General features: G+C 32.9%; 3 protein-coding genes and 1 non-coding gene across 4 annotated transcripts; 3 read left to right on the forward strand and 1 right to left on the reverse strand.

The window, feature by feature from the left end:
- Window positions 1-2,477: 2,477 nt before the first annotated feature.
- On the forward strand, window positions 2,478-7,920 carry LOC107895280 (COP1-interacting protein 7). Its single transcript, XR_005907434.1, has 9 exons — window positions 2,478-2,930; window positions 3,012-3,188; window positions 3,294-3,423; window positions 3,595-3,794; window positions 3,894-4,046; window positions 4,338-4,579; window positions 4,654-5,477; window positions 5,541-6,293; window positions 6,461-7,920. It is a non-coding gene; the product is annotated as a COP1-interacting protein 7 (transcript).
- An 8,110-nt stretch (window positions 7,921-16,030) lies between these two features.
- On the forward strand, window positions 16,031-21,166 carry LOC107895279 (WD repeat-containing protein 44). The gene is made up of 7 exons (XM_016820572.2): window positions 16,031-18,033; window positions 18,986-19,076; window positions 19,486-19,643; window positions 19,728-19,779; window positions 19,887-19,969; window positions 20,073-20,166; window positions 20,248-21,166. The coding sequence occupies exons 1-7, from the start codon at window positions 16,351-16,353 to the stop codon at window positions 20,814-20,816; spliced, it is 2,730 nt and encodes a 909-aa protein (XP_016676061.1). The 5' UTR covers window positions 16,031-16,350; the 3' UTR covers window positions 20,817-21,166.
- Window positions 21,167-22,301: 1,135 nt separating this feature from the next.
- LOC107895278 (protochlorophyllide reductase, chloroplastic) lies at window positions 22,302-29,601 on the forward strand. Its single transcript, XM_016820571.2, has 6 exons — window positions 22,302-22,499; window positions 22,580-22,678; window positions 22,871-23,012; window positions 28,359-28,748; window positions 28,831-29,189; window positions 29,258-29,601. Exons 1-6 carry the CDS (start codon window positions 22,446-22,448, stop codon window positions 29,411-29,413), a joined length of 1,200 nt encoding a protein of 399 aa, XP_016676060.2. The 5' UTR covers window positions 22,302-22,445; the 3' UTR covers window positions 29,414-29,601.
- A 1,545-nt stretch (window positions 29,602-31,146) lies between these two features.
- LOC107895277 (plant intracellular Ras-group-related LRR protein 6) lies at window positions 31,147-38,529 on the reverse strand. The gene is made up of 21 exons (XM_041085350.1): window positions 38,340-38,529; window positions 38,190-38,253; window positions 37,928-38,064; window positions 37,751-37,837; window positions 37,354-37,429; window positions 36,685-36,759; window positions 36,445-36,514; window positions 36,279-36,356; window positions 36,140-36,200; window positions 35,960-36,038; window positions 35,139-35,229; window positions 34,841-34,901; window positions 34,679-34,746; window positions 34,436-34,506; window positions 33,877-34,014; window positions 33,479-33,583; window positions 32,893-33,017; window positions 32,671-32,767; window positions 32,147-32,221; window positions 31,945-32,000; window positions 31,147-31,774 (listed from the first exon to the last, which is right to left on the reverse strand). The coding sequence occupies exons 1-21, from the start codon at window positions 38,402-38,404 to the stop codon at window positions 31,699-31,701; spliced, it is 1,755 nt and encodes a 584-aa protein (XP_040941284.1). The 5' UTR covers window positions 38,405-38,529; the 3' UTR covers window positions 31,147-31,698.
- Window positions 38,530-72,089: the final 33,560 nt, after the last annotated feature.

Raw genomic sequence — 72,089 nt, forward strand, 5'->3', positions numbered from 1 at the left:
TGTATTCATCCTTATCAACACCTCTAAATTTATCGTCAAACCAAATCCTATCCTAATCTTTTTTCCTTAAGATTCGGTCGTAACAAGGGAGAGTCCATATTGGTCTCTACCTCTCTGATTCCCGAATTGTCTTTCATCGCTGTCCACCTTTTGTCCTAAACTATATCGAAATTTGTGTTTTCCCTCATTTTCTCATCAGATCTCTCCAAGTAGAAACATTATGTCATCGATTTCTTTATGTTTGCTCCTAACTGCATACTTACCTTCCCCATCAAGTTTGACTCTGCTTTCAGGGTTAGACAGAAAGGTAAATCGTCTTCTAGGAATTCATTAGAATCCGCTAGAGTGTCATTGCATTCCTTTATTCCGTGTCCCATACACCCACATCCAAACAAAAGCCAGGCAAATTTTCATACTTAAAAGAGACCCAGAATTTTTCTTACAAACCTGCTAGAATGAACATCCCTCTACGTAGAGGCTTTTGCGCATCTAACTCCACTTTAATACAACAAAAATCCCCAATTATTTTAGAACTAATGATTTCTCTAAAAGTGGATCCAATCGCATGTGTAAGATCTTTCTTTTCTCATTCTGGTGGGCGTGGACCCATTTTGAGCCAAAAGGGAGACTTTTCCAAACAAAGACTGCTTCTTTCCATCGGCTTGTCCAATTTTTTGAAAATCACCAAATTTTGTCTAAAAAGCCAAGGTTTTCTTGCCAGTATTAATTCCAGATCTTCCTCATCATCAAACTCAATCATAAACAGGTTTTGACCGGCAACTTTAATCTTAAATTTCTTTTTTTGTTTTCCAGATACTTTTTAATTGGGGTCGAAAGCTATCTGGATTGTAGGTTTTCGTCGTCCAAACCATCCCCAAAAGAGTCGGCTTTCCTTTGGGAACCACTAGAGAACTTTTAACTGTCAGTTGCACCAGTTCTTCTTTTAAAAGAGAGATGTCGTCCCTCTCCATAGCTACCTTTGTCACCGCCCTACTCAGAACCCAACCATAACAGACCTGTTTCTTTGGGAGACTACAAGAGAGCACTCTTGACGTTGTTATGCTCTTTAAATCAACTCTCTTTAGTTCTATAAATGACGGTAAAAAAATGTAAATATATTTTCTTTTAGAAAATAGAAACTTTATAAACAGCTAAGCATAAATAATGCCTTCATAATCTCCCCTCCCCCAATAGGGGTTGCTTTTCTTGGATGAAATAACCAATCAAAGCTTTAATTTATATTTAAGGGTATGGACTTTGATTCTTAAGAAGAAAAAAATGAACAAAACCCAAAATGTCAACTTTGCTATCCTTTGTTGTAAAGTTGAGAGAAAAAACAAAAAGAAAGCAGTTAATTTCTTGTTAGGTACCATTTTACAACTAATGTAAACCATTATCTTTACCCACTAATCAATCAAACCTCATTCATTCAATTCTTGTTTTCACTGCAACTCACTACAAGTATTATTATAATAATATTTGAGTATTCGAATTTTGAATGATATTGTTAAAACTCAAACATGATTAATAAAATATATATTTAAAATAATATTTTGGGACTATATTTTTCGTAAAATATTTATATTTGACGTACATTTAAATATTAATATTAATATAAATTATAATTTTTCAAATATACATATCACAAATAAAATGAGGGAAAAGTGAGTGGCAAGTTTGTTGATAAGCAAGAAAGACTCCAAATTTAAGTTTTGGTGGAAATCTTTCATAATCAGACAATTAATGGCATTTATATATTAGTAATTGAAAGCTAGATTTGAACCAACGATATCAAAATTTGGCAGTAATTCTGATTGCAATTTTTTTTTCTTTTTGCAATACTACAATTATAGAAAGCCACATTGGTGATAATTAATTAATTATGAACCCTAATTAGACTCATTGTGAGACTTTTCGTAAAATAGGTTCTCATACCATTATTGATATATATAATGATAATGCTATCTAAAAAGATGTTTCTAAAGAAAGCAGATACCCATTACTCCCATGATTCTATTCTAAGAGAATAGGATAGGATTTAAATTATGCTTATTAATCATATCATATAAAATATTATTTTGAGAGTAGTATTATATTAAAATATTTTTATTTTACAAAGTAGAGAATAGTATTATTTGTTATATTTCTATATACTACATTTATAAACTAATTTTATTATTTCAAATAAAACTAAATTTAATTTTTATTTCAACTTTTTATAAGCAATGGTCACAAAATTGCATATTTGACCATAATGTATATTCCTTGAAAAACAAGATTATAAAACAGCAAGAAAGAAGAAAAGAAAGTCAAGAACTGACTTCTCAACTAATAACTTTGCAAAATCAGAACCAGACACAATGGAATTCATCTTCTCATATCAAAACTTTTATATATAAAATACAAAATGGAAACAATACTGTCGGTAAATGGGATCCAACTTCCATTAAAATATCATAAAATCTCGTTTTCCTTCTGATCTTCATAACTTTCCCATGTGACAAAGCTTTATGCCTTTTCATCAACTCTTTGCTGGCAAACTGCCATTTTCCTTTCCTTTTTTTCTTTTTTTCTTTTTTTCTCTTAAATGTTTAAACGTTTGGTTTTTAGTGTCTATAGTTTGTAACATTCTTTCAAGCCAAACACAAACCAAAGTACTAAATACCCTGCAAAAGATGAAATAGCACAACATCCAATGAAAAAGAAAATCCTTGCCAACTTCTATAGTGCAAATAAATCACCTGAAAAACCCCATGAGTTTCTAAAGCTTTTTAGCATAACACAACATGTTGCTGTTACAAGTTCCATCAATGGATCATGAACTCATTTTATGAAGACTCAGTGTTTGTTTCTTTGTCTTGTCTTAAAATTATGGACTTGAGGACACGTCTTGATTATGTTTTGTTCCAACTCACTCCAACTAAAACCAGGTATCTTTTTTCTTTTTTTCGTGTGAATTGAGGTTCTTTCATTGTGTCATTTCATCTTATTTGGTTTATCTGAAATTGAAGATGTGAACTGGTGATTTTTGCTGGAAAAGAGAGTGAGAAATTGGAACCTGGATTATTAGATCCCTTCATTTCACATCTCAAAACTGCTAAAGATCAAATATCAAAAGGAGGCTACTCTATAACTCTTCGTCCAGTTGGCTTAACTCCTTTTTGGTTCACTAAAGCCACTCTGCAAAGGTAAAATGTTACGGATATCGAGATTCGAATCTTAATTTTATTGAGTGTCTCTTTCTAAGGGTGTCTGTCTTTCAACCAACTGAACTAAAACTTGGGTTTTAACAGGTTTGTGAGGTTTGTTAGCACACCGGAAGTTCTTGAGAGATTTGTGACAGTGGAGAGAGAAATTGAGCAGATTGAGAATTCAATTCAATCAAATGAAGCAGCAAATGCAGCTGGTGCCACAGAGACAATGGTATGTTTTGTCTGAACTTGTTCTTTTCATTTTATGAAGATCTGTTGATGTTGTGGTGGATTTTGGTTTATGAAGTTCATTAGTTTTATTGAGTTCTATGTTTTAGAGTTCAATCTTGTTATAGTATTATCAATTATGTTACTCATGATTCATCCAATCTGGAACTGACAGGAACTGAATCAGTTATTTCCGGGAATTTCCAGAAAACATTTTCTTCATCAAGGGCATGTTGTGTCTGATCTGCTAAAACATTTGTTTGGTTTCCTTCCCTTGATATCTCACAATCTTAATTCATGTGTTCTTCATGCTTCGTTCAGTCAAATGGTGAATTCAATGGAACTGGGGACGCTGTTCAAGAAGAAAATTCAAAAGTAAATTACTTTCTTCTTTGCAATTTATTCGTATTAGCTCTGATTTTACATTTCTGTCATTACTATGCAGCCATTGCTCACCTGGGGTTAAACCTGCAGGGTTCGACTTCAACGAGTTCTCGAAACTAGGAAGAAAGTACTTTCTAAAGAACAAGCAATCGCTTATGCTCATTCCTTGGTTGCCGGTTATGAACCCGATCATATCGAAGATCTCCTATCTTTTGCTGATGCTTTCGGTGCTTCACGGTTAAGGTAAACGAATGATTTCCATCAGCTAGGAGTTAGGTCTGCATTTCTATAAATGATGGGAGTTTACTGGAGTTTCGGTTTGAAAATTGCAGCATTACTTGAGGCCATGAAAGCTTTGTCTTACTGCAGATTGTATGCAATTTTTTACATTACATTATGCCATTTGGTTTTTTTCATTCAAACATTAAATCATTGTTCATGTATGTGTGTGTGAGTTTAATGTTATACATCAAAAATAAAGGACCATTTATCTTCGATATTCGGAAATATAGTCTATTTCATTTTATGTGTCAGGGAAGTTTGCTTGAATTTCATGGAGTTGTGCAAGAGAAAGAATGAAAATAGGCTTTGGATGGCTGAAGTAGCAGCAATGCAAGCATGTCCAAGACCGGACTTGTCTTACCTTGGAACATCCGGGATCGTACTTGCGGGGGAAGAAAATGATCCAAATCAAAATCTTATGATGAGTTTGTCTAGCACGAAGCAAAACGGTTCAGCTGATGCATCTGATGCTGGGAGTTCAGATATTAACCCAGGTAAGGATGGATCTCCGAATTTCTCAGGTCCCATATAACTGTACATGTTCTGAAATCTTTAACATCTTCCACAGATGAGAAAGCTCAAGTACAGATGCCATGGCCACCCCATGCTCCTCAATTCATGCACAATTTTTAGGGTCCTGGATTTCAACAAATGTCTCCATATCAAGGTTACTTTTTCCCTGGGATGCATGCTGTGCCTCCATATTATTCGACGAATATGCATTGGCCTCCGAATGTAGAGGATTCAAGTCTTGCGCGTGGTTGGGAACCAGAGGATCATAGAAGTCATAAATCATCTTCTAGGAACAAGAAAAAATCTTCACGTAGTAAGGCAGATGAAACTTCAAAGCAAGATGAATCGACTGAGCCTAGTGATTCAAGCTCCGAGAGTGAACCAGAAGAACAGGTTCGAAAGAAAAAGCACGGAAAGAAAGCCTCAAGAAAGGTAGTTATCTGTAACATTAATTACATTTCTTCCGAGAGGAATGGGGGAAAGGACAGTGACTCTGAAGAGACTTCACATGAGGATGAGTTCATTGATGGAGATTATCTTAAACCGCAAGTGGAGGAGGCTGTTGAATCATTGGAGAAACAACATAAATCTCCCTCGTGACATCATAAGCAACACGATCGAAACAAGCATCGAAACACTGTTTCATATGATGATGAGCATGAAACTATGGCTGCCACTGCAAGCAATCCCTGGGATGCTTTCCAAAACCTTCTGTTGCAGGAAAAGGATTTGGATTCTTCCGAGCCTGCAAGGTTGAAAGGTAAATATTTTGCAGGCAATGGTTCTGAGAATGGAATCGGGAGGTCATCTGTATTTAATCCGAACTCCGAGACAGTAAGAAATCAGCCTGCAGTATTTAGTGATCCCTTTCTGGCCACATAGATGGATAGCGGCTATGAGGGTGAAACTCGAGGCATAAACTTCAGAACTAATGAATTCTAGGGACCAGTTGCTAAGAGAAGAGATGACACAAATGAGGAATTGGTGATGCTACAAGGCAATGGTTCTCGGATCAGTTCTCGAACTGATATATCGGATTTCGCCACAGAATCTACAATGACCAGAAGTCGAAAAGAAGGAGAATGGTTTATGAACAACCAACTGGATAAATCAGCAAACCAGAATGAGATCATAGGCCTCAAAATGTTCAACGGTGATAATGCTTCTTCATTAGCGGCAGGATGTTCCGACACTGAGAAAAACAAGAAAGATGCTCTCATTGATGATTCTTTAATGATTCAAGGTCCATCATTAGGAGAAGATCAACATGATTCTCGGTTACGGATCGGAATAGGCATGGTTGCCGAAATTGAAGCTACCAAAAATGACAATGCAGAAAGTGTTCCAAAGGCTGCTTCTATTTCATATGAACCAGATGACCTTTACATGATGCTTGGACGTGATTCATCTGAGGTAAATGCCATCTCTTCTCGGACTCATGAAATCGACTATGAAATGAACATGTTATCTGCTAAAGTGAATAGGGAACATTCGGATGTTGAAACAACCAGTGCTGATGACAAGGATACTAATGGTAGAAAAAATAGAAGTTCCGAAGGAAAACTTTCGAATAAAGAATCTCGATCTAGAGTTCTGAACAGATCAGTAGTCAAGAGCAAATCAGACATGGCATCAAAGATCAGGAAAACGCCAGCCGGAACCAGAACTGTAGTCCAGAAATCCAAATTTGATCAGGTATTTATCAACCCTTTAGGCTCTAAACTGCAATGCTCAATGTGGCTAAAAATTTTAATACATTTCCTGTGTCATTTTTCATGGTCTTAACATATGAAAACTTCCAATTGTGTGTCCATTAACATGTTTCTGATTTCATGTCCTCGGTCTTGTCTTTTTTCGAATAGAAAGAGGAGATTCGGAACAGAATCGAGGAATTACATATTCAGCGCCAGGAGGATTGCTGAGAGAAGTGCAGCTAAGGGTCTTAACACAGTTACTTCCAGGAAAAACTCCATTGGAACTAAAACTTCAACAACTTCTTTGAAGAATCAACCCCTGAACCAGGACACAAAGAAATTACCAAAGCCAGCTCTAAGAAGTTCCACTATAGAACACCTTGCGACTGCTCGGAACACTTCAAAGGTCTTATCAACCGAATTGAAATCAAACCAACCGAAAAAGTCTGCATCGAAGGAAAACAGTTCATCGACAACTGGATCTCAGAAGGTTAAATCAAGCACAAACAAAGTAAAAGCTTCAGATCAGAAAAGTGGCACAAAGAAAGTACTTTCCTGTGACAAAGATCCACAAGAAAAGGGCTCAGAAGAGATTACATTCGAATCTGAAGCTACTCAACAAACTGCCATTGTTGATGATTTCAAAGACATTCAAGAGTTGCAGAGCACTACTTAAATAATGAAACCTGAAGAATGTGAAATTCCTCAAAGAAACACACCATCAGAGTCAAAAAAACTCCAATGCAAATATGCTTACTGAGGATAATAAGCCACTGCAATCAGATCATTTAAAAGCAAAAGATTTTGATGAAGATGTTCCTGAGATGATTACAGTTGATCCCATACCACCATCGCCTGACAAGACTGGTTAGTTTTCAACTGTAAATGTCAGAACAAACAGCGAGGTGGATGGAAAAGATACGTCAGGTAGGGTGATTGCTGAAATAGAGATCTCAACACCACCACCAAATGAAGCAATAGAGATGGAACCTTCAGTTCACTCCAGGAAGAAATGGAACAATGGTGAAAACTCTCCCAAAGCATCCAAAAGGTTTAGAAAGCTCCTTTTCTTTGGAAAAAGAACTAGAAACTCTACTACTTAAAACTGATTTCATAGCCATAGTTAATTCTTGCAAGCAGTTTGATGTGTGCTTGCCATCCCATAATGCTTCTGCTTCAGGTTCTTGGTTCTATAAGTTATGCCACTTGGATTTTGATTTGAGTGTTGGATGACAAAATACGTCCAATACAGGTATGTTAAAATTTTCAAATATTTTCTCATTTGTTTGGAGGATCTTTGAAAGATAGTATGCTCAAGATATGCTTTGGACAGAAATATTTCAACAAAAATGAAAAGTCGAACTTAGATAGTGTTATAAAGCTTCAGGTAGAAGGTACCAATAAGGCCATTGATGTCGGAGCCATTCAAGGATTCATGAAATTTGGAAAGAAAAATGAGAAAAGATTCATAACTTAATTTGTCTTTGTTTGATATATCATGTTGTCAGATTGAAACACTTTTTTTTTTTTTGGTTTGGTTTTGCCTTTGTATACAAATTTGTATATAAATTTGGTCCATTTGTTTGAACCATTAGTAATTGTTATCCAAATCTTTGATTTTATGTTTCATACGAAGATCTTTAATTTTACTTTTTACTTTCTGCTTTGCTCCTCTACATACTGATTTGAATAACTTTATACTATACATACGAATTTTAAGATTATAAGTCATGCTGCTACACTATCTTTCCCTTCACTCATCTTCCTATGGATGAAACAAAATAAGAGAACAACAAAGGAAAATTACCTGAAGCCACCTCCACTAAACTAAAAATCAAAAGTTGATTTTGAGTGTGCTTAGTTGAACAGAAAAGTAGGAGAGAAAGAAAGAGTAGAACAGTAGGAAAAAAATAATTTTGGGCATGTTTGATAGGGAAGAAAATTGAAAAGAAAGAGGATAGAATAGGCAAGCATTTACTATCCTAATGCATAAAAACATATCATTCTAAATTCGAATAATAAGATGAGAAAAAATTTAAAAAAAAATGTATAATAAGTTAATGGTTTGTTTAAACACAATATAGTGAGTTGAGGAGGAAAAAAAATAATAATAAATAAGGAGAGCTTAAAAGGCAATTATCCAAATTTAAAAATTGGTATCGCCACACTGGCAGCACCCTTGCCCTTCCTTTTCAGCAGCCATTTAAAAATAAAAAATTTGCATAACAGGTTCCTAAATCTTTTAAATCATTATTTTTTATTTTTTTATTATTTTGGGTTAGAAATTTAGGGTGGTGCCGCTTATGCACCACCCTCCACCAAGTCAAATGTACCATTTTGGTATTTAGCTTTTGAAACAACCTATTTTGATATTTTGTTTTATTTTTATATTATGTGGGTAAAAAACCCTCTCTTCTACCCATATAACCCTTTCTTCCCACTTGTTTTTGACTCACTCTGAGTTAACTCACTGATCAACCGTCTTCCAACACCATCAACTCATCCTCATCGAGTTATCAAAGTTGCAGCATTCCACAGTGATTATTTATCCAAAAAGAGTAGCAACAACGACCACAATGTGAAACTCACCGAGGATTAAAAGATTACATTCCCTAAAATCAATATACTATAAAAGACTTTATTTGAGAGTTCCTCATTTTAGGGATTCAATCAAATTAGTCTCTTTACGATTCAATAGATCGACTTAATTTTTATAGTATTAAAAAGAATAAAAAAATCAAATTAGAATTAAGTTAGTATTTACTGTTTAATAGAATTAATATTTTCAAAATTTTTATAGTTTTGCAAATAAAAATTTTTGTTAAGAATTGGACTACAATTGAAAAAAAAATTCAAGATGAGTTTTATACAATAAATGTTAACTCATTTACAATTTAGACTTATTTGATTCTCTTTAATAGCATATGACTAGATTAATCTATTTAATAATAGATGGACTAATTTGATTCAATTTCTATAATACAAAACCTCATTTTTTTTGTGTGTAAAAAAACAAACCTAAAATATAACAAACACTCAAACTCCCTAACATTCCAATAATATCCTAAAACACATTAAAATTCTAAACTATTACCTCCAAAGAATGCCCAAATTATTAATTGCACTATATTGTTTTGTCCAACTTATTGACACTCTAATAGTTTTTAAAAAGCTCTAGGACAATCCTTAAAATGCGAAGAGATTCTTATTTTTTCATATACACTAGGCAATCAAACCAAAAAGCATTGGTCAAAATACCTCAGACCTCGGTAACCATCCAAAATTTTCTAAATTTGTCTTGATCTATTCTAAGAGACTAACAGAGAAGAATTGGGTTTGGGGATCTCCTAACACTATATGCCTCCAAACTTCTTTAGCCACCGGACAATCCTTAAGGGCATGCAAAATGTCTCCTGTGTCATGCTGGTATACTGGGCAAACCTCACTTTGTCCAATACCTTTTTTTGAGTACGCTCAAGATTAGTGAGCAACTGTTCCTTACATACTAACCATAAAAAGAATCAGACTTAGTGTGGTCCTTGATATTTCCAAACGGTCTTCCACCTAAAATCTTGCTCATTCCATGTGTTTCTTTTCATCATTCGATAAGCGCTTTTAACCGTAAAGCCCCAACCTCCAAAGTACTTTAATCTCTTTAGTAATTAATCATAATTTAACAAAAAAATATTAACAGTTTGACCGAAATTTTAAAATTTTAAAAATAAAAAAAAATTAAATTTTCAAAATAAAAGTAGAAAGATAACATATTTTAACCCTTTTTTCCTATTGCACCAAATTCAATAGGAGAGCTATGCATTTGTAAAGAAGCAAATCGGAAGGCAAATTCAAGGCCCATTTAGTATCAAATTATACCTTACAGGCCCATTTTAAAGACACCCTGAGTGAGGTTATGTTTTAAACAAGGTTGAGCATTTCATCTCAACTTGATTACACCTTATTGATATCACGCAGTCACACATCCCTGATATTGCGGTACCATGTTGTATCTGTTTCAGCCATTATACAACTACCAAGAAAGCTTCATGGATTTAGGCAGACAGCAAAAACTTGTATTCGAAAGACCATTTAGTCAGAGAGATCATCGTCGATGAAATTTTACGTCTTTCTGTTTTCACTCTCCAACCATTGAATTCTGGCATCCTAGCTAGTATCTTCAAGGCATGCCATAACTGTCCACCAATTGTTTGTCATTTTACTACAAGACACAAATTTGATTGTTCTAGATTTGTCAAAAGTTTTCACACAAATCCACATAACACAAAGATGTATGGTCATGGGATCATAATTCAAAGACGACCAAAGGATGATGACTTTGTCAAAGAAAACTTAAATCTGGACTTCAACTCTTACTTCGTGCTTGGGACAATCACAAACCTTAAATATAAATCATAAAATAGACATGAATAATGTCAAAATATCAAAACAACTCCAAACTAATATACTTTTAATTACCATAGATTAATTTGCATAAAACTCTAAACCCAGAGTTTAAGTTATATTACTCATGCAACAAACTCTTAAAATGTGGCATTCACTAAATTAGAGATTCGGACTTAATATCTACCATTCTTTCTTTATTCTCAAACTACTACTTTGAAAATATATTGATTTTCAATTTAAAAAGCTAGGATTCATACCAAGGGCTGGCAAGGGCCTCAGTCCCTCCTAATATAGAAATTTTTTTATTTAGGCCTTTTATAATTTATAAAATTTTAAACTAATAATGGTAAAATTACACTTTAACCCTTTAAAAATGATAAATTTTTTATTTAATTTTTAAAAAAATATAAAGATATAAGATATTAAAATGACAAAATTATATTTTTACTATTATAAAAAATATATAATTTAATTTCGACCCAAAACAAATTTCTGATTTCACAAATGATATATTTAAAAGATAAAAAGATTTGAATCGAAAGAAATTCGTCCCTATTATTGATTTGAAATATAAGACTATTCATTTTCCCAGCTTTTGGATTCTGATCCTTGCAACTATATTTGGAAGCACAGTTGTAATGATCTGGGGCTTTCAAGAATGACGCTTCAAGTTATTTTCCATTTTCAACCATGGTAAAATACTAACATAAGATATAGAAAGTATTGTAAAAGTTTTGGTATCAAATCTAAAATTATTTGACATGCTGATTGCTACATTATTATTGAAAGACACCAAATATTGAGTGTGAGATTTTAATAATTTTAATTAGATGCTAAAGCATGTTATATATTGAAATAATAATAATTTTAATGTTTATTTAAGAGATGAAAATGGAATCCATTTTAAAGCTTAAACAGGCTGTTGAGAATCAAGACACATGCTATGTCTGCATCTACTAGAATTTATAACTTATTAATCATTTAATTGATTGATAATGGTGGGAACATACATTACAAAAAAAAAAAAGGGCATGTATTGATTCTTAACTCAATTTTCCATTCATTTATTAATATGTAATGCTACAAATATATTTGATTATACCCAATATTAATGTCTCAATGGATTTAACTTTGATAGAATTTAGGTAAAAATCTGTGCTTATGGTTGAAATTCACATTATATACTTTGCATATGCAATTAAATCATTCTTCATTAAATGAACAAAAAGAAAACCAGCCCCATGCATGCTTTTCCTTTCTCATTAATTTCAATACATTTTTTTCCCATAAATAATTATTAGCTTCATATTTGTCTCAAAATATGAGGTGGATTTAGGCTGAATCCACCTATTTTATTTTATTTATTTCTCTCTTATAGCTTCTGGGATTCTTCCTTCTTTCTACTTTTTGGTAAATTAATATAAAAATGATGCACAAGTCGTCATAATTCATGTGCAAGAATGAGTTGTAATTATACCTTTTTTGGCTGGATACTTTGAAAAAAAAAAACACTCTTTTCAATTTTCCCCCAAGTTAAATAAATGTGATTTAGGTAACCTAAAATCAAATTTATTCCAAATGTGTATTAAAATTTATTGGATAATCCTCCCCCATTTAAACTCTTCATAGTTCTATCTTACTTAATTAAGTTTTATTTTAATTTATACTAAATAAATCCGATGAAGAGAAATGATTCAAGTTCAAATTTTAGAGAAAAATATATTGTTGAAAGAAACCATCACAGACCTAAAAAGAATTATTTTTTATGAATTATAAAATTGATATGGAAGATAATTTAATTTCACCAAATAAAAATAAATAAATTCGATGAAATATTGACTTATGTTAAGAGCTTAGAGAGTAATATTTAGTTCGACCAAATAAAAGTTTTTTAAAAATATAAATTCACCATTTGATTCACGAGCAATGCATAAATATGAGGGAAATTATTTGATATACTATTAATGAACAATAAAAAGTAGGGGTTGACAAGTGTTTTATAGAGGTATTTTATATATTAATAATACTAACCCTAAATATAAATTTATAAATTAAATATGGAAATTTATCTCAATTCAAATTAAATGTTTAGAACTTATTTAATAGAAATTAAAGGTTAAAATTTTGTTTGAATTTTAAAATATATATATATATAGAGAGAAGGATGAAATTCATAGAGTATTTTTATTCTTTTATTTTAAATAATCAGAGTTATAATTTGTAGAGTATTGATAACCTTGTATTATCATTTTGTTAATGAATTATCTTTGATTTTTAATTTCCAAGTGGTTGAATTCATTAGGTTTCAAAAAGTCAATTCCATTCTTCATGAAATTAAAAGAAGAAAACAATTGGAATGCATGATTTGCGGATTCAAGTTGAAATTTTAATATGTGTTTTGACTATTTATATTTTTTGGGGGGCTGTTTGATGAAATTACGAATTAAAATATGAACTTAAATTGATTATTGCCATTAAAAGCTAAAAAGTTCAAGAAATGTGAAGTTATATACAAATCAATTTATTATAATTTTAGTTCTAATGTTTTATTGATTGTTTTTAAAACACGAGGTTTAATAAATTTGAAGTTTGAATTAATAGGATGAATGTCTATATAATTTTTTTTTATCTTTTTATATTCGTTATATGATTTATATTTTGGGGTTTGTGACCGTTCCTTTTAGTAATATCATATCTAAAATTTAAATTTTATTCTTCTATTAGAATGTAATGTTCCTCACTACTACACTTAATATTTATTGATTGTGCATATCTAAAATAAAATATAATAAATTATATATATCTCTTGAAAATAATGTTTAAAAGAAAAAAGTTATCACGACAAGCATAGATAATGACATTTCATACTTCTTTAGTGTTTGTATCCCATCAATCTATCATAAACTTCCACCTAATTTCTTCATCTTAGCCTACCATAAAAGAGAAGAATTTTTTTTTTTAAAAATATTAGATATAATATGATTAGACTATAGAATAATTAAAATATGTCATTGTATATGATAAAAATATATACATATCTTGAAATATTTTAAATAGAATTTTAATACTATAAAGATGATATGGTAGCAGAATTAAAAGAGATGGCGAGGCAAAGTAAATAAAATGGTCCCAAAAGAGGGTACAAGATGTCACATTCACTGAACAGTAGTGGGCTGGAAAACATGTGTGAGGATTAAAGACGAACAGTTGGCAGGCATATTAGATTTAGGTGTTCTCTTTCTGCCAAAAACCGCATTATATTATTGGGCTTTCAATGCCTCAACTCTAAGCCCATCCCTTCTCTTTCCAACCATGTCCATGCCCTTAATATACAACCATTTATCTATTAATTTTTACTTTCTTAAATTTATTTATGAAAGACAAGGTCCAAGAGCCATAAAATCAACTTAAAAACAAAGTCTAAAACCTAAAACCCAAAATTAATATGACAAAGTTAAAACTTAATTATCATGAACAAATTTGACTGAATTATAGTAAACTCAACTTTCCACCTTAACATACTACAATTTAAATTAATTTCATCATACATCCTCAAAACATTTCTCGAATTCTAAATTGATTTATAAACTTTAATATTGTATTAGTCGAGTCTTTTCATTAACCCAATTCTCTATTTAGACATTAAATATATCAATTCAAATCTAACATGAAATATTTACTTTAAAACACATTTATTAATTTCTAAACATTTTGTGTACTTGCCACGTACATAACTTGAATTAGAACATCATTAAATTTTAGGAACATAGTTAAAAGGATGATTGAAGCTATTAACCCACAAACAAATAATAATATAATTAGGTAATTAGTAAATGGAGTAGGTTGTTTAAAATTTTTAATTCCAACTAAATTAAATTCTAAAATATCACATCTTAAATTTAATTCAAATTAGAATCGAATATTTCAAAACCCCAACAAATAACTTTTTTATTTTTCACTTTTGTATTCACCAAATCAGCACGCTATTAATTACTCTTATTTTTCTCTATAATGAATTTTTTTTCCTTATTATATTCTATTATTTCATTTTAAATTGTGTTCAAAATAGGATGCTTTGGTTTGTTTGCTTTTCAATCAAACTTGCTTTTGATAGAAACATTAATTCAATATTTATTTACATTATTTTATTTATTTTGAAAGAAAAATTATTATTTTTAATTATATAAATGAAAACGGAGGTAAGAGATATTTATTTATTTTTTATACTTTTCATATTTATTTTATTATTTATATTTAGGGTTTGTTATTTTTTTATAATACCGTTTTTATAGTTTAAATTCCGTTTTTTCTTCTCACATTTATTGATGAATTAGAGATATTTATTATTTTGTAATTGAATGAGTTACAATTTGAATTTAGTTTCATAATGAACGAAGACATAAAAATAAATAAATGATCAAAAAACAACTTTTTGGAGTTTTAAAAATAAGTTTTTTTATATAAAAAAGATAAATTTTAAAATTATAGATAAATTTTGATTTAATGTGCAATTATATAAACTTTAATATGATAGGAATTATAATTCTAAATTTGGTTCAAATATATACTTGAAACTTTAATTTTAATTTAATCATACACATTGAAAGAAATAAATATATCAATTTATTTTTATATTGGATAAGTATAATTATATATATATGCAATATATAAATATAAAATGAGGCTATATCAATAATTGTGTTAATATTTACCAGAATTGAATTAAATCAAAATTTTATGTATAAAATTGTATAAAATTAAAGTTCATGTAAATAATTGTACATTAAACTATATATAATTTTGATATTTATCCCTAAAAAAAATTGAATTATCTTCTAAGATAATTATAATGAAAGGTTATTGATTTATTTAAATTTAATGACAGTTACTAAAATAAAAATTTGAAAACTAAATTAATAAAAATGTAATTTAAATTTTCATTATTGATAAAAAAAATTCAAAATAGAATGCAGTGAATTTATCCAAATTCATTATATTCTACCACGACGATGGAAAAAATATATTTTAGATAAAAGGTTTTTAGGGGAAAAAAATTAAACTTAAAAAAATATTTTTCAATATAACATCTATTGTTATAATAATAAAAATAATTTTATCTATATAATTTTTAAATTTCACTAATAAATGCTTTTAATCAAATTATAAATAATATTTTATTTTATATTCTATTTGCGTAAATTTATAAAAATATGGAATTAATCGAAAAAAAAGAAATTGCAAAATAGATTAGACGATTAAATTAAAATAAAAAATGGTAATTATTGGCTAATGAAGAATAATTTAATTGGAAAGCAATGGGGGTGGGGGGGTTAGATCCTCCGGTCCACCTTTCACCTTTCAGCTTTCAATTACCCAAACCCCAAAAACCAAAAAACCAACAAAAACTCAAATCAGTCTCCCCTTCATTTCTATTCTCCCACAAAAACCCAACCTTTGCTTTGCTTCCCTCTTTTCCCCCAAACCCATCTCTCCTTTTTCCCTCCTTCCTTTGCCTTTGGATCTGATTTTCTCTCTCTTTTTCTTTCCCTCCAAAAACTGTTTTCCCTTGCATTCCTTTGATCCAACCTAAACCCAGAGTTGTTTTTTTCTAATGATTGTATGTTTGAAATTGAAATGGGAATGCTCATAAAGAAAGCATGAGCAAGAACCCAATTCGTAGCAACTGCAGCAAATTAAACGACCACGATTGGACTCAAGTAGTTGAAGTAAACCAAGAAGCAGAAGAAGAGTACTTCTACCATTCCCTTGACCGCATTGCTTCTTCTAATTCTTGTTCTTGTTCCAACTCTGCTTCTCCTTCTTCTGACTCGGATTCTGACCCAATTGCCCCTTCTAATAATGCCCACCACCCATTTCCCGTCCCTAAATTCCCCAAGGTTGTTTCCCAGTTCGACATCTGGATCTCTGAACCCTCCTCCGTTTCGGAAAGACGAACCCGTCTGCTCCGCGACATGGGGCTGAGCCGCCACCCGGGTCTTTCCCGGATAAGACCCGGGTCAGAAACGGAGGTCGGCGACGGACGGGAAATGGGTAGTGGTGGTGGTGGAGGTGAGTTGGGAAGAAGATCAGTTTCATCGAATAGGTTGGTAAAAGAAGAGTTGGAAGATCAAGATCGTGGAAGAGAAAAGGAATCCAGTTCTTCTGGAATTGTACGATCGAAATCGGATGGTGATTGTAGTGCTGCTGCTGTTCCTTCTTCGCCTTTGTCTCTTCGTTCCAATTCATCTTCTTCCATTCTTTCTGTGGGTTTATGTACTGTAAATAATAATAATAACATCAGTGAATGTGATCAAAGTAATGCTGCGGCTGCTAACTTAAGACGCTGCGGAAGTAATGGATCTAAGCCACCCAAGGAGCGTATTAGCAAGAGTTTGAATGGGGAACTTAGCTTTAAATCATTTGGTGATGGGGAGGCTGTTGTGGTGGACGATGAGATGGATTGCAGTGAACAAGTGTGTACCATTAAGAACCTTGATAATGGGGAAGAGTTTGTGGTGAATGAGATTAGAGAAGATGGGATGTGGAACAAGTTGAAGGAAGTTGGGACAGGGAGACAGTTGACAATGGAGGAGTTCGAGGTTTGCGTTGGCCATTCTCCGATCGTTCAAGAGTTAATGAGAAGACAGAATGTAGAAGAGGGTAATAAAGATAATGCTGATTTGATTGTCAGTGGTGGGGGTGCTGGTGTTTCAAAGTCGAAGAAGAAAGGGAGTTGGTTCAAGAGTATAAAGAGCGTTGCAAATAGCGTGAAGGGTAATAAGGAAAGGCGAAGCAGTGACGAGAGGGATACATCATCGGAGAAGGGTGGGAGGAGATCGAGTTCCGCCACTGATGATAGCCAGGATGTTTCGTTTCATGGGCCGGAGAGAGTGAGGGTAAAACAGTATGGGAAATCATGTAAAGAGCTCACTGCTCTTTACAAGAGTCAAGAGATACAAGCGCATACAGGGTCTATTTGGAGTATAAAATTCAGTTTAGATGGCAAATACCTTGCTAGTGCAGGTGAGGATTGTGTAATTCATATATGGAAGGTAGTTGAATCGGATAGGAAAGGGGAGTTGTTAATGGAAAAGCCTGAAGACGGGAATTTCAACCTTTTGCTTGTGGCTAATGGATCTCCCGAACCGATTCTATCATCGCCGAGTACTGATTACCCTCCTGATAAGAGGAGAAGAGGAAGGTCATCAATAAGCCGGAAATCGTTGAGCCTAGACAACATTGTGGTGCCAGAGACTGTTTTTGCACTTTCAGATAAACCTGTTTGTTCTTTTCAAGGACATTTGGATGATGTTCTCGACCTCTCATGGTCCAAGTCTCAGGTTAGTAGAAACATATGCATGAATGTAGTGTGATTGGTTTGCTTTTCAGGTTTTCAATAAGTAATGTTAATGGGAAGAAGTTTATTTAGTGTTTCTTTGTTTAGACTTTAGAAGTCTTCTAATAATTTCCCCATGGTAGTTGTAGTTGTCTATTCAGTCTGATGTACCGAGCATTTATCGTATATTCTGTGCTGCTAAATAATCTGCATGCATTATTATGTCACAGGACAGAAATGAAGTAGAGCAACTTTTTTGCAAAGTGTTAGACTATCAATTAAAACATACTTAATTTTAGCAAGCTATATTTTGGCACACGAAGTAAATGATCTAACAAGTTCAATATGTGTTTTGCCACAGACAACATGAATAGTAATGAAAACTTTACTTTCACATGGTTAGCTTAGATCGGCTATCTATTTGGTCAGATAGTGACTTATCTTGCAAGAGGCTTGATCTTTTCAGTGGAGATTGTTTTAACCCGTGTCTTGGTCTTGGTTATTGTCTTCGATGTTTCTGTGATGCCTTTTTTCCTTGTCATCGCTTCTGGTTAAGGTTCCTGGTGATACTGTATACCTTGTGGAAGTTCTGAGATAATTTTAGGACAACTTTTGAGTTTGCATGTCTTTAATAATTAATAGAGAGTTAAATGATTAGAAATGGTTTTGGTTTTACGACCACAAGTTTTTATAAACCAGTCCTGAATGTTAATGGGATGTAACTGTAATTGAATGCCTGAAAGCCCTTCAAATCTTTAACAATTCAGGAGTCATGTAAACAATTGGTCATGCCTCTATGTATTCCTTTATGTTTGTAGCAAGCTTTTCAAGAGGTCGTTGTTTGACCTTTTCAATGAATTCTTTTCTCTGGATCACTGCATAGCCTCTTTTAGAATCATGAACCAATTAATTGCTGCAGGATATTCTGGTAAGATTTTTCTATTTTCTCTTTTCAGCAATTGCTCTCATCTTCAATGGACAAAACAGTTAGGCTTTGGGACTTGACTAGCAAGACCTGTTTGAGCATATTTTCACACAGTGATTATGGTAAGTAAATTGTGAGTTTCATGTCCTTTTTTGCTTAGGAGTTTAACTTCATACTGGCCCTGTTTAAGAACATCACTAAATTGTAGTTTGTTTTAAAAATAAATAGTTACAATACTTATAAGTGAATAATTTGAGATTTATTTATGTTCTCCATAGTTTTAATACCAAGCTTTGTACCAAGTTAGAAAAACGTAAAAGATTCTTGAGTAGCTAAAACTTGAATGTAATTTTGTGGCTTAGAATGTGCATATAGTTCACTGAAGTTAGGTTTGCTTGGTGTACATTTGATGGAAATGGTAATTCAAAGATCCAGCATAGAAGAAAAGTATTGTTAATTTTTTCTCATCACTTGAAATTGGCTTATATATTACTAATCACGCTTTATTCTTGTGGATCTGCCTTGACACAGTAACTTGCATCCAGTTTAATCCAGTTGATGATAAATACTTCATTAGTGGATCCTTAGATGCTAAAGTTCGCATATGGAGCATTCCTGACCGTAAAGTTGTTGATTGGAATGATCTGCATGAAATGGTCACTGCTGCTTGTTATACGCCTGATGGCCAGGTTGGGAATGGTCAATTACAACTTCATTCTATATGATTTATGAGTAAGTCTTTATAGCTTATGAAGGTTTTACATGTTTTGAAGGGTGCACTGGTTGGCTCATACAAAGGAAGCTGCCATTTATACAATACTTCTGGTACACGTTTATGAATTCCCTCTCTGGTCTGCATAGTCGTTCTTTAGTTTATAGTTGACTTGTGATAGAAGTTTCTTAAACGCTTGCATTTATGCATATGTTTTCAGAGAACAAGTTACAACCGAAAAGTCAAATCAATTTGCAGAATAAAAGGAAGAAGTCTCATCAAAAGAAAATTACAGGTTTCCAGGTAATCCTGTGCCCTTGCTGCTTGAAATTCTGTCTGTTTGCCATATTTCTTGCCACCATGTTTTCACTTTATACTTCCCCCTATTGGTTACTTTCTCAAACAGTTTGCACCCGGAAGTTCATCGGAAGTACTTGTCACCTCTGCAGATTCACGAATTCGTGTTGTTGATAGTTCTGATCTAATTCACAAGTTTAAAGGTAATTCTTATATGGTATAAATATCTGCATGTGACTCTGGAATTACGCTTGATTCCACTGAAGTTGTTGACTATTGGACAGGATTTCGGAACACAAACAGTCAAATCTCAGCTTCTGTTACGGCAAATGGAAAATATGTTGTCTGTGCTAGTGAGGACTCTTATGTTTATGTGTGGAAACACGAAGCTGGATCGAGGCCTAGCAGAAATAAAGGAGTCACCATGACACAATCTTATGAACATTTTCACTGTAAAGATGTATCAGTTGCCATCCCCTGGCCAGGCACATGGGGACTAAGAGATATACAATTGGATGACAATATCGATGAAGTTTCAACTGCCAATCATCCTCCTACACCTGTTGAAGAGTATAGCGGAAATGAGGGTTTATTATCAGCATCTGGGTACACCAACAGCCCTCTTCACGGAACCATTTCTAGCGCAACCAATAGCTACTTCTTTGACAGAATTTCAGCTACATGGCCAGAGGAAATACTTGTTCAGGTAACACGGACCTGGAGCAGCCCCAAGACAATTGTGGACTTGTCTGGGGTTAACCAAGACACAGCCAGCGGTATGGTGATTGTAACCGCCGGCCTGCGTGGTGAGATTAGAACTTTCCAAAATTTTGGATTGCCATTTCGAATTTAATTGGGTAGGGAGGGAACACCTCAAGGGTGAAGGGAAATGAGTTGATAATATGTCAATGCAATCCATTTCTCCCCACCTTTGAGTACAGTGAGATATTGGTTGAGATTTGTAATATTTAGCCAGTTTCATTTCTTTGTTTGTGCCTACGCTCCTGAATGTAGGGGAATTGGAAAGCCACTGCATTTGAGCATCGAGGAAAATATAGATTTGTTCGAAAAAAGAAAAAGAAAAGAAAAAGAGAACTACACCCTGAATTTAGATTCCGAAGTGTTTCCGGTGTCGGAAATTGTAGAGTTTTAAGATTAGAGGTGGAAAGCCTATTGAATTGAAAATGAAATTCTTTTACTACATATTCTTCATTAGTCAAATCCAATGTTCTTGAACAACACTTTGGTGGTTTAGAGAGCTTTAAGCTCTTCTTATTTTCGTATTTCCTAAGACTAATGAAACAAGAATTGGTCGACATTTAGGCTGCGGTTGTTGAGTTAAAACCCTTTTTTTTCTCTTTGGGTGTTAGAATGACTTGGAGTAATTTTTTTTTTTGACAATTATTTTTTACAATCATTTTCTGGAAGTTGGTTTTAGTGAAATAAATATAATATAAGTGTATTTCTTTAAAATACTGTAGTAGTATTTTTTTAACAATCGTAATTTATTTTATAATAAAATAATTTTTGAAATAATATAAAAAATTAATTTAAATATATAAGTGAATGATTACACATTAGAGTTGAAAGAGAAATGAAACTAAGCATAATTTATATTTCCATATTTGTATAATTAGAATATTTATATTTTATACTATCAACTATTAATTATTAAATATTTATAAATTATAATATATGTTTATTGTTAAAATATTCATAAAAAATAAAAATTTCAGTATTACAATAATTTATTTAATAATAATAAATTATCAATAATAAAAAATTATCTTATATTATTTAATATAAATAATTAAATAGGTATGTTGAGTATTATAAATTTAATAATAATATTAAAATTTTAGTATTTTAAAAAATAAAAAAATGATTATTAATATAATAATATTATATATGATTAAATGTAAGTTTTATATAAAGAAAAGGAAATTACTGTGTAAGAATAATTTATTCTTGAATTTATAAAAAAGAAATAATTATATTGGAAACAAATATACCCATGGAATTTGGTTCAGGAATGCGTTAGTTTGGTTGATAAGAACCAAGGCTTGAGCAAAATTCCAATTCAAATCAAACCTAATCATTTATGTAATATGAATTAATAATTTGTCAAAAAAATAATAGGAATAAATTAAAAAAGAAATTCCACATCACCACTGTACCCCCACTCGAGAGACCACTCCCTGTCTCTTTCAATCCTCACCCATAGGGGGACAGGACCAAAATATCCCCCATACTAGGGAAAACCAAATGTAGGAAATCCAAAACTCAAAGTCTAATTGGCGAATTGATATGGCAGATACATTGCCTTCTAATTTATCTTATCCTTCCATTGACTTCTCTTTTTATTTTTTAAAGGGTCCTTTCCCTCCCACCTTATATATGCAACACTAGAAAGCTGTTTTTCTAAGCCCACCATAGCCACAGCTCATTTTTGTGTCTTAAATAACCCATTTCAAAGTTGGTAATGGCTTTGCAGACTGCTGCTTTGGTTCCAGCTACTTTCACCCTACCCAAAGAGGTTTTCCTTTTAGCTTTTTACTGATGAAATGGTTCTGCGTTTCTTTTTTCTGTTTTTAATGGTGGTTTTTTTTTTTGCAGGGAAAATCAAGTCCATCTTTCAAGGATTCAACTTTCTTTGGGGTCTCACTTTCTGACCATGCCAAAGCTGATTTCAGTTCTTCTGCATTAAGATGCAAGGTTTCATTTATATCTAGTTATTTTTCATGTTGTTCAATCGTATAAGAACAAAACATTGAAGTTATATGTTTCAGTCATATTAAAAGGAAATTATGATTTAACAAGGTTTGTATTTGCTCTTCTTGTTGTTTAACTAGGACAAGCATTGTTGTTTCTACTTTTTTTTTTTTGAAAATTTTTTTTCCATTGTAGAGGGAATTCAACCCAAGAAATGGAGCTGTGAGAGCCGAAACTACAGCTACTGCAACTCCAGCAATCAGCAGATCTGCGGTGGATGGCAAGAAAACTCTAAGAAAGGATAGTGTTTTCATCACCGGTGCCTCCTCCGGATTGGGTTTTGTTGTTCCAATAGGGTCGGAAGCGTGTAAATTATTGTACTAAAAAATCACACAAAGTTCAATTCCCAGGGAAGAGAGGTGGATCACATGGATCTCTTAAATACCAAGTCTTTCCTTAAACAGAATATCTCTTCTATAGTAATTTAATAGCACAATTAAATACTACTATTATACCCTCAAATATTGAAAGAAAAATAGGACAAGAAAGAACACAAGAGATTTAACGAGGTTCGGTAAATTATACCTACGTCCTCGGGCACTAACACCAGATGATAACTTTACTATCTCCAAAGTATTACAAACAAATAGAATTCCTTAAGAATTCTCAAATGGGAGAAGAGAGAAAACTAAGAGAGAAAGATTGGTTGGGATGAATTGAAATGAGAAATGAGAAGGCCTATTTATAGTTGAGGTTTAAGGACCAAACAATAAATAGCCCATTATCTCAAGGACCAAAAAAAAATTATCCCATGCCACTTTTTCAAAGTCAACTTTAGGGTGCTAAACTTGCACCACTTTGTATTGTTTGCCATTAATGTTGTCTCCCATTAATGTTAACAATCTCCACCTTGAAGATTTGATTAGGATAATCACATCTTCACACACTTCCTTCAACTCCCCAAATTCGATAAAGCTATCTTTTGTAGTGCCTACAAATGCACTCTCGAGCGCCATACACCTGAAGGTGCTCAAATTCTTAGGATGTTAATCAAGTTCAAACAATGATTAAACTTGATTGTTGTTACCACCTTGGTCATCATATCTGCGGGATTATCTGCTGTCGGAATCTTCTGAAGTAGAATTTTTCCTTTTTCAAAGACTTCCCGCACAAAGTGATATCTTACGTCGATATGCTTGGTTCTTGAATGATAGACTTGATTTTTCGCTAAATGAATAGCGCTCTGACTGTCACAATATAAACTTATGTGACTTTGAACAACTCCTAAGTCTTTCAACAATCCATTAAGCCAAATAGCCTCCTTAACAGCTTCTGTAACTGCCATATATTCTGCCTCTGTAGTAGATACAACTACTGTAGATTGTAAGGTAGACTTCCAACTCACTAGGGCTTTCGCAAGAGTAAGCAGATACCCCGTAGTTGAACGACGTTTATCTAAATCACCAGCAAAGTCGGAATCAACATATCCAACTACAAACTGACCAAGTGCTTCATCCTGTTCAAAAATTAAACCAACATCTACGGTTTTTCGAAGATACCGTAGAATCCATTTCACAGCTTGCCAATGTCCTTTTCCAGGATCATGCATATACCTGCTCACAACTCCAACAGCTTGTGAAATGTCAGGCCTCGTACACACCATTGCATACATCAAACTCCCAACTGCATTAGCATATGGGACTTTCGCCATATATTCTCTTTCATCTTCAGTCTTCGAAGATAATTGAGCACTAAGTTTCAAATGAGAAGCAAGTGGGGTACTTACATGTTTTGTGTTTTCATTTACACCAAAACATTGTAATACCTTTTTCAGATATTGCTTCTGATTTAAACAGAGCTTGCCTCTCGGTCGATTTCTACTTATCTCCATGCCGAGAATCTTTTTGGCCTCACCTAGATCTTTAATCTCGAACTCTTGATTCAACTAAGCCTTCAGCTTATCTATCTCTTTTTGGCTCTTCGAAGCGATTAACATATCATTAACATACAAGAGTAGATAAATGAAAGATCCGTCATGCAGCTTCTGCAAATACACACAATTGTCATATTTGCTTCTTGTGTACTTCTGCCTTCTCATAAAGCTATCAAATCGCTTGTACCACTGCCTCGGGGATTGCTTCAATCCATATAGCGATTTGTTCAGCTTACAAACCCAATTTCTACCACCAGCATCTGTGTATCCTTCGGGCTGAGTCATATAGATCTCCTCTTCTAACTCACCATGCAAGAAAGCCGTCTTAACATCAAGTTGAGCTAGTTCCAAATTCAACTGTGCTACCAAGGCCAACAAAATTCTAATGGAGGAATACTTCACAACAGGGGAAAATACATCATTGTAGTCAATTCCCTCCTTCTGAGCGTAGCTTTTAGCTACCAATCTTGCTTTGTAACGAATATCCTTCTTGCTAGGAGATCCATCTTTCTTTGCGAATACCCACTTGCATCCGATTGCCCTTTTACCTTTCGGTAGTTGCGCCAATTCCCAAGTATTGTTCTTCAGGAGAGACTGCATTTCTTCATCCATGGCGCTTTTCCATTTATCACTTTCTAAGCTTTGCATTGCTTCTTGATAAGTGATAGGAATATCATCAACAACGGGAAGGGCGTAGGCCACCATATTAGTAAATCGAGCAGGTTTACGAATTTCTCTCCGTGGCCTTGCAACTGCAACTGGTTCTGGTGTACTTAGTGGTTCTTGGGTCAGAACCTCTTCAACCTTTAATTCCTTCATTGTGGCTGGAGAATTAGACTTATTAACTGGGCAAATCCCCATCTGCTCAAACTCCACCTGTTTTGGAGTACACTCCACCTGCTGTGGAGTATTGCTCGTCTGAATATCTTTATCTGCTACCTTTTTCAATGTGGCAGATTCATCAAAGGTAACATCTCTGCTACAGATCATTTTCTTTGTGCTTAAGCACCAAAGACGAAATCCCTTCACTCCAGAAGTGATTCCCATAAAGAGAGCTTTCTTTGCCCTCGGATCTAACTTTGACTCCTTCACATGGTAATATGCAGTGGATCCAAACACATGTAAGGAATCATAATCTGTAGCCGATTTTCCAGACCATACCTCCATAGGAGTTTTTCTTTCTAATGCAGATGATGGCAAACGATTAACAAGATGGCCAGCATATGTCACAGCCTTAGCCCAAAATTGCTTGCCCAACCCAGCATTGGACAACAAACATCGAACTTTCTCCAGCAATGTTCGATTCATACGCTCTGCCAATCCATTCTGCTGTGGTGTATCCCTAACTGTGAAGTGTCGAACAATACCATACTCTTGGCACACATCGAAGAACGGATCACTTTTATATTCCCCTCCATTGTCCGTCCTAAGCCGCTTGATTTTCTTGCCAATCTGGTTTTCGATCATAGTTTTCCATTTAAGAAAAAACTCTAAGCACTTCATCCTTAGTTCTCATGGTATACACCCAAACTCTTCTGGAAAAGTCATCAACAAAAGTAACAAAGTAGTGTTTTCCTCCCAATGAAGGTGTCTTGGAAGGCCCCCACACATCTGAGTGAACATATTCCAAAATACCTTTTGTATTATGGATAACAGTACCGAATTTCACTCTCTTTTGCTTTCCCAGAACACAATGCTCGTAAAATTTTAATTTGCAAGCCTTTGTACCTTTCAACAATCCTTGCTTTGCCAGAATTTGCAAGGATTTTTCGCTGGCATGTTCCAACTTCATATGCCACAACTGTATTGAGTCCAATTCTTTGTTGCCGGAAGCTGCAGCGACTGCTCTAATAACTGTACTACCTTGGTAGTAATACAAGTTATTTTTCCTGATGCCCTTCAATATCACAAGTGCTCCAGATGTCACTTTCAAAATCCCATCTCTCATAGTAACAACTGAACCATTGGATTCCAAGGCTCCCAATGAGATGAGATTTTTCTTCAAACTGGGCACGTACTGAACATCAGTCAGAATTCTGGTTGATCCATCTTGATTCTTTAATTGGATTGAACATATCCCAACAGTTTTACAGGCATTGTCATTGCCCATATAAACAACTCATCCATTTAGTTCTACTAAATCTGAGAACCACTCCCGGTTAAGGGACATATGATAGGTACAACCCGAATCTAATATCCACTCATCTGAATGGAACGACGATGATGATGCAACCAGTGATAGTTTAGAGTCACTAGTATCATGCTTAGCAACACAAGCATCTACAGCAGCTTTTCCCTTATTCTTCAGCTTTGGACAATTTTTCTTCCAGTGGCCTTTCTCATGACAAAAAGCACATCCATCTTCCCGAGTTTGGACTTTGACTTTGATCTCTCCTTTTGAGTTTTCTTCCGAGTGTATGAACGACCTCGGACTACTAAAGTTTCTGTATCTCTGATTGAGTTTTTCTGTTTGTCCTTCTTTCTCTGTTCATAACTGTATAAGGCCGCACAGACTTCGCTCAGAGATATATCACTCCTGCCATGAAGTAGAGTAGTTTCTAGGAACTCAAACTCCTCAGGAAGTGACCCCAACAGCATCAAAGCCAAATCTTCATCTTTGAATGTCTCATCCATATTCAGCAAATCAGTGACTAACTGATTAAATTTGGTGATGTGATCATTCATTGTGGTACTTGGGACGTATGTGAAGCGAAACAGTCTTTTCTTCAAGTGGAGCTTATTTTGACTGTTTTTCTTCAAAAAATTTTCTTCAAGTGCCACCCACAACTTATTTGCAGAAGTCTCCTTTGAAAAAGCATACCTTTGCTCTCAAGAAAGGCATGATCGAATTGTGCCACATGCCAACCGATTGATCGCCTTCCAATCTTTCTCCTGTACATCATCTGGTTTCTCTTCATCAATGGCAATGTCTAGGCCCTGCTGAAAAAGGGCATCTAGAACCTCACTTTGCCACATACCAAAATGGCCCGTGCCATCAAAGATCTCCACAGCCAGTCTTGCATTTGCAATTGTCGGTCTTGTCCACATGGACGATGTTGAAGCTCCTACACCGACCGTTTTCTCCATAATCTTTCAATATACCTAAGGAAATCTTTTCTGATGTGGAAGATCAGTTCAAACTGCAACCACAGAGCATACTACGATTAACCTTCGGCTCTTGATACCACTTGTTGTTCCAATAGGGTCGGAAGCGTGTAAATTATTGTACTAAAAAATCACACAAAGTTCAATTCCCAGGGAAGAGAGGTGGATCACATGGATCTCTTAAATACCAAGTCTTTCCTTAGACAGAATATCCCTTCTATAGTAATTTAATAGCACAATTAAATACTACTATTATACCCTCAAATATTGAAAGAAAAATAGGACAAGAAAGAACACAAGAGATTTAACGAGGTTCGGTAAATTATACCTACGTCCTCGGGCACTAACACCAGATGATAACTTTACTATCTCCAAAGTATTACAAACAAATAGAATTCCTTAAGAATTCTCAAATGGGAGAAGAGAGAAAACTAAGAGAGAAAGATTGGTTGGGATGAATTGAAATGAGAAATGAGAAGGCCTATTTATAGTTGAGGTTTAAGGACCAAACAATAAATAGCCCATTATCTCAAGGACCAAAAAAAAATTACCCCATGCCACTTTTTCAAAGTCAACTTTAGGGTGCTAAACTTGCACCACTTTGTATTGTTTGCCATTAATTTTGTCTCCCATTAATGTTAACAGGTTTAGCCACTGCTAAGGCCTTGGCTGAAACTAGGAAATGGCATATTATCATGGCTTGCAGGGACTTTCTCAAGGCTGAAAGAGCTGCAAAGTCTGCTGGCATGTCTAAACAAAACTACACCATCTTGCACTTAGATCTCGCCTCATTGGACAGCGTCCGCGAATTCGTCGACGGTTACAAGCGATCGGGGAGGCCTCTTGATGTGCTTGTTTGCAATGCTGCTGTTTACCAGCCAATTGCCAAGGAACCCTCTTTCACGGCTGAAGGATTTGAGCTTAGTGTGGGAACTAACCATCTTGGTCACTTTCTTCTTTCCCGGTTGTTGCTTGATGACCTGAAGCAATCTGATTATCCTTCAAAGCGTCTCATTATCGTTGGTTCGATTACAGGTACATCACTACCAATGCATTTAAAATGATCATATTATAGAAGATTGTGATATTGATGTACTAACTTGGGACTTGTATCAAGGAAACACGAATACCTTGGCCGGAAACGTACCTCCCAAGGCCAACCTTGGGAATCTAAGGGGACTTGCAGGGGGACTAAATGGGCTTAATAGCTCAACCATGATTGATGGTGAGGAATTTGATGGTGCCAAGGCATACAAGGATAGCAAAGTCTGCAATATGCTCACGATGCAAGAGTTCCACAGGCGGTTCCATGAGGAAAGCGGCATCACATTCGCTTCCCTTTACCCGGGTTGCATAGCTATGACAGACTTGTTCCGGGAGCACATTCCGTTGTTCCGACTCCTCTTCCCTTCATTCCAGAAGTACATCACCAAGGGCTTTGTCTCCGAACACGAAGCTGGGAAAAGACTAGCTCAGGTATAAAACTTGTGTATTGAGTTCTGTTTTATGTCTTTTCCATTAACACTATCATTGCTTCTACGAAGGTTGTAAGCGATCCGAGTTTGACAAAATCGAGTGTATACTGGAGCTGGAACCAGAATTCGGCTTCATTCGAGAACCAGTTGTCTCCTGAAGCCAGTGATGAGGAGAAAGCACGCAAAATATGGGAGCTCAGTGAGAAACTTGTGGGGTTGGCCTAAAAATTTGGAGGCATGAGATGAGATGGTTGCCACTTGAATCTTTGCTTATATAGCCCAGGGTCTGAACTAATTGATTGAGTGTAGAGCTTGGATTTGGATGGTGTGCTTGCTGTTATTAAAATTTCTTCTTTTGTAGAATGTAGGTGAATATGGAATTTGTGCAATGCAAAAGTAATAAGTTGCCAAAATTTTAAGCCATTTTGATGTTTTCATCATTCAAGTTGAAAATGATACGCTTTGCATGAATTTAAATTGTTGCCAAATTCTGCTATTAAGTTGAAGATTTTGTCTGATTTTGTTATATTTTTATTTCTTATACTTTTTAAATTTTAAAATTTCAATTGTGACCGTGACTGAACTGTTCAATTCATTGAGTTAAATTTTAATATTTTCAAAATTTTTTGCAACAAATATATTATCATGTGTAAAATCATATCATCTTTGCTATTTTGATATAATATTCACAAAAAGGTTTGGTATTTTAGTCCATGAATTTAACTACTATCATTTGAATTAAGATTGAAATTTCAAATTTTGAAAACTATAAAGACTAAAAATGATCAAATTGAAAAAAGACTAACAGGGATAGCCAAAAATTTTATTTGGGGGGTAAAGATAAATTTCTAAACATTTGAGGGGTCGAAGCTAAACATTTTATTTTGAAAAGGACTTAGATTATATAATTAATTTCTAGGAGGGATCAAAAATTTCAATTATTTGAATGATTAAAGGACTTAAAATGAATAATTAAGACTGAGAGGGGCTACTAATGATATTTTTCCCTTTGACCAAGGCCCTTGCCGGCCTCTATTAGCTTCGTCTTACAGGTTAGTTCCACAACTTTCATATAGTACAATACTAATAGCAAAATTATTGAAATTTCAAAACTATAAAAATAAAGACAAATGAATCAAATTAAATTACAAGAATTAAATCTACCATTTAGGCCTAATATAGAAACTATTTAAATCATGAACGTAATTAATACGATTATTATGATCAATATTAATAAAAAACCATAAAATAACAATCTTAAATTTGTTTTTCATTTGTTAATTTATATCATTTGTGCTAGTTGTGATACGTTTGGTTACTAGTATAATAATATGAGCAAAAATAACATATTTAGCACATGTTCTAAAATAGTTAGACATAAAATAAAAAATAGTTTGTGCAAATTTAAACATGCAATTAAAAACTCAAAGTAAAAAAAGGACATCTTCAAAATAAACGAAAAAAGTTCTCTTTGATACAAACAAATGAAATAAATGATTAAAAGTTACCATTTGTGATTAATTTTATAACTAACCAAAAACTAAAATATCTAGAAAATACAATAATCCAATCAAATGTAAAATTAGTACTTTACATGTCTTACATTGTTACTTACATTTATATCTCAATACTAGTAGAATATAACTTCTTTTGGTAATGGTGTGAAAACCGAAACTAGAAACCCGAACCGGGATATTCATAGAATGGAATATACTATTAGCGGGATATCCTTGGAATAATACTGAACCGAAATATCCCTCGAATGGGATACCCCTGGTAGGAATAAGTATGAGAAGTTGCCCGGTCCGGACAAGAAAAAAATCTGAACCGGCCACTAAAACCCATAAACCAAAAGCCAAAAATTCGGAACCGGAATAAGAAAAGGCAGGATATCCTGGGAATATTCCTTATATCCAATAACCAATAGTGTTAGCATTCTCTTGTTTGAAAAGTAATAATAGGGAAAAAAATTCATATATTATACCATCTGAATTCAAATATCGAGTTACAGAAAGATTGCTTCGGCAGCAAGAATGCTTTCCAAAGAAATCATCACACTTTGCTAGAGAAGCAGCAGTAAAAATGGTAGCAAAAACGGAAATACGCCAAACATACGAACACCAAGAAAGGTGGGGTTACTGCAAGCCAAGCAAATGAGAAGAGTCTCGTGTATAATGTATGTTTCAAACAATCAAACACTCAACCCTAACACTCTCCAAGCCAATAAAAGGGGATAGGGTTAAAACATACAAAGCATGAGGCTCCAGTACGTTCGTGTTTTAAGGGTTTCGGCTCTCACTGTGACCAATGTGTACTGCATTTTACTGTAATAGTATCCATAACATCCACAGCCATGATGAATCAAATACAACAGAAAAGGAGCTTACGACCGCTAACTTTGTACTTATATTACATTCTCCCCGTCTCAGCTTAAATCAAGAAACTCAACAGCTTCATCACTTGAGATCAAGCTTTCAAACAAACATAAACGACAGAGTTGCATGCTATCCTTATTGCTCCGGAAGTTTGTCTTTCAAATATTTCAGAACAGCTTTGGTTCCCCTGTCTAAAATTGGCCTCCTTATGCTGAGAAAAAGAAGAAAAGGAACAGATAATGGCTAGAACCAAAACAGAAAACATGTTTTATCAGGAAAAAAAATGACCCTGAACTAAGTTCGGGTTTATAGAACTTTAATACTTTTTTCATTCACAGATTTTTAAGTTTTGGAATGAACCATAGCTCAAATGCAGTATACCTTCTCAATGGATTACCATCAAGTCTCAAAACCTGGAGACTTGGTTCAAGCAGACCCTGCCCAGAAAAACAATTATTAAAAACGACGTAATTATATAATCTGAATAAGGGCTGCAATAAAAGAAAGCCAAAAAAACCAAAATAAATAAATAAATAATAATAAAAAAGAAAAAAAAAGGTAAAGGGATTAGTCTAATACGGACCAGTTCTGGAGGAAGTGTGGAAATGTTATTGTCAGACAAGTCTAGCTCAGTGAGAGAAGTAAGGTTCTTAAATCCCTGCACAAGAAGCAACAAAAAGGGATAAAGACTAAAGGATAGTCAAGCTGTCAAAGAACCGAGGGAAAAGAATATATGATGCAGGCCAATAATAAGAACCAAGAACACAAACATATGGTACGTGTCTTAGTTCAACACCTCCCATGTTAGGTCAATCCGATATTGAAACACAGGTCGATATTTAAAAACCGTGATTATATGAGAACCGTAGCAAAAACCTTAGGATTTATACAACAAGCCACTACACACTAGGGATGAAGGTAAAGTAAATCAAGTTTCCGAAAAATTTCAACTTCACATTACTATAAGAACATTCGCATGTGATCAATGGAGAAAACAAGTGGCTATAACAACTATATAGTGGATGTTCATAAATTGTTACTAAGTCGGTTTACACCAAATATTAATGACTTGCAATAGATGACAGCTATAGTAAGAGAACATTTTACCTCCGGGATTGATTGAAGGGAATTTTGACTCAAGCCTAGGATTTGCAGCTGGCATAAGCTCATTATTTCTGATGGGACTTCTCGTAGCTGCATTCGTCTGTCAAGTCAACACAGAAGTAAGATAAACAGAAAATGTTGCATAAAAGAACATAAACACAGATAATTGTGCATATGTTTGTACTTTTGCATGCAGACATACCTCATTAGTTTCAGAGAACTAACCTCAAATAAAGCTCCTTCAAGTGTGGTAAGTTGGAAAATGCTGGATTCTCAGGTAATGAAGTGGCATTACCACTTATATCTAGTATTTGGATCATAGAGATTGCTTGGAATCCATCAGATGGAATCTATGACCAAGTAGATAAGAAATAGTTCAGCTTAAACAGGTTAAAAGAGAAACATGCATGTGTTATGATAAAGAAACAACTGTTGACATCAGCATAGTATGTCCTATTGCAGTGAAAATATATCATATAACAAATCTAGCCTAGCATAAAGGAATTGAAAACCTATTGCTGTTGTTTAAATATCTTGCTGCATGATCAATCTCAGATTAAGTGCTTATTTAGACGTTCTTGGAGAGAAATTCCCATGACTACCAATCCAATCATCTGTTGCATGAGCCACCTTTACATTGACGAGACATTTCTGACAAAAAATAGTATCCAGCACGAACAAGGCATATTTTATTTGCTATATATCTAGGAGGCAATCATGATTTCAACTATTCCGCGTGGGTACAAGCATGCATTGCACTTCCAACAGTTAAGAACTATAATGAAGGTGGAAAAAAATATATCCTGGTCACCTGTCTTAGTGGATTACTATCCAACTTCAAACAAGAAAGATTGGGAAGTGACTTCAAAATTGCAACCGGCCAGTCCTTAATATTGTTACTAGATAAAACCAAAGTCTGCACATTTAAACACCAGTTAATAACAATTTAAGTAAGTAGGACCAATCTGCTTCACACCCAAGCCAATCTGTCATCGGTTTAAAACTCCAGCAAAAGATCATCCATAATACATCAACAATGAGCTATAATCGTCATGCCTATAGAATTGATCTCTAAGCAAACCAACGGAAAATTCAAGCAACAATATATGTCTTTTATCTCAATTCGGAAACATTGATACACATATCATTTTACTTTATCATGATCAATGTCTATACTTCTAGAAGAAAATATAACTAAAGAGCAAATACCTGAAGGGATGAACATGAGGAGAGTTCAACTGGCAGTTCTTGGATAGAATTTTTGGAAAGATTGAGTTTTATGATTTCACCTGATTCCCATGCCTCAGATGGGACAACGCTTAAGCCCATGCCTTCCAGCGAAAGTTCCTGAAAGTAGATGAACAAGAAATGTTAGTTGCTAAATCGCATACCAAGAACTTCAAGAGTGAATCAGGATATTATTGTTGAAAATAACTCGGACAATACATGAAACTTATATAAGGTTAGAGCTTATATGAATTTGATATTTCAAAAAACAAACTTCGATTAAGCAGTAATTCAAATTCACAATTTATATGATGGTCTATTTTTCTGGATTCATACATCTTGTAATGCAAACCATGTTACAATGAAAAAGTATGAGCCAATGTCCTCAAAAGAGGGGCAGAAGTAACAATTAGTCGAACTAACCTATTAGATTCACCATCCAGAATAATAGGATCAAACACAAAATACACAATATACTCCAATAGAAGATCAGACTGAAATCTCGAAATGAATCTTTAAGTTGATATAGTAAAGGAGATACCTTTGAAGTGAGGGACAATCGAGCTGCCATGGTGACTACTTCCTCTTTGGCAGGGGTTTGAGCTCCTGAATCTACAAGAAAAGCTTCATTATGATTCCTAGGAATAAGAAATGGTACAGAACCAAAAATCATTGGAATTTGAAATTTGGTCAAAAGCCTCCACCGGAAGCAAGGAGGAAGTAAGTGAGATACCAGATAACAGCTATAGACTACAATGTAGAATGCATGTTGAAATGAATGTACCTTCAGCCTCGGAAAGTTGGCTTCTAAGATATCTCAATAAAGCTGATGTAGGTCCTGAAACCAGTGAACTGCAGGGGCAAAATATATATATATCAGCTGATAAAACATGACTAAGAAGAGCACTGAACTTTATGAACAAATAATTCCCTCAATGCCTCAGACCTTCTTAGAGTTCGCAAAGGGTTGCCACTGAGCAAAATTTTTCGTAATGTAGTCATCTTGCCTAGACAGAACAACATATTAGATCCGAGTAAAATATGTTCATCATGAATATCGAAGAGTCAAAACATGTTTATATTGTTTTTTCCACCGAATGTGAGCGGGAAATGAATATATATATATATAGTCAGCCAAAACTGATGCTTTTGCTGCATCCTAAGAGCATCATGTGCTGCTACACATTCCAATTAAAGATGCATCAGAAGTGAATAACTAATGATCCAAAGTTTGCAAAGCTTACCAAGCTCAGCGGGCAATCCAGTCAACGAATTATTAGAAAGATCCAGAACTGATAGAGATAACTTGCATGTTCCAACCGGATATTCCTTCAACTGCATGCATTTGAAGTATTCAGTATGCAGTTCCATTTTAGTAAGATTCAGACTATTTCCAGGACCAAAGAAGATAAACACGAACATGGAAAAAAAACAAGATGAAGTAACTGTATAAATCAAATGACCACATGCACACATTACATTTTCTCAGAAAATATATTACACTAACAAATGTGTCACAAGACCCAAAAATACTCATGGCTCAAAGAAACTACTAGCCTTATTACAGTTACATCTGATGCAGACATCCTAAAAATGCATTCAACACAGCTAAGAAATCAGAATGAAGCATAAACCAGATACTGGCTTGATGGTTGGTCAACTAAAAAGCAGATGTAAAGTTGTTTAAAACAAAAGACAGCCATGACAGCCGTGTGATGCTAAATTGTTGGTATAATATTTAGTTTTGGCAAGGATTAATATTGTGGTGGACATCTAATCATGCACAACAGTAGGATGGAATTTAATTGAATTCATTTTGCAATATCTGAATGACATTTCATGTGTACTACTTGTAATAGATGGTGCGAACTAGAGTCAACTATGTAAAGCCATATACTGAGAATAAATCAAGTTTTGCTAAAAATAGACCATTTTCATGTACATTCAACTCATTACAGTTTTCCTATTAAACCATAACTGTCACAGAATCAGGTCACTAATCCAGCAGTATAACCTACGGTGAGCTCAAATACAATGAATTGGCAAAAAAGATTGAAATAGGTACCTGGTTTGAGTGAAGATCCAATGTCCCTAAACGAGAAAGGGCACCTAATTCCTCGGTTAAAATTGACAGTGCATTATTCCTGAAAATTTGAGGTGGCAAATACCAGATGAATACGAAAAAGTACAAAACTTTCAGGTAACTAATTAAACATCTTTTGTAACCAGTGGACAAGAATATGACCCCATATAGAATTCTGCTAGAGAAGAGCAACCCGATATTGATGGTGGGATTGATGAAATTCCTGCATCATACAGTACCGGTATGACTTATCATGCAGTAGAAAAGGATGATTTCTAGCATAACTCTGTATTTCACTCACTGTTCTGGTGAAGATCAAGACGGATGAGACGCGTAAGGCATCCAATGTTCTCTGGTATACCACTTAGCAAGTTCTTTGCTGCAGGGATGTCAAAATTTCTTTTACAATTGGAGATTTAAACATAACTGATATAACCTAGAAAAGTCATATCACAATGAAATATTACATGCATTGAGTTCTGTAAGCATTGTACATGACGCAAACAAATTCTCAGATAAAGCTGTCAACTTGTTCCCCTGACACAATTAGAACATAATGCATAAATTAGGCTCTGAAATACATCATTAATGATAATTAATTACAACAGCAACCCCATAATCAAAAAAAGAAAAAAGAATTACAACAGCAACTTCCAACAAGACTATCCAATGCAGTCACATTGTACAAAATAATTGTCTTTAAATACCTCCACATCTAGTTTTGTCAATTTCAAACAGTTTGTAAGATCTTCAGGCAAGCTTGTTATCAAATTATTCGATACCTGCCAGAACGAGAAAGAAAAAAAAAAGTCTTTTATGGATCATATATAATATTAAATAAAACAAGATGAAACTCGTAGTTTTATGACAAGAAGATTTTAGCACATCATAAACTGGATTTCTTAGTTATCAGGTTAGCCGACCTCTAGAACCTAATTGTCAAATGAAAACCAAATAAGCAAAGGTAAATATATTTACACTTTACAACATGAAAATGGTTGGAAAGGACAATTTAAAAGAGCAAGAAAACCTTCTTTGAAAATAACTCTAGCATCCATTCATAACAGAAGTTGGGGATATGGCTTTAATATACAAATGACGCGCATGTTTGAGATTGAAACTAACCAACAATAATAAATTTAACAAGAAGATATTATATCCAAGGAAATGCAGAGAGCATACACCAAAACTACTTGTGGCTTTGTAACAGAACTTAAACATTATTGTTGGGGGCAGTAACTGTGTTCAAAGATCAAGGTGTTTCTATAGGTGAAGCAAAAAGTGGCAGAAGTCAAATCCGGAAAGCATATTCTTGAAGGGCATTAACAAGATAAATAATAATAACAACGGTGATAGATAAAGAGAAAATACAAAACCTTTAGATCTGATAAATCTGAGCATTTTCCAAGTGAGGATGGAAGTTCCTTAATATGATTGCTTGAACAATCAAACCTGGAAGTCACAAAAGGGTAATCCAATAAGACGGTAAACTAAGGTTCTGATTCTTTTCTTCATTAAAAAAGAAACCACAAACTGATCCTCAAGCATAAGGAAACAGCATATAAAATGACCATAGAAATTAAGCAAGAGAATCATTCCATTTTCTATGTTGAAAATATGCATATGATCATCAAAATATAATGAATGAATAGCACAACTACACAAATGCAAAAATGCCATTAGCATCAAAAAATTAATAGCAACACAACGACAAAGAAAGTAAGCCAGCTTTTCTTTATTTGAAAGATGTGGGAGAGGTGCAGAGGAGCTTACTTGACCAAAGAAGTTGCCGAGCCAATCTCCTCTGGTATGGTCACTATAGAGTTAAAAGACACATCCAACAACTTCAGCATAGAAAGCCTATAAAGATAGTAGAAAGAATAAGATCATAAGATGAAAATTTTGAAGCATAACTAGAAAAATCCATAAAGAAAGTAACAAACAACTCACTGTCCGATTCCAGCCGGAAGATCTGTAAGCTTATTGTGACTAACATTCAACACAGTCAATAAAGGTAAATTCCTCACTTCTTCCTTCAATGACTCGATATTGTTATGAGCCAAAATTAGCTTTTGTAGCTCCACAGCCTTATAGTAATAATAATAATAATAATAATAATAATAATAATAAAAGGAAATCAAATTAAACTTAAAAAAGGGAGTTTGAAATTAAATTAAATGGAAAATGTAACAATAAATTTAAATTAAATTACCTCCCACCATTTTTCACCCTCCCCAACAGCATCCAAGCTTCTGTAGATCTCTTCTGGAACATCTCTGTAAAAAAAAAATGAGATAAAAGAAACAATGAATTGAAATGTAGCAGTGAATTGGAAATGAAGAAAGGAAAGAAATAAAGGGACCTGAGAGATCGATTGGATAAGTTGAGAGAACCGGAAGCTCTTGCAGCTTTAAGTAATCGATCCATATTATTTGGGATGTTAAGACATGAATGAAATGGTTTGAGATCTGCTCTCTGTTCGCCTCTTTACTTTTGTCTTACGCTGTAATACTTGCGTAACCGACTGTATCTTACGTCTTCTTCCCATGACATGTCGGATTCTTTTCCTTTGGGAATATATATTTAGTAATGGCTTTTTTTCTTAATATTACTATTAGGGTAAAAGTTAAAAATAGTCCCTTTTATTTACTTAAAATTATATTTTGATACAAGTAATTAAAACATAATAATTTGAAAATAAGTCACTAAAATATAATTTAAGATAAATAAAAATAACTATTTTTATAGTTTTCCCTTACTAATATTATAATATTTAGATTTTTTTATATTACATGTTTTATGTTCTGGTTCAAAACAATAATGTTTTCATATTTGTCTTTGAAGGTATTTATATAATGAAATAAATAATATTGTATATATATAAATATAAATAAAAAATAACAAAATATGATTTCTTACTTTTAATAATAAATTGTTTCACCTTTATATATATATTAAACTTAAATATATATTCAACTTTTAAATCTAGCAGGTTTTCATGGTTTATACTTATAAGGATTTTCTTTTTTTCCCAAATTATTATTTGAATGTTTTTCCGATAATTATTTTAGTATTCATGTAGCACCGTTAAGTTAACATGTGGCACTATGAGATTATGCGATGTGTCAATGATGACTTTATAAGGATATATATCACCATTTAAAATATATAAAAATAACAAAATCAAAATAAGTATGAAAATCTAAAAATCTAAATGTAATTTTGTTTAACTTTGCCCTTCTAATTTTAGTAAAAAAAAGCTAAAGAATTAAATAAAAAAAGTATATCTTTACCATCTTAATTTAAATAAAAATTCAACTAAAGAATAAAAAAAAATGTTGAAATCCCTAGTTCTTTTGAATAGAGGGCTAAACAAAACATACAAATTGGAAATGATGTATATACTAGTTTTTAGTTTATCTTATTCTTTTAGGGTTTTTTTCATGAAATTTATTTCGCCACCATCTTTTAGGCCACACAAATCTACTTTATCACCATCATCACTCCAAACCATTCAAAACCTCATAATCAAGTTTCTCTTAAAATATCAAATTAAAACTTCAAAATCAGAAATTTTCTTCAATAAACACTTAGCCAAATCTGCAACCAAAAGCAAAGAACAACATTGTTTTATATTATTTTGGTTGGATTTATATTTAGTGTTTTTTATTCTTATTTTTGTTTTAATTTGTTTTCACATATATGTGTAAAGAATAACATAGTTTTATATTATTTTGGTTGGATTAATATTTTTGTAATTAGATTTTTCTCTAACTTATTTTAGTTTTCATAAATTTTACTGTTTAATGGGTTTAGATTATAGAACTTGATATTTAGAGGACATTTGAAAGAATGAAAATTATTACTTTTAAGAAATTTAATTGGTTGAAATGTGATTCTAACATTTGGCAGGAAAAAATAGTTTACTTCATTTGCTTGGTATTGCTTTCCATATAAATGGAAAGTACAAAAAAAAATTGTTAGGACAAAATTAACAATTTTCTTTTATTTATATTTAGGGTATTAATTAATTTATTCAACATAAAGAAAAAAACATGGTTGTTGCTTGTTTTGTTTACAATTTGGATTATTATTTCAAAATAATTTATTTTAAAATATTACTTAGATAAATATTTATATTTATTTTGTTATAAGTAAAATTTGTTCCTAGTACAGAAAACTTAAAGACAACCTATAAATTTAAGTATTCTGTGCAAAGTAAATGATATCTCATTACTCCGGCAATAACATTACCAACACCTACTCTTATTCAAATTTTAAATTAGTTTAGTGTTCAATTTTCGTGTTAAGAAAGATATATGATATGTCACATAATAAAGCTTTATATTAAAAAAAAAAGAAAAAGAAAAAGAAATATATGCGCGTTAGAGTGTATTTAATAAACTGAAAATTTAAGTGCTAAAAAATAAAGTGCTGAATTTTTACTGTTAAATTTTATAAGTTTTAAATTTATATTAGAAAATTATTTGATAAATTAGTAAATATAAGTACTGAATATAATTATGATATTTGATAAAAGTAATTATTGATTTTTAAAATATTATTGATTTTAAAAATTTTAATCTTATTAGTATAATATTTTATATTATTTTGGATAAAAGATAAATATGGTAATTTAAATATCTCATTTTTCTTAAAAAACAATTTATTTTAAATTTTTAATAAAATAAAAGCAACTTAATATTTTCAACATGATAAGTAGTTAGCTGCCCACTTATATTGTTCAACCTTTTTTTGTTGAAAATGTTAATTAGATAAAAAATTAAAATGATTATCAAACACATTTAAAATATTAAATGTTAAAAATTTTCAATGATTTATCAAACTCACCCCTACTCTTAAAAATGTGAGAAAATCATACATTGTGAATTAATTCAAATATTTGTTAACAATAAAGATTAATGAAAATTATTATTAAATCTTTGATTCAAATATTTGGTAATAATACACATTATTGAGAAATGTTAAAATAAATTAATATTATTTTTATTTAATAAAAGGTAATTTTGTACCATAACTTTATAGGAAAGTGTTGAGTATGCCAAACATATTGATGTAATATTTTTAAAATTTTAATAAATACTTTCCGGTATATACCAAACATTATAAAGTAACTTTTTTAGTAGTGACATTCCCATCCATCATTCCAAAGAATCATATTTCATTAAAATGTTAACATGTAAAAGCACCAAATGCCTCTCACAATCAATTTAACAACAAAATGTGAATAGAATTAGGGGCGAAACTAGGGGGTTGGCATGGACCCCGACCCTCCTAAAATGTAAAATTGCTATTTAGGCTATTAAAATTTTTTAAACATTTTAAATTAATAAAGGTAAAATTACACTTTGGCCCCCTAAAATTATAAAAATTTAATTTAATTTAATTCTTTACAAATTATAAAGATATAAACTATAAAAAATTAAAATTAAAATTTCATCCAGCCCTTCCTACAAAATTGTTCTGGCTTCGTCCCTGAATAGAATAATATTTTGGTTGTTTAAAAATAATAGTTAATATTAGTTTTTAATTTTAAAAAAAAAAATTAACTACAACAAAATTAAATAAAATCATTCTAAAGTCACACGATTTGAACTCATGTCAAACGAATGTTTGACAAAAATTTTAATCATATTAAATTAGATTATTATAATAATTTACGTAAAAATACGGAAATATGTAAAAATAAATAAAATAAAATAATCAACCCAAAATAAAGAACAGGGCAACAATTACCGTGGCTAGCTACATTGTCCAATATATCCTATTTTTATTATATTTTATAGATTGTTAAGTAAAATTATTTTCAATATTCTACAAAAAGATAAAGCATTAAGTAAAATCTAAAATTTTCTTAATATTTAATCTAAAATAATTGTTTTCATATCAAACCTTGTAATAAAATTGAGTAGGATAAGATAAATTTACCTTGAAAATAATTTCATGTTTCTTTCTTATTATTTTAATAGGAATTTGATGGATTTTACCAGATCGTAGCGTGTTGAAGGTTTTAGCAGAAATTTATATAACAAAGAAAATCATATATATTAGCATGCACATGCATTAATTACATATGGCTACAAAACAAGATTCAAGGAACTTTAGGATATTGCAAATCGAATATTGTTTTGAGCTATTTATTCTTCATAATTACTCTTTTTGTCCAAGAGGATTTTATAGCAAACCCTTCTGCAACATCATTACTTCTTATTTTGTATAATTAATAAGACGACAACCAACTCTTCCTCGTTATTTCATCTTAATATGGTATCATCTCTCTACTTTGGTGGACTGGGTTCACTGTCCATAACCTCTTCTATCCCTTTGCTCTTTACAGTTTCAGCCTGGCAACATCCTGATGCGCACCTGGGCTGACCACACTCAGCACAAGTCCCACCACAACCCTGACGGCAACACTCTCCACTCTCACATCCCGACTGTCCTGGCATTAGTGGGATTTTTGGGACTTGTGGGATCTGTGGGACTTGTGGGATCTGTGGGATTAGTGGAATTTGTGGGATTTGTGGGATCTGTGGGATTTGTGGGATTTCTGGAATTCTTGGGATTTCTGGAATTTGAGGAAATGGTAGAACGAAACCACCAGGATTACAATTACCGGAACATCCAGAAGAACAACATTTATCAGGACCACCTTCAAAACCAAAACCAAGAGTACCAATTTCAGCACCTTTTGGGACAACATGATCTTCGTGAATGCCAACACCGGGTCCATTCAACTCGGTAGGGTTGAGTGCATCAATGGGAGGAATAGCGTCCATGTTTTTGGGGTCATCATTGGGCTGTTCCTGGAGCAACCTAACACCCGAACTGAAGCGTACAGATAAAAACACCGACAGAATTAAGATTGCAGATTTTATTACAGACGCCATCTCTCTTTTTTTCTTTTTAAATCTTTCAATGATCCAATAAACGAAGGCATATTATGAGTAGTTTTATAGGGCTTAAAATGGGTATGGATAGAAGAAGAAGTGGGGCAAAGAAAAGCGAGAAAAATGCTGAGTGTATTAGTTTGGTTTTGTTTTCTTGTAATCCGGGATCATGGATTGCATGAGTAGGGATATACTTGTTTTTCCTGCATAACCAATCTAAACACTAGCAATAAAACACACTGTCCCGACCTGCCTTCCCTTCTTGTAGCTTTACACATTGTCCCGGAGGGATTCATTTACGTCAATTAAAACTAATTGGATTAATTTGGGAGATAATAGAAAGTAATGGTTGTGGAGACCTCCTTAAAAACGAGTTTTTATTTTAAAAAAAACGAAAACGGGAGTCGCCACCAATTTTTTAAAGTGTGATTGGATCACTTTATAAAACGTTTTGATCTACGAAATTACAAGAAAATAGGTTCGAGAGTCAGTTACGCATGAGGAAGAATTAGCACCCTCGTAACGCCCAAAATTGGTACCAAATTGAATAATTTTATCTTAATGTCAAAAGTTTGAAAGAATTTAGAAATAAGATCTCTTTTAAAACCGTAATAATTTGAATTAAAAAGAATCAAGATTCTTTTGCTTCGAAAGAATATAAACATCATATCCAGCGTGATTGGACACGATATTCTTAAACTTCCGTAACTAAAGATCATCTTGTAATTTGTAAAATCTATTAAAAGGATACTTTAAATATTTAGACAAACGGGAAATCGCAACCCAGCATGTTAGGCACTATTCCCCGAATTCCTAAATACAAAGGACATTGCCTTGTTTTTTAGGACTCCTTTGGATTAAACGAAAAAATTTTAAAATTGACGATGCATTTAGCCTATTACAAAAGGTCAATATTGGATTAATTAAACTACGTACTTTAACATTTCATGCAAATATAATGTAGAAAATGGTAAATACGACATAACTCATACAATACTTTAACATTTCATGCATATATAATCATAAATAACATGAATATACACATTATCATTTCATGCAAAAATACAAAATAGCAAAAAAAAATGAATATATAAGTACAAATTAGACATATATAATAATATTTCATGCAAATATACTTTTAAAATAACAACATAAAATGATCAATTTTCATGCGAATATATAACAATGAATAAAAAACATAAAAATAACAAATAATTTATGAGATGAAATTAGCATGTTAAAACAATATCTAATAAATACAAAAAGGATAAAAATAAAAACAATAAATAAAAAAATAAAAAATGAAATATATTAAGCAATATATAAGTAATAAAAGAAAATTTTTATTAAAAAATATAGTAGCTTGATATATTATAAAAAAATAAAATAATGTGTTAAATTGAAACAAAATCTTGTAATAAATTTTAAATATAGACATATAATAACAATATATATATTAGTTTATAATAATTTATAAATTTAATTTTTATACTAATAAATAATAAATAATGAAATAATATATATAATAAAAGGAAGATAATATAGGGAATAATATATAATAATCTATGATAAGTAATAAAATATATAAATAATATATAATGAAATATAAATAATACAATAAATATAAAAAATATATCCATGGTATTTTTCATGAAAAATTCGGCCATGAGAAAGAAGATGAGCAAATTTGGCTTATTTTGGTATTTTTAATTCATTTTAATTACCAATTTACTAAAATGCCCTTAATGAAAAACTTTTAAAAACCTATCATACCATGTCCATTTTTATCCACAAACTTCAAAATGGTCTAATGACCATTTAAGGACTTTTAATTTAAAAACTCATAACAATTAGACACTTCTAACATGTAGAACTCAACTTTTGTACTTTTTACAATTTAGTCCTTTTGACCAAATTGAGTGCCCAAACGTCGAAATTTTTGAACGAATTTTTCACGAAATCATTCCGTGAAATCTTAGACCATAAATATATAATAAAAATTAATTTTTTCTCATCGAATTTTTGGTCCCATAACCACTGTTCCGACTAGGTCCAAAAATCAGGATGTTACATTTCTCCCCCCTTTAGGGATTTTTGTCCTCGAAAATCTTACCAGGAAAGTGGTTTTGGTTTTCACTTGGATTCCTCAATCCTATAGTCGATATCAAAGAACTTTCACTCAAGTTGTGCTTTTACTGTCTATCTTTTTAAATTTCACATACAAAAATCATAAGTGGTATTTACTTTACAATACTTTCACCAAAACTTAATCTATACCAGAAAGCTTATGTACTCAAAATTCTGATCCAAACCATCATGTTACATATACATTCGCACCAGAATCTTTTCGGATTCAAATAGCGAAACTAGTCAGTTCATCTCGGCCTCATACTTTTTATAATTCCACACAGTCCAATTTAACTCTTAGTTACCTTTCATTTCAAAGCCTCCTCTGGCTTTCCCCAAAAAAATCATGATATGAATCCCAGATCTCAATCCGATTTGTGGATATTAAAATTCCATGATATCCAACATTCATAAAGACATGAAATTCTATAAATCTGGTGAGCAGACATTTGGGTATACCAGCATAATTTACACATCTCAATACGTTTAACAACGCTACATATCACTTTCCTCTTTCAAGGACAGGAATGATCCAGACAAGAAAATCCATATTAACCTTTTCTATTTCCATTCTTATTCCAAAACGGCAAAAATAATTCTGATGATTCTTGCTATACATCTTTAAACTTTCAACATTTCAAGAATTTGTACCCAAAGATAAACAATGATCGTTTCAACATTTTTTTTTATTTTTTTAATACCCAGATTATCTTCACATTATCAATATCAGATCTTCTTATTGTATACGATTCTTCTAGGAAACATACACTTCTTAATTAGACTATTCGTCTTTTTACTCGTGAAGAAATAAAATCTTATTCTCAAGTATGTACATCTCATTAAATTCTAGACATATACTCCATACAGATTGAACAATCAAGTCTACCTTATTCATCCGTAATTAATATTTCAAGAAATTCTCTCTTCTAGTCAACAGAACGATTCAACATGCATCATTCCAAATTCACTCATCATGCCAATCGAAGACCATAACAAATGTATTAGCATAAGTAATACTGATACCTCAACTGAATACATTAACTCTGATTAACTTACTTGAGAAAAGAAATCCACCATACACATTGGGACTTGAACTTTCACCACATTATCAGGATCAATTCAGAGGTATAGTCATATTTGTTCTTTATATACATCATTCATAAGCTGAAGGTCATGCTCTAAATGCAAGCCATGATCAACAAATTAGAAGATAAAATATTCAGAAAAACCAAGATAGAGAAATCTGAAACAGAGAAGCCAAAAATAAAGAAATCCAAAATAAAGAAATCCATGATACGAGAATCCAATTTACAGCACTGCATCAGAAGACCGAGAACCAGACTTATAAAAATATGAAAGACCCCAATGGTTTTTCAAAGAAAAAATCCAGAATAACAAAAAAAATCCAGAATAACATCATTCCAAACCATTGACAACAAATACGATTGGAACTATATGCTTCTCATATATATATAAAACCAATCAGAGCAATGACCAGTAGAAATAGAATCTTGGCACAATACACAATTTCTCATCGATTCCCAACAGGCGGAATATAACAAAATACCAGAGAAAAACAGAACCATGCAGATTATAATCCAATTAGGCTAACAACACATTCGTCTATTTCCTTATTTCAAACATTATTTCAAACATTACTCCTTTAACTATTTCTACCATCCCAAATTCCATAATATTCCCTTTACTAAGAAATCCAGTTCATGGGGGAGTTGCAATCAATACATTTCTCGACATCGTACCAGGATAGATCGTTTTACCAAAATTAACTTTTTTGCTAACTACGATGTTGCGAAAGTTAAACAATCTTTCAGTCAATCCGATATCTTTCTAGCTCATGTCTGTACTTATCAACCCATTCTCAATCTCTAATCATGCTTATAACCATTCCATCATTGAACTCTTTGGTTTCTCACCTGGAAACTCATTCAACATAAATCTCAGGAATTTCCCTTATAAATCACCACTTTGGTAAGGAGGAGGGGTCGTAGGGCCTCTAACTCAACTCTCGTATATAAATGTAACACAGTTTTCATCATAGCAATCATATTTCAATTATGTCATTCATTTCGAGTAACTAACATTCATATTAATTTTACACTCACTTTTTTAGTTATCTCATTTAAACAAGTGTACTTATACATGTATTCAATGTTTTCTAGATAATATTACTTATGCATTCATTAAATCAGACAAGTCAAGCACATAATATCACATAAGGGCCAAACAAACATGAATAAGTATATCACAGTCTAAACTTTCATCTTACACATCATCATATACATATTATTACAATCATATATATCAGTCGAAGCAATTTAATACATTTACTCAAGTTATACGAGCTTACCAATCATAATCATCCCAACCAATATGCATGAATATTCATCTTATCAATATTTTTGATAAGTTACTCAAACACATGCATTTGTTCAAATAAATCAATCATATACATCATGGAATTATCTATTAATCATAGATAAACTCATTTCACCATGTACACATTTCATGAATCCTCATCCGCACCTTTCCAACTTTCAGTTCGTCAGGACTATATTTTACTCGAATATTTTAGCATCACATTCAACATGGTCGGTGTAGCTCGGTTGGAGAGTACCTTTGTCTAAACAAAATGGCTCTCATACGCATCGGGAGACATCACACTATCACGGATCTGTGACATGTATAGTTGGACTTTTACACATGCTAGGTTAGTCCGAGAATCGACTAAATCAGAGCTCTGATACCACTAAATGTAACGCCCCATACCCGAGACAGTCGTCGGAGTCGAACACGAGGTGTTAACGGACTTAATTCATTAATTAAACAACTTAAACAACTTATTACCAACCATGCATATGCACATCACCAATATCAAACATAACATAAATAGCTAGATTTATAAGTCAGAATCATTAGCTCACTAAAGACCAATATATTTGGCCAAATAATAATAATACATATTATAAAACTAGGTCCCTATACATGCCACTCACTTGATAATTCTAGCATATGTGTATATACTGTCAAGGTGTTGGCTTGATAGTGTGATAATGCCTCCGACGATCTCCAACCCTGAGCTAACCTTAACCTGACAACACTAAAAGAAATGGAAAGGAGGGGGTAAGCTTTATGCTTAGTAAGCTCATATGAAATAATAATAAGCAATTTACTAACATGCTTTCCACAGTAAAACTAACCCAATTGTACATTTATACATGTTCTGGTTAAGCTGCTTTCTTGAGTAACAGTCACTAAATCATTTACATCTAGAGTTACAGAACTCCAAATTAAGATCCATAAATTTTCCCAGAAAATAGACTCATATATATTTCCACCATAAAATTTTCAGAATTCTTGGACCAGAAAATAAGTACATTTTATTATTCAAAATCTCCCCTGATTTGCTGTTTAATAGCTTCGACCTTTCTTAACTAAAATTTATTTATCTCATAGTACAAGACTGGGATAATGTTCCTGTTTGTTTATATTAAAACTAGACTCATCAAAGATTCTAAAAATATAGATTATAACCCATAATTAGTTTTCTACAATTTTTAACAATTTTTCCAAGTCAAAACAGGGGATCTCGAATTCATTCTGCCACTATCTCAAAAAATTAGAATATCACATAATATAAAACTCTTTTGCTCTCCCTACTTCCTTTATATGAAAATAGACTCATTAAGCTTTAATTCCATAATTTATTTGAAATCTAATTCAATTTACACAATTTTTGGTAAATTTTCAAATTCACACAACTGTTGCTATCCAACACTATTTTACTACTAAAATTCACTCTTACATAATTTCACTTTATCCATTTTGTCTTATCGAAGTTCACTCAAATATCGATCATATTGCTCAAAATTTTCTTAAATATATACCTGCACTTATTCATCATATAATCATGTTCACATGTATTTTTTTACTTAATCGATTTTCCCGTTGAACTCTTCGGAATAATAACTGATACTCAGATGCCTGCACATATTTTCACACTTATAGCCAAAGCTATCTAGTACGCATAGTAGCCTGCACTTAGTACTACACACGTGACCTAACCATTTGATACACGTAGCAGCCTGCACTTAGTACTACACACGTGATCGAAGTTATCGGGTACACATAGTAGCCTGCGCTTAGTACTACACATGCGACCTCACAATAGATCATTCGTATCGTTTCTATTCTGAAGGCTCAACCGGGAAATTCCTCACTTTCCAGCATGTTACAAATTTATTCATAGTCCTTTTTCAATTTGCAATTTACAACAAATAGTCATTCTATAGGCAGCCACATTTCATATGATAACAAAATATAATAAAATAAAAAGAATCGATAAATTATTTACGTACAAACTTGTTGAAATCTCATCAGGTACAACCGTGTAGCAATTCATACAACCCAGGTAATAGTAATTAACACTCAATTCATGTAACAATAATTTGCCATTCAATTTCACATGTCACAACAAGCATTACATTTTTCCATATCATACATACCATCCATCAACTTCTCTTAAACATATTAACTCATACAATTTATTCCATATCAATAGAGAATTACAATTCATGCATGGTATTACATTATTATTAACACACGAACTTACCTCGATCCAGAAACGACAATTTACCATTTTAGTCCATAACCTTGTATTTTCCCGATTTAAGCCCGAATCTCGATTTCCTTCATCTATAATATCACATTTAGCCTAATATTAGTCACACTATTCATACGGGGTCCAAAAATCATATTTTTACAAATTTTTATTTTGACCCCTAAACTTTTGCATATTTGCACTTTTGCCCCAAGGTTCGGAAATTAAACTTCATGCTATTTTCTTATGTTTTATGACATGCTGACCATTTTTACCTTCTATGGCAACATAAAATTCTCACTCTAACATGTACTTATGAACATTAGGTATTTTTACCGATTATGCCGTTTTACTCGTTTTCACGTAAAATCACTTAGCAAAAGTTGTTTAACACAATTTCAAGCTTCATATTCTACCATTAAACATCAAAATACATGCATATCATTCATGGTTAAATTTTTAAACACAAATCCTAGCTCAAAATAATGGTAGAAGTAGCTAGAACATGTTATCGGGACTTCAAAAATGTAAAGAACATTAAAAACGTGGCTCGAGATCACTTACAAATGAGCTTGGAAAGCTTGAAAAACCTAGCCATGGTGTTTTTCATGAAAAATTCGGCCATGAGGAATAAGATGAGCAAATTTGGCTTATTTTGGCATTTTTAATTCATTTTAATTACCAATTTACTAAAATGCCCTTAATGAAAAACTTTTAAAAACCTATCATACCATGTCCATTTTTGTCCACAAACTTCAAAATAGTCTAATTACCATTTAAGGACTTTTAATTTAAAAACTAATAATAATTAGACACTTCTAACATGTAGAACTCAACTTTTGTACTTTTTACAATTTAGTCCTTTTGACCAAATTGAGTGCCCAAACGTCAAAATTTTTGAACGAATTTTTCACGAAATCATTCCGTGAAATCGTAGACCATAAAAATATAATAAAAATTAAATTTTCCTCATCAAATTTGTGGTCCCAAAACCACTGCTTCGACTAGGCCCAAAAATCAGGATGTTACATTTCTCCCCCCTTTAGGGATTTTCATCCTCGAAAATCTTACCAGAAAAGTAGTTTTGGTTTTTCACTTGGATTCCTCAATCCTATAATCGATATCAAAGAACTTGCACTCAAGCTGTGCTTTTACAGTCTATCTCTTTAAATTTCACATACAAAAATCATAAGTGGTATTCACTTTACAATACTTTCACCAAAACTTAATCAATACCAGAAAGCACATGTATTCAAAAGTCTGATCCAAACCATCATGTTACATATACATTCGCACCAGAATCTTTTCGGATTCAAATAGCGAAACTAGTCAGTTCATCCCGGCCTCATACTCTTTATAATTCCACACAGTCCAATTTAACTCTTAGTTACCTTTCATTTCAAAGCCTCCTCTGGCTTTCCCAAAAAAAATCATGATATGAATCCCAGATCTCAATCTGATTTTTGGATATTAAAATTCCATGATATCCAACATTCATAAAGACATGAAATTCTATAAATCTGGTGAGCAGACATTCGGGTATACCAGCATAATTTACACATCTCAATACGTTTAACAACGCTACATATCACTTTCCTCTTTTAAGGACAGGAATGATCCAGACAAGAAAATCCATATTAACCTTTTCTATTTCTATTCTAATTCTAAAACGGCCAAAATAATTCTGATGATTCTTGCTATACATCTTTAAACTTTCAACATTTCAAGAATTTGTACTCAAAGATAAACAATGATCGTTTCAACATTTTTTTTATTTTTTTAATACCCAGATTATCTTCACATTATCAATATCAGATCTTCTTATTGTATACGATTCTTCTAGGAAACATACACTTCTTAATTAGACTATTCGTCTTTTTACTCGTGAAGAAATAAAATCTTATTCTCAAGTATGCACATCTCATTAAATTCTAGACATATACTCCATACAGATTGAACAATCAAGTTGACCTTATTCATTCGTAATTAATGTTTCAAGAAATTCTCTCTTCTAGTCAATAGAACTATTCAACATGCATCATTCCAAATTCACTCATCATGCCAATCGAAGACCATAACAAATGCATTAGCATAAGTAATATTGGTACCTCAACTGAATACGTTAACTCTGATTAACTTACTTGAGAAAAGAAATTCACCATACACATTGGGACTTGGAATTTCACCACATTATCAGGATCAATTCAGAGGTATAGTCATATTTGTTCTTTATATACATCAATCACAAGCTGAAGGTCATGCTCTAAATGCAAGCCATGATCAACAAGATAGAAGATAAAATATCCAGAAAAACCAAGATAGGGAAATCTCAAACAGAGAAGCCAAGAATAAAGAAATCCAAAATAAAGAAATCCATGATACGAGAATCCAATTTACAGCACTGCATCAGAAGACCGAGAACCAGACTTATAAAAATATGAAAGACCCCAATGATTTTTCAAAGAACAAAATCCAGAATAACATCATTCCAAACCACTGACAACAAATACGACTGGAACTATATGCTTCTCATATATATATAAAATCAATCAGAGCAATGATCGGTAGAAATAGAATATTGGCACAATACACAATTTCTCATCGATTCCCAACAGGCGGAATATTTCAAAATACTAGAGAAAAACAGAGCCATGCAAATTATAATCCAATTAGACTAACAACACATTCGTCTAATGTTAAGATCAGAGAACATTTCCTTATTTCAAACATTATTCCTTTAGCTATTTCTACCATCCCAAATTCCATAATATTCCCTTTACTAAGAAATCCAGTTCATGGGGGAATTGCAATCAATACATTTCTTGACATCGTACCAGGATAGATCGTTTTACCAAAATTAACTTTTTCGCTAACTATGATGTTGTGAAAGTTAAACAATCTTTCGGTCAATCCGATATCTTTCTAGCTCATGTCTGTACTTATCAACCTATTCTCAATCTTTAATCATGTTTATAACCATTCCATCATTGAACTCTTTGGTTTCTCACCTGGAAACTCATTCAACATAAATCTCAGGAATTTCCCTTATAAATCACCACTTTGGTAAGGGGAAAGGGTCGTAAGGCCTCTGACTCAACTCTCATATACAAATGTAACACAATTTTCATCATAGCAATCATTTTTCAATCATGTCATTCATTTCGAGTAACTAACATTCATATTAATTTTACACTCACTTTTTTAGTTATCTCATTTAAACAAGTGTACTTATACATGTATTTCAATGTTTCCTAAATAATATTACTTATGCATTCATTAAATCAGACAAGTCAAGCACATAATATCATATAAGGGCCAAACAAACATGAATAAGTATATCACAGTCTAAACTTTCATCTTACACATCATCATATACATATTATTACAATCATATATATCAGTCGAAGCAATTTAATATATTTACTCAAGTTATACGAGCTTACCAATCATAATCATCCCAACCAATATGCATGAATATTCATCTTATCGATATTTTTGATAAGTCAAGGTGTTGGCTTGATAGTGTGATGCTGCCTCCGACGATCTCCAACCCTGAGCTAACCTTAACCTGACAACACTAAAAGAAATAGAAAAGAGGGGGTAAGCTTTATGCTTAGTAAGCTCACATGAAATAATAATAAGCAATTTACTAACATGCTTTCCACAGTAAAAGTAACCCAATTGTACATTTACATATGTTCTGGTTAAACTGCTTTCTTGAGTAACAGTAACTAAATCATTTATATCTAGAATTACAGAACTCCAAATTAAGATCCGTGAAATTTTCCAGAAACTACACTCATATATATTTCCACCATAAAATTTTAAGAATTTTTGGTCCAACCAATAAGTACAATTTATTATTCAAAATCTCTCCTGTTTTGCTGTTTAACAGCTTCAACCTTTCTTCACTAAAATTTATTTTTCTCATAGTACGAGACTCGGATAATGTTCTCATTTGTTTCTATTAAAAGTAAACTCATCAAAGATTATAAAAATATAGATTATAACCCATAATTAGTTTCTACAAATTTTAACAATTTTTCCAAGTCAGAACAGGGGATCTCGAATTCATTCTGACACTGTCTCAAAAAAATTAGATTATCACATAATATACAACTCTTTTGCTCCCCTGTTTCCTTTATATGAGAATAGACTCATTAAGATTTAATACCTGATTTATTTGAAATTTAATTCAACTTACACAATTTTTGGTAAATTTTCAAATTCACACAACTGCTGGTGTCCAACACTGTTTTACTACTAAAATTCACTCTTACATAATTTCACTTTATCCATTTTGTCTTATCGAAGTTCACTCAAATATCGATCATATTGCTCAAAATTTTCTTAAATATATACCTGCACTTATTCATCATATAATCATGTTTACATGTATTTTTTTACTTAATCGATTTTCCCGTTGAACTCTTTGGAATAATAACTGATACTCAGATGCCTGCACATATTTTCACACTTATAGCCAAAGCTATCTGGTACGCATAGTAGCCTGCACTTAGTACTACACATGAGACCAATTATCTGGTACACGTAGTAGCCTGCACTTAGTACTACACACTTGACCTAACCATCTGATACACGTAGTAGCCTGTACTTAGTACTACACACGTGATCGAAGTTATCGAGTACGCATAGTAACCTGCACTTAGTACTACACATGCGACCTTACAATAGATCATTCGTATCGATTCTATTCCAAAGGCTCAACCGGGAAATTCCTCACTTTCTAACATGTCACAAATTTATTCAGAGTCCTTTTTCAATTTGCAATTTACAACAAATAGTCATTCTATAAGCAACCACATTTCATATGATAACAAAATATAATAAAATAAAAAGAATCGATAAATTATTTACGTACAAACTTGTTGAAATCTCATCAGGTACAACCATGTAGCAATTCATACAACCCAGGTAATTGTAATTTAACACTCAATTCATGTAACAATAATTTTCCATTCAATTTCACATGTCACAACAAGCATTACATTTTTCCATATCATACATACCATCCATCAACTTCTCTTAAACATATTAACTCATACAATTTATGCCATATCAATAGAGAATTACAATTCATGCATGGTATTGCATTATTTTTAACACACGAACTTACCTCGATCCAAAAACGGCAATTTACCATTTTAGTCCATAACCTTATATTTTCTCGATTTAAGCCCGAATCTCGATTTCCTTCATCTATAATATCACATTTAGCCTAATAATTAGTTACATTATTCATACAGGTCCAAAAATCATATTTTTACAAATTTTTATTTTGACCCCTAAACTTTTGCATATTTGCACTTTTGCCCCAAGGTTCGGGAATTAAACTTCATGCTATTTTCTTATGTTTTATGACATGCTGACCATTTTTACCTTCTATGGCAACATCAAATTCTCACTCTAACATGTACTTATGAACATTAGGTATTTTTACCGATTATGCCGTTTTACTCGTTTTCACGTAAAATCACTTAGCAAAAGTTGTTTAACACAATTTCAAGCTTCATATTCTACCATTAAACATCAAAATACATGTATATCATTCATGGGTAAATTTTTAAACACAAATCCTAGCTCAAAATAATGGTAGAAATAGCTAGAACATGTTACCGGGACTTCAAAAATGTAAAGTACATTAAAAACGGGGCTCGAGATCACTTACAAATGAGCTTGGAAAGCTCGAAAACCCTAGCCATGGTGTTTTTCATGAAAAATTAAGCCATGAGGAACAAGATGAGCAAATTTGGCTTATTTTGGCATTTTTAATTCATTTTAATTACCAATTTACTAAAATGCTCTTAATGAAAAACTTTTAAAAACCTATCATACCATGTCCATTTTTGTCCACAAGCTTCAAAATGGTCTAATTACCATTTAAGGACCATTAATTTAAAAACTCATAACAATTAGACACTTCTAACATGTAGAACTCAACTTTTGCACTTTTTACAATTTAGTCCTTTTGACCAAATTGAGTGCCCAAACGTCGAAATTTTTGAACGAATTTTTCATGAAATCATTCCGTGAAATCGTATACCATAAAAATATAATAAAAATGAATTTTTACTCATCGGTTTTGTGGTCCCAAAACTACTATTTTGACTAGGCCCAAAAATCAAGATGTTACAATGATTTTGAGGTCGTCAAAATGGGGACACTATTCACTTACTTGCATATCCTAGAGTTCGTCAAATAGGGTTATGAAGTCTAGAAGGTGCTACAGAAGAACAACTTGAAGAATTAAAGAATAAGAAGATCACGAATGTCAAAGTTCTTAGGATGATCCAAAAAGGAGTCTCAAATGTCATCTTTCTTAGAATCATGAGAGAAAAGAAATACAAAGAAGTTTCAAGACATTCTACAACAAGAATTTGTAGGAGACACAAATGTGAGAATTGTTAAACTTTAACTCTCGAAAGAGATTTTGAGAATGAAAAAAAATGAAAGAGCATGAAAGCATAAATGAGTATCATAATAGATTATTTGAGTTGGTGAATCAAATCAAGGCACATGGAGACACAATAGATAATCATAAAGTTGTAACAACCTTACCCGACCCGATCATCGAATTCGGGTAGAGAGTATCACAATTGAACTGGTTTGATCTAGAACTTTTAATCATATAATTTGTCAAACAACTTTATTATTTTATTTCAAGTGTTTCTTACAATAGGAACCTTAACTTAAACTTAATTTGACTACCTTGCACTTTTAAATTCTAAGAAAACCACTTAATTACAAAACATCTAACACCGAGGTGAAGCTTCTGATGGTACCCATTCCTATGTGCATGACACCTTATTAGCGATGATCCTCAATCTAACACGGTATGGCTTGGTCCTTCCTCAAGATCCTTACTCATCCGACAAATCCGGAAAGTTCAAAAGAATTTAATGATTTTCTTTATTGCATTACTCATAAATAGACTCTTTCTTGTAAGGGTATTAAATGAAAAAAATAAATGTGATTAACTTCCTAATTGTATTAGGATAATTTCTCTTAATCTAGGATGGTGGACTCCAATTCATTTCTGAGCTCGTCTCTTGGTAGGTAGATCGATAAACGATTTTCCCCTAGTCGATCCTATAACAATTTGACTGGTTTTGGTGATTTTTCAGATGGTTCGCAATAACTATGGACTCTATCCTTTCTTCACTTATATTATTTCTTTCGCCATATACTTATAAGGTTGTCCTCCTAAACTCCCATCCTAAAGACCCCTTTGGTTATGACTTCCTTAGCGTACATTCCAAATTTGACTAGTCTTTGGTGGACTCTTTTTTCTTAAGATAGACCCAAAGGACGTGCTGATGTCCCATCAATTAGTTCAACTAAGGAGGACTCACGTCACTCCTACGGACTAAATTTCATTTTACCCTGCACTTGGGTTGAAAAGATGAAAGTACTTCCTCGTAATTTGTCCTGTTTACGATACATTGCTTTTAAGCTGTAACATGTCTGTCTATAGTAGACTGTTTTGGTCTTTAACGTTCGACAGGCTGTTATCTGAACGACCATTCGAGTTTATGATTTCTCTTCCATGATGATTTCCTACGAAACTAACTCTATGACAGATATACTCGCAATAGATTCGCCTTAAAAAGGAATTGTCTTGACATGCATATCTATCAATAGGATGATCCCTATTAAAACCTTATTGTTATCCTTAAATTCCAACTAACCTTTCTTTACTAATTAGACTATCCAGAGTATATATGTTTGTGTCTCTCTGTATAAACTACGATTTAATCAAAGCATTATACTAGGAGTAAATATCTCGTTATCCTTCCAAGGCTTTCTTCTAACATGTCGAATTTATTTGGGCACTTTCTAGTGGTTCTTAATGGTAGAACCTTACTTGCGATCCATGGATAAATCCTGTTTTGTTTGCCTATATACAAGGCATTATTGGTACGACATTCTTATAATTGATTCTAGCTATAGTTTACCACCATATGCACTATCGACTTTCTTTCTTACTGTTTTGGCAGGCTTTTCCCATTTCTAATGATTTTGCCTTTTTCAACGGATTCTTCAAACCTATTGGCTAACTATCACTTATCAACACTTGCAATTTTCTTTACTTACTTGGTTTTCCCATAATTACTGTCTTGGTGAATTACCCCATTTTTATTGTCCTAACGAACTCCATTTGCTGCCATAGTCGAGCTATGGTTCTACATACCATACCTATGTTTAATGTCATGGCGGACTCTATTGGTTGTCTTAGCTGAGTTGTTGTCTTATACCTTTAATCCCCGTGTTTACTATCTTGGTGGATTATCCAGTGTTTACTATCCTGACGAGCTATATTAGTTGCCATAGCGGAGCTATGGTCTTACACTTTTAAACTTCTTTGAGGTGTCACCTTGAAGGACCTTACCTCTATCGCAGTGTCACCCAATAAATCCTGTTGACCGCGATCGTGGTGTTGCTTTATAGAACCTATAAATCGTCATCACGTTGTCACTCTAGCGAGCCAGTTGATATTATTCTGTCTTATATTTAACCTTGATGCTTGAACACTGCAGTGTCCCCTTCGCAAGGCTCGGAGCTTCGCACATCACAGCTTGCACCCAGCATTATCGGACTACAAAATCTAACAAAAATTCCATTTCCATATCTATTTTCCAATTCTTTCATTTTTCCATTTCTAACCTTGATGCTTGAATACCTCAGTCTCCCTTCCGTAAGGCTCGAAGCTTCGTACACCATGATTTGCAACCAGCAACACTAGATTGCATAAAATCTAATGAAAATCCCATTTCCACAATCCTAACTTCTTTTAATCCATCAATATTTCTCTCCCTACACTACACCATTATAACACACAATACTTACATTTCAATAACATATTATCATGAAATATGCTACCTTTTAGACACAAAATCATAACTATTTCATGCATATCTAAATATATTACGAATACTCACATACCTAGGAATTATTATACATGCTTCGCATTCACAATCAACAAATGTCATGCATTATCACAGAACTCAACACAGCTCATGTCAGACATACATTATTCCAGGAATTGAGTATAAAAACTCACCTGCTACTTCTTTGCCTCATCAGTTTAGCTTTTTCGAACGCCAAAGCTTTCATTCTCCTGGTAGCTAAGCATGACAACCAAAGTCATAAATTAAACTTAACATTCCAGTTTAAAACTCAGTTTTCTAGAAACCTGCAGAACCTCTCAAGGTTATGAAAATTCTCAACTTTATTTCTTAAATTTATGAACACCGAATGACTTAAAACCTTACCAGCTCACTAGATTATCTACTTTTCTGACTCAAACCTTACAATCACCGCTCCATACAGAGCTTCTCATAATTATCTCTTTTTCAGAGCAGTTAAAAAAATTAAACAGAATTAGGAAGAGTTCACCTTGGGAATTCATTTCTCAGCTATTTATAACCCTCCACGTATGATTATCAGCTCTATGAAAACCATCAATCGGTAATTATTTTGTCTCCCTTTATCAAACCAATTGGTTCTCATCCAACTGTACCATAATTGGAACTCAATTATGTCCAAATCAACTACTATTTTTTTTTTGATTTTTCAATAGAAGCCACGAAAGAACTTATAATGTCTTTCAATTTAACTCCCAATCATTCTTAATTTCTAGACATTAAGGAAAATCGAATGTGACAAGATTTTTCGATAAAATTATAATGAGCTTCATGGAAAAATTTGATCCTATGGTGGCTATTATTGAAAAAACTAAGGATTTGTCAACTATGATTGTTTAAGGGTTGATGGTTTACTATAGTCCAATAAGTAGAGGTTGTTCCGTTGCTTAAAAAAACCCGTTGAAAGCGTATTTCAATCCAAGCTTATCATTGATTCCAAGAATAGTAAGAAATCTCCAATGCAAAATAAACGCGAACCTTCTAGAGGTGGTAGTTTTAGAAGAGGCCAAGGTAAAGGAAGAAATTTACAAGGACGTACAACAATAGTGGATGAGGCAATGACTATGGATCTAATAAATAGTATGAAATTTGTAAAAAGAATAATCAGGAAGAAAAGGATTTTTGGGCAAGCCATAATGCTACAATTGCAAGAAGTTCAGACATGTGCAAAAAGATTGTCATCTTAGCAATCAACAACAATTAGCATTTACTAAAGAAGAAAAGAATAATGGAAATCTATTTTTTGCTTGTCGTACGATGTTTGGGTAGCAAAAGAATGTGTGATATTTGGATAGCAACTGCAACAACCACATAACGAGGAGATAAAAAAGCTTTTCTCAACAAGGACTCCACATTCCACTTAAAGATGAAATTGGGTAATGATGAATATGTTGAATTTCAAGGCAAAGGCAACATTGGAGTCCAAACGAGGCAAGGTAGTAAAGCTATCTAGCATTAGATGAAAATTTGTTACACATTGGACAACTTTTAGAACATGATTAGTATCTATCCTTTGAGAATCGAAAGTGTAAAATCATTAATTCAAAAGGGAAAATTTGTTGCTACAATCAAAATAACCAATAATAGAAGCTTTCCACTATCTTTTAGTATCGAAAGAATTTTAGCTTGATGGCCAAAGAAGAAAATGACTATTGTTTGTGGCACAAGAGACTTGGGCGTTTGAACTAGAAAGGTCTTAAGTTGCTTGCTTAAAAGAATATGGTGCACGAGTTGCCAACAATTGAAGAAAAATTCGGTGTGTGTGTGTGTGAAGGTTGCATGCTTGGCAAGTAGCATCATCAACCATTTCTAAATGAAGGAGCATGGAGGGTTAAAGAAGTGCTACAGTTGGTTCACACCGATGTGTGTGGTCTTATGAAAACTCTATCTTATGCTCAAAATAGGCACTTTGTTTTATTTATTGATGATTTAACTCAGATGACATGGGTGTATTTCATGAAACAAAAATATGAATTATTCTCAATATTTAAAAAGTTTAAAACTCTTGTTGAGAAACAATATGTCATGTTCTAATACATGCATGGATAGGGTGAAATTTATTAAAATCAATTCAACAAAGCTGCCAATTTTCAAAATTGAAAGATCAGTCAACTTTCGACGCTTTTTTTGGATGGGATCTAGGCATTTTTGGGCTTAGATGTCTGAATAGCGTTTGAAGAGCTATCTCTTAGTTTCAAAGCGTACTTTAAATCACTTGATTTCAAGTCTAGGAGCTCAAGTTATGACCATTCTACCAAATACTGTGTGAGCAAAATTTTTGGATGGGATTATTATGGGAAATTACGAGTTTCGGGCTTTAATTTGAGTTTAAATCATATTGGATTCGAGCTTAAGGCCTAATTTTGATTATATATGAGCTCAATATTGTATCTATTAGGTTTATTATTTTATTATTAATTTATTCTCAATTTTAGGATATTTTTAAATACTTAAAGTTGTTTAGGAGTTTTATGTTTCTTAGTTAATAAAAAAGTTTAGTTCTACTAAAACTACTTATTGTCTAGATTAATTAGAGTTTCATTATATTTAGAGTTTTATTTGAATGTAATTAACTATCCTATATAAATGTCTCTTCATTATTCATTAAAGACACTGATTCATTCATTAATAAAATTTTCAACTCTTGATGTTAATTTCTTTCATATAAGATTGATTTCTTATAATTTTTAGAAGCGATTTTTTTCTTTTTGATTTTCTTCAAGGAGTCGTGGGAATTTATTCTTCATCCTTCAATTTACTAAGGATTATATCTTGGAGGGTTGATTAGAGCTATTAATTAAATTTGTTGGAGTTTATATCTCAAAAGGTCAGTTGGACAACTATCTTCTATCCATATTCATCGGTTTATTTGATCCATCTTCCACCTTTTAATTTTTTTCTTGAATTTATTGTTTTAATTGTTTTCATATTTTTTTCTTTATTTTTCTAAATCCATTTGGTTGCTTCGTTTCAAGTCAAATCTGAATATTTTTTAGTCAAACTACTTGAATACTATCTTAGTCCACTCCCTCTATCACCTATATATATATCTATATATTTATTTTCGAGTAATCTAATTGTTTTTCTTTGACTTTAATGCGCTTTTGGTCCTAGAACTTGACACCTCCCAAATTGATATTCATGGTTTAGAAATTTTTTAAAAATAATATATATATTTTAATTATAACAAAACATAACAAACTTAAAAAGAAATTCTTCACAATTCATTGTTGTGGCACACGAGTTATGAGCTTAGTTCTTATCATAGTTGTTGAAATCGAACTTACTGGATCATGATCAGTCAATATATCAATTTAGACAAAATATTAAATTAACTTTTAAGTGAACCGTTCAAAATTGGTTGAATTAAATTAAAAAAATAGGTTGAACTAATAGTTAAATCGGTTGAACTAATTTTTTAAATAAAATTATAATTTTTTTTATAAAATTTATTTAATCACAACTCAACTCAACAGTTTAAAAAAAACACTATTCGTGTAATCGTTGGAGCACCTGTTGGGTTTTAAAAGCTCGATTCTTATTGGCTGCAAACCAAGCAGAGTAGCGCGGCCTGCTAGTTTTACGGCAGCTAAAGATCCAATTAAGTTTATTTTTTCTTAATTATAATGATTAACATATTTTGTTTGTCAAATGCTAATTATGATTGCTGAATTTGACTGTAAATATAAATTATATAATTATATTTGGTTTAACTCTTTTCTTTTTCCATGCTTTAAGTTGCTAAGGGTGAGTCCGATGGCGCCATATCGGATTTTAATTATAAAACGTCACCCAATCACCAATTGAATCGGATTTGATTATACTATTGAATTTATTTGTATTGGAGAGGGACCAGATTTAGAAATAATAAAGATTCATCTGGGAAGGCAAACCACACAGCTTTCTATTCTCTAAAATGATGATATAATTTGATACGTAAACTAATCTTTATACCATTAATATTAATTAACGACTTAATGATCAAAATATAATTTAAGTCACTGGATTTATAGTTTGAAACGTTAATATCTATATCACGAGTTTTTAAAATTCAATGATTAAATGATTAAATATAATTTAAATCATACTTTACGTCACTAAATTTATAGTTTAACTTTAAAAAATTACTATAAATAGTTTCATTGTTTCATGGGTAAATTATATCATTAGTCATTAAACTATGAGTAAGTTTTTGTTTTGGTCACTTAACTAAAAAAAGTTACAATTTGGCCACTAAACTATTTGAAAATTTTCATTTAAGTCACCGAACTATTCAAAATTTTTTATTTAAGTCACTAGGCTATTAAGTTTTTTTAAAGTTTCGCCTGTGAGCTCCAAGTGATGACTTAATGATCGATACAATGGATTAATACCCATCGATGAATAGAAGTACATACCTTAGATCTAAGTCAAATTGACAACCAATGTCGAAGATCAAAGAAAAAAACTAAATTTTGGTTTGCAAATTTGTGACGTCCAAAGTTGTTTCATGAAAAAAAAATTGAATTGTAGAAGAGAAGAGGAAAGAGAGCTTTCAATTGGTGCAAGCAGTACGAATAGAGAAAAGCATATAGCACCGATTTTAACAATCCAGTTACTTAAATGAAAACTACAAATAGTTTAGTAGCAAAATTATATCCTTTTTAAGTTACGTGACTAAAATGAAAATTTACCCATAATTTATTGACTAATGGTGTAGTTTACCCTTTTACTTTTAAGTTTTAACTATTAATTGGAGGTAATACCAATTAGTCAAAAAAAAAAAAAACCTGAAAGTTGGCATTGGTAGGGGAGCATATCTTCTGAAAAGATGACAATGGAGGTGATTAAACTGATGGAAAAATCAAGTTAAAAAAATTGTTTTCAGTTGCAGCAAAAGTTTAAAAAGTTTGAAAACCGAGTAGGTTTGTAATATTTATAGAAACAAATCTTTTTCCCAAAAATACCTGTGCTTTAAGCGAGACGAATTTAAATATTTCTCAGCTTTCAATAGAACAAACTTCTCCGCTATCCTCGTACCTCGAATTGCATCGAATGTAGACTCAAGCAACACGAACCAAATACAAAACAAGAAATGATTTAATTACTTTCAGTAGGAAAGTAATTCTCTTTAATAAAAACTCGTAGAAATTGTAATTCCCAAAAAATAGAACTTTTCTTAGAAAATAAATTTCCACTATTTTTTGGCAGAATAATAATATATGAAATTAATGTGTAAATAATTCTACCAATGCCATCTATATTTAGGAAGAGGTAGGAGAATCCTGATTGAATAATAATAACATAAGTAATATTTATTTAATAAAAAAACCTCCCCTAGTCTAACTAGGAGAGAAATGGGTAACACACCCTAGATAATAACACTAGGATTGTCTCTCACGTGTAATATGAGGGATTTTGGGTCTCTTCTTTATTGGGTCCAATTATATGTGTTTCTCGATACTTTATAATTTAATCTAACCCAACATTTGTTTTCTATTTTTTCCAAAATAAATATTATATTAATTAATTAATTAAATTGATCACATTAACTAAATCTATTTTTTAATTAAATATTTTTCTCAACCCAATTATAACTTCGTTAAAGTCATGATAACTTTACTGTAAAATAATCTGAGGAAATATATTAATTTCATATTTAACATATTAATAATGACTAATTAATTTAATTTTATTTTTGAACATAAATTATTTAATTATAATTAATTAAATAATAATTCAAAAACATTAAATTAATCCTTAAGTCATGTTTATACCTAGTTAGAAAACACATTAATTTTTTAATGCGACTCATTTCTTTAACTTCATCATTTCCATTCATTTCTGTTCATTTGGTTCTATATGTAATTCATTTTTTATTTTAATGACCTAGCGAAGGGACCGATTGGACATATATTGTCACACCCCAAGTTTCAAAATTTGCATATTGACTAGTTGGCGTAGTAGCATAATCTTGTAAGTTAGTACGTCTAATAAGTAAGATTAGATTGAGTCTGGGGCAAAACCGTTTGGCGAATTATTTCATTGATATCTGCCATCTAGCAGACTTTTGTGTCTTTAGTTTTGGCAAACTCTTGCATTGGCAAGTTCTCCTGTGTGTGAACATGCTAGTGTCTGGTTCTTTTATAGTTAAGATAATTAGTCAATATTTTAACCAAGATAGGTGGGACACTTATTAGATATGTGTCAAACTCTTAGTAAAGAACGTGTCATTTTGCATGACACCTATAGAACCTCGTTAATGGTGTTTTATTAGTAGAACTATGTCTGAGTAATGGAACTGTGTGTGATTAGTGGAATCGTATGTGCATGAAGAGTGATTAGGTAACCTGTTATAGTGGGATTACGAGCTATGTCTTATATAAATAGGATAAAGGCTTAATGGAGAAAGACTTTTTTTTCTATTTCTCAGTTCATCCCTGTTCTTTTAAATAGAAACCTAGTGTGTTCTTGCTTTGTAAATAAGGTACCAACCTTTAACTTGTTTAGTAACAGACTTTCTTAAGCCAACAACTGGTAAATTCTTGAGTCATTTTGTAACACCCCTAACCTGTATCCGTCGCCAGAATAAGGTTATGAGGCATTATCGATCAACCATCACATAAATCATACATTTGAGTAAACATAATTATAATCCATTCATCTCAATCACATTGTCCCTTATAAAGTCATACGAAACCTTAAAACATGCTTAGAAGTGATTCGGGACTAAACTGATAACATTTACAAACTTTAGGAAACTTAGAAATTTTTTAACATTTAAGGGTTACACGCCCATGTGAATAGGCCGTGTGCCTCACACAGCTACCAGACACGCCCATGTCAAAGGCCGTGTGAAAACAGGGAACACATACTGACTTGCACCACACGGTTGAGGACACACCCATGTACCAGGCCTTGTGAAATCTAAGGGGGTTACTGACTTGGGTCACACAGCCGACCACACACCCATGTGCCACATACGGCTAGTAGACACACCCGTGTGTCTAGACCGTGTCAAAACTGTAGGGCATACTGAATTTAATTCGAAGGGTACCCTAGGGGACACACGGCCGTGTAACATAGCCATGTGTCGCACATGGTTGAGACATATGCCCGTGTCTCTGCCAGTGTGGACAAAAATAGGCCATTTGAAAATCCAATTTGCCACCCTTCACTCATGTTCACATAGCAACCAATTTAGAACCATTTTCATACACTTATAGGCATCCAAAACATACCAATTCACACACATTGTAACATCCTGATTTTCGGGTTTTTCGCGATTCTTGATGTTTTAAGTAAGTTTCTAAAATTTGGTATGTGATTATGGAATTCATAATTTGGGTATGTAAATGGGCTTATGGAAGGCCCATGAGTTGGCCAAAACCCGATAGAATTTTTTTAAATTTTGGACTTAGGAGTTAGGGGTTCTGGCGAGGTGCCCTTATATAAAGTTGTGGGTAAAGTCTATCACAAAAAGAGCCTTGGCAAAGTGGCAAGGGTGATGCCACTAAGCTCCAAAAAAGGTGACGTGTGGAGCATGGAGGAAGACCTGGGTTCGATTCCCTGGAATGGCAAAGGTAATGTTATTTTTATGCTTGTGCATGCTAGAGTTTAAAGCTGGATGGAACTCTATGGTAGAGAGTTTAAAATAGTCAAGATGCATGGATTAAGGAGGGATAAGGGGAGAGATTTTAGGGATTTGAAAAAGGGATAGAGCTTAGCCGATTTGAAGGTATTAGAGAGGGGATTTCGGTAGAGGGGTATTAGGTTAGCAATTTCGGCATTAGGGTCTTAGCTGTGCCGTTTTCTCTTTTGGTTTAGTTTTTCTCTTCTTTCTTCTTCCCTAGCCGAATCTTCCATCCTTCCTCTCATCTTTTCTCCCTTTTCTTTTTCAAAAACCAGCCCATTACTTTCCTCTACTCATTTATTATTTCTTTCCTTAATCTCTACTTCTGCCGAAATACCGCAAAAGCCGAAATCAGTGAAGATAGGGGGTGCCGATTCTTTGTGACCAGCAGCCTTTTCTTAACTTTTCAATTATGGGCGTTCAATTCCTTTACCTTTTAGGCATCCGGATTCAAGAGGAGTAAGACTGTGGTAAGTACTCGAACTCTAAACAATTCCTAGAGTAACTTTTGGCCAAAAGCCGAAACCCCTCTAGTTTAGGGAGGTGGCCGAATATGGGTATAGGCCTTATGGGGTCTTCTTTTAATATTTTTGTGGTTTATTTAGTGGAGGAGCAGCAAGGTGTAGTGTCGACTTGGAGTAGCTTGGATCTCCGGAGTGGCTAGACCTAGTCACCAATCGCGACAAAGGTAAGATTCCTAAGGCCATTATGGATGGTGGCCGAATGTGTAAGTATTAATATTAGATGATTTTTGGTTTAGTTCAATTATGGGAAGCTGATTATTAACGATGGATTATAGGAGAAATCGTGTAGGAGATCTCGTCGAGGAATATCGCCAAACAGGTGTGTAACGAACCCTTTTTCATAGCTTAAAGCGATAAATGCCGAAAAGCCGAAATGCCGAAATTCTGGCATTTCGAGGACTTGTGAGCAAGCAAACGCTCATTAGTTAGTTAGATTCAGTGAGATGATGATTAGGAACATTGGAAACGGTAAGATCGTGATTTTTGGCATTCACGGTAAGATGGGCCTCGAGGGGCTGCGATAGGGCCCAATAGGCTTTCGGGCCCATTTGGGAAAAATTGGTAGAAAACGAAAATCTATTAAATTTTATGTTACGACTGTTAATACTGTTATGGATATAGGCTAAATGGGCCTAGATGACAAAATCGGCTAAGTAGGGCCCATTAGGGGTTTTAGGCCTAATAACTCGATTTCGCTAAAAATGGGCCAGAATCACTGTTTGCACCTATGAATTGTTAGTAACCGTTAATGAACATGGAAACCCTAATTTTTGGTAAAATTACAAGATTACCCTTATAACATGAAAATGACCGTTTTGCCCCTAGGTAAAAATGACTATTATACCCCTAGGGTTTATGTATGAATTTAATACATGGGATTTTGATAAACATGGTACGTATGATATACACATGACATGTATGATATGCACCTGATATGTATGATATGCACGTGATGTAATCATAAATGCATTGGGTTGGGTTTTTATATGAATGGAGGAAGTGAAAAAGGGCTTATGCCCCAGTTATTAAAGGGCTTGTGCCCCAATTATCAAAAGGGCTTATGCCCCAGTTATCAAAAGGGCTTACGCCCCAGTTATTAAAGGGCTTATGCCCCAGTTATAAAAAGGGCTTTTGCCAAGCAGCTAAGCTGCCAGTGGAGAGTTATGGCAGGGTGGGTCGAGTTAATCCCCACATGGTGTGTTGGTTGGTACGGGTGGAGAGTAGCGGATGGTGGGTTGAATAGTCTCCCCAAATGGGTTTGCATTCTTTCATTGACATTATATGTGATATTGAAATGGGCCTATGGGCCATACCGTTTACAGTAAAGGGTTCGGCCCAGTGTTATGAAATATGAAATATGAAAAGGGCTATGGCTCAGTACATGTTTGAGATTGGATTTGGGCTTAGACCCAACAGGCTGTTATTGTTTTGGGCTTTTAAAGGGGCTTGTTGCACACTGAGTTTCCAAACTCACCCCCTTTCTTTAACCTTGCAGGTGAGCCTTGATGTGGGGACTTGGGCCGGAGGGGATTCAGAGTAGCCACGGTGATTGCTTTTGGACCTTTAAATAAGCATTGGTTTTCATTTAATTTCCTTTAATTATTATTTATTTTTGGGTTGTAATAAGGCCATTTTTAACTTTTTCTTTTATTTCTTCTCGGGATTATTTTAATTTTAATAACTTTAAACCTGGTTGATAATTACTCAAATGGGCTAGACTTAGGACGTGTTTTCAAAACGATATTTGCTTTCAAAATAGCTCAACGCCACGATTAATCGAGTTATCAAAGACGTCCACTTAAAAAACTTTAAACTCGATAGAACAAAGTGTGGCTATGGTTGTGGGCATGTCTAGGATTGGATCCAATCAAAGAGCTTGGTACTTAAGCAGCCTTCATGGCTCACCTCCTCTATCTTGGATACCTACCTGGTGCCCAGCTTCCATACACTTGTTAACTCAACAAAATATATGGTTTTAAAACACTAAAACGAAACGTGGGTTTTCAACTCCAATGTGGCACGTCAGATTCGGCCATAACGTCTGGGCCGGGTTTGGGGTGTTACACACATATCATACCATCAATCATCAACCATTTCAACTACTCAATTCCACATTCAAAACCTACCAAATCATTATGCCAATATCATTACAACTTACATATTTCCTAAATGAATTTTCTCACCTTTCTATCAACCTATTCATACTTCTCAAACATACCAATTCATCACCTATAAATCATACCAAAATATACCATTTCTCAAGTATTAATATATCAACTAATAACTAACCAAATGAGCAACCACTTAGCCATACTAACAACCATGGAAAACATGTCAAAACACATGGTAACTTATAAACATCACATATAACACTTTCCAGCATATAAATCAAGCCAACTCAAATAGCCATACATATCATAATTTACAAGCCAAATCTCATGGCTAATATCATAACTCAAAACATACCAAAATGACACTAGCCTATACATGCCATATACCAAATTTACAAAGCTTTAAAAGTACCAACGAGATGATCGATAGTGTGATGATGTTTCCCAATGATTCCAGAGTCCGAGCTAGCTTCGATAATCTATAAAAAAAAGATAAATAACACACAGTAAGCTTCATAGCTTAGTAAGTTCATACCAAATATCTTCATAATATACAAATTCATCAAGCTTCATACACATAATATCAACTACCACATAGGTATTGTACGTACCTGTACTTTCCCGTATTTTTTTATTTCATTCTCACCTCTTTGTTCAATACATTAAATCATGTAAAAATCTTTCAATACTCTAAGAACTCGCACACTTAGTGCATAAATGATTAGCCAAAGATATAACAATATCGCACACTTAGTGCCATTACATTAAACCAAAGCTATCTCGGTATCGCACACTTAGTGCCACATAAAGCCGAAGCTGATAAGGGCGTTGCTCGATGTGATCACATCAGAAGCTATTCCAATTTGCACACTAAGAGCTGTATATAGCCAAAACTATCTCGAAATGCACATTAAGTGCCAAACTTAGTCGATTTGTCATCGTATGTATTCGTAGTCACATATATACAATTTATGCATTATTAAAGCATTAAAAACATAATTGTAACAATTTTTATCACGTACAAACTTACCTCGGACATAAAAACAACGAAGCTAGTCGATTAATCGAGTACTTTGCTCTTGCCTCGATCTAAGTCCGGGTTCCTCTTTTCTTGATCTATATACAATCAAATTTAACTCTTTTATTCATCAACACATTCAATTAGTCCACAAACACATATTTGGGAATTTTTGCACTTTAGTCCCTAGACTTTCACATTTCTTACAATTTAGTCTTTATTTCACAAAATCACAAATTAAAAAAAAATTAACAAAGCCCATGCTTAGCCGAATTCTCTATAGGTCCTTAGCAGCCCATATTTTTCATTTATTTCACAATTTAATCCCTCAATTTACACTTTTCTCAATTTAACCCCTAATTGACATTTTTGTCAAAAATCACTTTACAAAACATGTATATTAAACACCAAGCTTGCATAGTTCATCTTCAAACATCATAAAACTCAAGGATTCATCAATGGAATTTTTCAAAATCACTAACAGTTTTAGAAATTAAGGTGCGGGCTAGCTAGTACTCAAAGCAACGATCACAAAAACGTAGAAATTATCAAGAACCAAGCTCAAAACATACCTCAATCAAGCTAAAGAAGCTCCAAAATTTCAAAGCCCTATTTTACTTTCTTCTTTGCTTCATTTGGCCATTAAAAGATGATAATGGAACCATATTTAATTTTGTTTTTACTTTATTATACATTAATTCCATTATTACTATTTTAACCTTTGTTTAAAACATCATAAATCATTTAATGAATGACAATTCATGTCAGTTTCCATTATCCATGGTTTATTCACAACATAAGGACTTCACCATTAATGAATCATAGCAATTAAGCACCTAAACAATTAGAACATCAACTTGCATTTTACTCGATTTAGTATTTTTCTCAAATTAACCACTTAAACGATAAAATTAACACATGAAACTTTCACACATACATATTCACATGCTGTAAACACATAGAATAATATTAAAATAATTTTCTGATCTCAGATTTGTGGTTCCAAAATCACTGTTCTGATTTAGCTAAAATTGGGCTGTTATAACTCCCTTCTTAAGGATTTTCGTCCTCGAAATTCTTACCAGCGAATAGGTTTGGGTATTACTTTCTCATAGCATCCTTGGGTTCCCATGTAGCTTCCTCAACCCCGTGTCGATGCCACAATACTTTCACTAATACAATTTTCTTATTTCTCAACTCTTTGATCTTATAAGCTAGAATTTAGATCGATTATTCGCTATACGACAAATCTGACTGAATCTCAACTTCTGTAGGGGAAATAACATGCGAAGGATCGGATCGGTATCGTCGAAGCATCGATACATGAAATATATTATGAATCTTTTCTAACTCAGACAGTAATGCTAGCAGATATGCAACTGGTTTGATTCACTCGATGATTTCATACGGCCCTATAAATCTCGGACTTAATTTGCCTTTACAACCAAATCGAAGTATTTTCTTCCACGGAGATACTTTCAAAAAAACTTTATCCCCAATTTGAAACTCAATATCTTTCTGTTTCAAGTCTGCGTAAGATTTCTGTCGATCTGACACTGCTTTCAAACTATTGCGAATCACTTTCACTTTTTCTTTTGTTTCTTTAATCAGATCAACCCCATGAATCTTATTTCACTTGGCTCAGTCCAGTATAACGGTGTTCAACACTTCCGACCGTATAAAGCTTCGTAAGGTGCCATTTTAATACTCGATTGAAAACTATTATTATACGTAAATTCTATCAACGAAAAATACTTTTCCCTCGTACCTTCAAACTCAAGAATACAACATCTCAACATATCCTCGATTATCTGAATAACTCGACCGGATTGGCCATCCATCTGTAGGTGAAAAGCGATACTAAAATGTAGTTTTGTACCCAGTGCATCTTGTAGTTTCGTCCAAAATCTTGATGTGAACCTCGGATCTCTATCCGAAACAATAGAAATAAGTACTCCGTGTAATCTCACAACCTCGGAGATATACAACTTAGCTAACTTTTCAAGTGAATAGTCCATTCATATCGGGATGAAATGAGCCCATTTTGTCAATCTGTCAACAATAACCCAGATCGCATCTTTCTTACTTGGAGATAGGGGCAATCCTGACACAAAACCCATAGTTACTCTATCCCATTTCCACTCAGGAATCATAATTAGTTGCAACAAACTAGACGGTACTTGATGCTCAGTTTTAACTTGCTGACAAATTAAACATTTCGAAACAAATTCTGAAATATCACGTTT

The sequence above is a fragment of the Gossypium hirsutum genome, chromosome A13, assembly GCF_007990345.1.
Source record: "Gossypium hirsutum isolate 1008001.06 chromosome A13, Gossypium_hirsutum_v2.1, whole genome shotgun sequence".
Taxonomy (NCBI): Eukaryota; Viridiplantae; Streptophyta; class Magnoliopsida; order Malvales; family Malvaceae; genus Gossypium; species Gossypium hirsutum.

Excerpts from the sequence above, each read along its gene's own strand:
- LOC107895279 (XM_016820572.2), top strand. The coding sequence starts at position 16,351 with ATGAGCAAGAACCCAATTCGTAGCAACTGCAGCAAATTAAACGACCAC. Across the intron at positions 19,077-19,485 it reads ATTTTCACACAGTGATTATG|TAACTTGCATCCAGTTTAAT; the intron begins GTAAGTAAATTG and ends GCCTTGACACAG. Across the intron at positions 20,167-20,247 it reads TCTAATTCACAAGTTTAAAG|GATTTCGGAACACAAACAGT; the intron begins GTAATTCTTATA and ends ACTATTGGACAG.
- LOC107895278 (XM_016820571.2), top strand. The coding sequence starts at position 22,446 with ATGGCTTTGCAGACTGCTGCTTTGGTTCCAGCTACTTTCACCCTACCC. Across the intron at positions 23,013-28,358 it reads CGGTGCCTCCTCCGGATTGG|GTTTAGCCACTGCTAAGGCC; the intron begins GTTTTGTTGTTC and ends TAATGTTAACAG. Across the intron at positions 28,749-28,830 it reads TATCGTTGGTTCGATTACAG|GAAACACGAATACCTTGGCC; the intron begins GTACATCACTAC and ends ACTTGTATCAAG.
- LOC107895277 (XM_041085350.1), bottom strand. The coding sequence starts at position 38,404 with ATGGATCGATTACTTAAAGCTGCAAGAGCTTCCGGTTCTCTCAACTTA. Across the intron at positions 37,430-37,750 it reads TCGGCAACTTCTTTGGTCAA|GTTTGATTGTTCAAGCAATC; the intron begins GTAAGCTCCTCT and ends TGTGACTTCCAG. Across the intron at positions 34,015-34,435 it reads GATTGTCCCTCACTTCAAAG|GAACTTTCGCTGGAAGGCAT; the intron begins GTATCTCCTTTA and ends ATCTACTTTCAG.